This window comes from Coregonus clupeaformis, chromosome 23, assembly GCF_020615455.1.
Source record: "Coregonus clupeaformis isolate EN_2021a chromosome 23, ASM2061545v1, whole genome shotgun sequence".
Taxonomy (NCBI): domain Eukaryota; kingdom Metazoa; phylum Chordata; class Actinopteri; order Salmoniformes; family Salmonidae; genus Coregonus; species Coregonus clupeaformis.
The window spans coordinates 479,699-551,787 of record NC_059214.1 but is presented as its reverse complement, the minus strand read 5'-3'; the positions used below and the strand labels follow the sequence as shown (position 1 = coordinate 551,787).

The 72,089-nt window shown below is 43.2% G+C and overlaps 2 protein-coding genes and 1 pseudogene across 2 annotated transcripts in view; 2 read left to right on the top strand and 1 right to left on the bottom strand.

Moving 5' to 3' along the window:
• The window catches only part of LOC121536420 (interferon alpha/beta receptor 1a), a 17,714-nt gene extending 5,956 nt beyond the window's left edge, over positions 1-11,758 (bottom strand). Inside the window, exons 1-3 of the mRNA XM_041843676.1 lie at positions 11,578-11,758; positions 2,399-2,525; positions 1,891-2,075 (exon numbers count right to left, since the gene is read on the bottom strand). Coding sequence (XP_041699610.1) covers positions 1,891-2,075; positions 2,399-2,525; positions 11,578-11,629 — 364 coding nt within the window. The 5' untranslated portion in view covers positions 11,630-11,758. The remainder of the gene's footprint in view (positions 1-1,890; positions 2,076-2,398; positions 2,526-11,577) is intronic.
• Positions 11,759-33,894: 22,136 nt separating this feature from the next.
• Positions 33,895-45,028, top strand: LOC121536176 (annotated as a pseudogene).
• A 19,891-nt stretch (positions 45,029-64,919) lies between these two features.
• LOC121536175 lies at positions 64,920-71,363 on the top strand. Its single transcript, XM_041843452.2, has 7 exons — positions 64,920-65,088; positions 65,403-65,517; positions 67,099-67,250; positions 67,434-67,576; positions 67,836-67,977; positions 69,069-69,226; positions 70,598-71,363. The coding sequence occupies exons 1-7, from the start codon at positions 65,031-65,033 to the stop codon at positions 70,796-70,798; spliced, it is 969 nt and encodes a 322-aa protein (XP_041699386.2). The 5' UTR covers positions 64,920-65,030; the 3' UTR covers positions 70,799-71,363.
• The last annotated feature ends 726 nt before the right edge of the window (positions 71,364-72,089 follow it).

Here is a 72,089-nt window from a genome sequence, read left to right as displayed (position 1 = left end):
CAGATACATTTGAAGATTAGAAACAACTGCAGCTGTCACAAACAGTGTCGTCGCTCAGCGTCTTAAATACAGGCAAGGACACTAACTTTAATATCTTTTGAAGCATATTCCAGGATGAAGGGGCATTATGGGAAAGATATTGCTTCCCCATCTGTTCTAGCCTTAGGAACAGACAAGGACAGCAGCGACTGTGAACAAAGACTGTATTGAGTGACTGATCTGGTCAGTAAGGAACCGAGATACAAAAGGAAGTCTATCAATGCTTTGTACACAAAAGTGTCCCAGTGCTTTAGCCTCCTGGTCCATTGCACCATAGCAAGTGATGTAGCATTTGTAATAAACCTTAAAGCCCCATGATACACCGTGTCCAGAGTTAAGGTACTTGCTGAGGCCTGCATATAGACAATATAACCATAACCCAGCACCAATACCAAAGTGCTTTGAACAAGATCCTTTGACTGACATTGAAAAGCAAGATTTGTTCCTAAAATATAAACCACATTTCAACTTCAGTTTCTTGTTCAGGTTTTCAATGTGCTGTTTAAATCTTTTCATCTAACCAAATCCCAAGGAGGTGAGCCTGACCCTGTCGATTTGCTGGTCTTTTATAGTTCAAATCTGCAAATCTTACTTTCAGAGAAGAGAAAACCATACATTGTTTTCCTTGCATTAAGCACAAGTTTCAATTTGAAAAGCTGCCTCTGAATAACATCAAAAGCAAACTATAAGTCCTGAAAAGCCTTCTCAATATTAGATGCACTAGAATAAATAATTGTGTCATCAGCATACAGATGGAGATTTGCAGAGTCAACCGTCTTCCCTATATCATTTATATACAGTGTAAAAAGGATCAGACCTAAAATTGAGCCCTGGGGAACTCCTTTTGTAAGACTTCGACCTCAGATTTCATACCCTCCTGTGCTACACACTGTTCTGTCAGAACAGTAGTTTTGGAACCAATCCAATGCATCAACACTTAAACCAAAGTGTTTTAGACTATACAACAGCAGGGCATGGTCAACAGTGTCAAAGGCAATAGAAAGTGAAACAGTGATCTGTCTTGTCCTGAGCATCTAGAATATCACCTACAACCTTACTGCAGTAATTGTACTATGATTGGCTCTAAAACCTGACTGGAATTGAGATACAACTGAGTTATTATAAAGTCTTTCAACTGTGAGTTTACCAGGTTTTCCAAAACTTTTGCCAGTGCAGACAGTTTAGATATGGACGATAGTTATCCAACCGGGACGGATCTCCACTCTTATGTAAAGGCGTGACGTATGCTGCTTTCCAGACTTTTGGAATGGTATTACTCACCAATTAAAGATTTAATATATGAGTGAGAGGGGCAGCAATGATCTCTGCACCAATTTTTAGAAAATAAGGGTTCAATTCATCCGGGCCAGACGCTTTCTTAATTTCAATAGATTTGAGTGCCTTCACAACTTCTGAAAGCTCAATCAACACACGTGTGTGTGTGTGGGTTGGTGTCTGGCTGTGTGTGGGTTGGTGTCTGGCTGTGTGTGGGTTGGTGTCTGGCTGTGTGTGGGTTGGTGTCTGGCTGTGTGTGGGTTGGTGTCTGGCTGTGTGTGGGTTGGTGTCTGGCTGTGTGTGGGTTGGTGTCTGGCTGTGTGTGGGTTGGTGTCTGGCTGGGGGTGGGTTGGTGTCTGGCTGGGGGTGGGTTGGTGTCTGGCTGGGGGTGGGTTGGTGTCTGGCTGTGTGTGGGTTGGTGTCTGGCTGTGTGTGGGTTGGTGTCTGGCTGTGTGTGGGTTGGTGTCTAAATATGTGACTGTTTGAAACTGTGTCTATTTTCCTGATATCTTCTCTCATTTAGTTTATTTTTCATCTGTGCCCAAGTCTGTCTGCCTTCTCCCATTCCTCTCTCACCGTCTATATCAGGGCAGAAGTCTTTGTAGACCCAGTGTGAGTGGAGACCGCCTGCGCTGGCTCGGACTCTGAGCATGTACATGCCCAGGTAGTGCAGATCAGAACCTGTGAGGTCACAGCGGGTGTGTGTGGTCCCTTCACACACACGGCTCCAGTTCTTCTTCTTCTTCTTCATCTTGTACTTTCTGTTGGGGACAGAGCGAGAGGGTCAGTGATGAGAGGCAGTCTTGGCCTAATACCAGATTATGACTCTCAGAGTGGTAAAATAAACAGACAAGTCACTGTTTGGGTGTAGGATGTGAAATACGGTATAGTATGTGACATGTAGGAGGGGTGGGGGGGGGGGTGAAATACGGTATAGTATGTGACATGTAGGAGGGGTGGGGGGGGTGAAATCCGGTATAGTATGTGACATGTAGGAGGGGTGGAGGGTGGGGGTGAAATACGGTATAGTATGTGACATGTAGGAGAGGTGGAGGGGGTTTTGTGAGTGCATCTGGTGACTTACGCTATGTACTCTGCAGTGAAGGTAACAGCGTTGCCTGTGGTCGTCTGGTCCCAGTCCCATGTCAGTATGTACTGTGTGTTCAGGGTGAGCAGAGTCAGGTTCTGAGGTAGAGACAGCTCTGCAACCACTGAAACACAGCGAGTAAGACAGGCAGACAGGGTCATTAAAGAGTTATTCACTGTTTGGTGGCGTATTGATTACACGTTATATGATGGGAGTTGGATATAAATCAACTGATTCGGCAGCAACTTTGAAGTTAAAACAGCCTAACCATTTGCATACTTTAGGCCAGCGGTTCTCAACTGGTGGGTCGAGGTTTTCAATGTGTCTGAGTAAAAATAATAGTGAATAAATACTCCAGTCTGAACATAAACGACTTAAACCTGGTAGAACGTGTGTAGAAATGATAATGAATTTACATTTGGAAATCATTTAATCTCTGAAGAATTTATTTCAATATAGCACTATTAGCAGCACTATTTGGGTTGATTTGTTTGGTCTCAAACTAGTGAGTTTATTAACATTCTTCATCAAGAATAAGGGTAAAAGTGTATTATTGACAATGAAAGAGGTGGGAATGTTGTTCCCTTGTCATATAAATTGCTACATTTACTATCAACGTAGCATTAAAAATAGTTTCCCAGATTTTTTTTATTTTGCCGATTATTTTTCGCGATGCGAATATTGGGTCGCGGCAGAGACAACCTGGTTCAATTTGGGTCACGAAGCAAAACCAGTTGAGAACCACTGCTTTAGGCTATGCATTTCATCACTACCTCACAGCCAACCACCAATTCACATGTCCTGTGGACAATATGAAATATTCAAAAGAAAGAGGAATCAATCCCGATATTTAGATCTCTGAAGAACAAAAGAAGCTAAACACACCCCTGTGGTGAGAAAAACCATAGGCTAGCAACAATGACATTGACCTCACTAGCTAGCCAGCGCTTCTATTGGGAGATTCCACGCCAGCAAGAAATGCTTTTTTGGTACCTCAGAATGTTCTTGCAATTCTCACATAGGAACTTCATTGGGAGGAAGGATGTTTAACAGGCTTTTTACGTTTGTATCAAACCATTATTTTGAAAATCATGATGAAAGTGGCCATTTTAGACCTCTTGTAAGACCCTAATGATCTGTAAACCGTACATGATAACAGACATATTGGTGTCATTCTAACGCCAGTGTTCTCTCAAATATGGAGTATGTCTAGACTCTGAAATACACATTTTCAATGCGTACTTCACCCATGCTCTACCAAGGTTTTCCAGCACACAGCTGTGACCTACTACAGTAGCTATGTTGGTCTATTGTACTTCCAACAATGTGTAGGCAGGTTGCTTAGGATTCAAACCTTCTCAAAACAGCCTAATTCACACTCTTAGAAGAGGTGATCCCACAATGTGATTTGTACCGCATACAAGGTAATGTATTGCATTTGTCCCACTCCAAGACATTACCCCATTCCACTACCTTTTCAAGCTTTTTTTATTTTATGAAAGCAAGCTTTGCTTTTATAGTTACAAACACCCTCAGGCTTGATTTAGTGGGGCCGTTTTGTCTTGTAGTAATGTGGTGCCTGCCTGCATTTCTTTAAACTTTTATTTTAACAATACATGAATTGAAAAATAAATAGATTTCATAACATCTTCTTTGGTCAGTAGGTACCCAACATAACAACATGGGGTGGTATGTTCAACACAGTCACTCATATTGATATAGAGGTCTATAGAGCCGGTCTGTACTCCTGGTTTCTGTAACCGTGAGCTTACCTGTGCAATATTGACATAAGCTCAGAACCACTCGTTTCCAAACATGGTCCTGTTTTATCAATTACTGTGCTGAACAATGGATAGTTCGTTACCTCTGTCAAATGACTATGTAGCTTAAAAGTTGTGTGTCTCCTGACAAATGAGAACACACGAAAGGGAACGGTCTAAATATCCCCGCCGGTCGGCGAACCCAACACCTTCATATCCCAGGGCGGTGACACTAACCGTTACGCTATAAACCCTGTTGCAGATGCATAAACTTTGCCCATTTTTAAAATAGTGTCGTCTGGTGATGACAGCACGCTTTCGTTCCAAAAAGCTGGTTGTTCATTCACTCAGTACTGATTGAACGTTTAGTCATCTTGCCTGGTACTTTTTTTGGTCTTAAAAAAAAAAACTGTTGATGGGTTCAAAACACTTTCATTTTATCACATAGCTAAGTAAGTTAGCAAGCATGGAGTTTTGACTGTGCACATGTCGCGCAAGCAAAGAATGATCATTATGTTATTGTTTGACCTGGATGCTTCGTGTGCAACCCGCACCCCTGCTATTTATTTTTTCTCCACTTGTGGATGGCGACTTCAGGTTTTCGGAAACACATTGAAAAGTAACTTGACGCGGTGTTGATCAGTCAGCGCACATTTGGATTATAAATGACAAGAACAAAATGTCATTGACAGAGGAGGGAGCAGACTGAATTAATACATAAAGGTAAGGGCTAGACTTCGCTCTGGATCCTCTAACAGTGATGCATCTGTCTGGTGTGTGCACGTATTATAAATGACCAGCGTGGCAGTTTTCCCAAAGTTCGGTGTATCTAACTGGCTATAATAGCAGCAGATGACGTTCGATAGCTTATTAGTTTGTTCTCTGATTACACGCAAGTGTCCAGGATAGCAGTTTACACAGATGACCATCTTCAGAAACTTGAAAAACCTTCTATAGCAATATATACAGTGCAGTCGGAAAGTATTCAGAACCCTTGACTTTTTCCACGTTATTTAGTTATAGCCTTATTCTAAAACATAAGTATTCAGACCCTAAGCTATGAGACTCGAAATTGAGCTCAGGTGCATCCTGTTTCTATTGATCATCCTTGAGATGTTTCTACAACTTGATTGGAGTCCACCTGTGGTAAATTCAATTGATTGGACATGATTTTGAAAGGCACACACCTGTCTAGATATGGTGCCACAGTTGACAGTGCATGTCAGAGCAACAACCAAGCCATGAGGTCGAAGGAATTGTCCGTAGAGCTCCGAGACAGGATTATGTCGAGGCAAAGATCTGGGGAAGGGTACCAAAAAAATTCTGCAGCATTGAAGGTCCCCAAGAACACAGTGGCCTCCATCATTCTTAAATGGAAAAAGTTTGGAACCACCCGGCCAAACTGAGCAATCAGGTTAGAAGGGCCTTGGTCAGGGAGGTGACCAAGAACCCCATGGTCACTGACAGAGCTCTAGAGTTCCTCTGTGGAGATGGGAGAACCTTCCAGAAGGACAACCATCTCTGCAGCACTCCACTAAAATCAGGCCTTTACGGTAGACTTGCCAGTCAGAAGCCACTCAGTAAAAAAGGCACAGCCCGCTTGGAGTTTGCCAAAAGGCACCTAAAGGACTCTCAGATCATAAGAAACAAGATTCTCTGGACTGATGAAACCAAGATTGAAGTCCTTGGCCTGAATGCCAAGCGTCACGTCTGGAAGAAACCTGGCACCATCCCGATGGTTAGGCATGGTGGTGGCAGCATCATGCTGTGGGGATATTTTTCAGCAGCAGTGAATGGGAGACTAGTCAGGATCGAGGGAAAGATGAACGGAGCAAAGTACAGAGAGATCCTTGATGAAAACCTGCTCCAGAGCACTCAGGACCTCAGACTGGGGCGAAGCGTCACCTTCCAACAGGACAACGACCCTAAGCACACAGCAAAGACAACGCAGAAGTGGCTTCGGGACAGGTCTCTGAATGTCCTTGAGTGTCCCAGCCAGAGCCTGGACTTGAACCCGATCAAACATCTCTGGAGAAACCTGAAAATAGCTGTGCAGCGACGATCCCCATCCAACCTGACAGAGCTTGAGAGGATCTGCAGAGAAGAATGGGATAAACTCCCCAAATACAGGTGTGCCAAGCTTGTAGCATCATACCCAAGACGACTCAAGGCTGTAGTCACTGCCAAAGGTGCTTCAACAAAGCACTGAGTAACGGATCTGAATACTTATGTAAATTTAATATTTCCTGGGTTTTTGTTATAAATTTGCAAAAATTTCTAAAAACCAGTTTTAGCTTTGTCATTATGGGGTAATGTGTGTAGATTGATAAGTGAAAAAAACTATTTAATAAATTTTAGAATAAGGCTGTAACAAAATGTCAAAAAGGGCAAGGGGTCTGAATACTTTCTGAATGAAGTGTACCTAGCTAGCCATCTTCCTTTGCTTCTCATCCAACTGGTGTTAGCTAGATAGATACAGCTGCAAGCCTTCTATTAGCTAGCTGCTACTGAGATAGGGCTGAATATATGTTAGCATTGTTAGTAATGCTACAAAAAAGGTAGCACATCTTTAGTTTAATGGGCAGACATGTGAGAGTGATAAATTGTGAATAAAAAAATAAAAAAACGGTGGCACCTACAAACTTGTTCAGTCCAAATGGATCGAAGTCTAAAACAAAATGTCTGAGGACCCTAACGCTAACGACCCTGTCAAAAATCCGGTATAGTGGTTCTCGGTAACAGCCAGACGGATCATGACGAGTGTGTTGTGTACCGCAGTCAAGTTGAATTTTAAAATGTTCATCGACATTGGTGTCATATTGGCTTAGATATGATGGTAGGGGGATTTGTATTTAACAATTGAACTTCAAACAATGCCTACTATAGTTGCGCCAACCGGCGCGACTATAATATTGTTCCAAAAAATATATCTTAAAATTAACAAAATCAAAAAAAAAGGGTAGCTTCTATTAATATTTTTAATGTTAGCAAAGATTTTTACTTCAGAATCATGACAGGCGACTCCATATTTTAGAGAACACGATGGTGTATAATGTCACCAAGATGTGTATCATGTACGGTTCACAGATCATAGGGTCTTACCGGATGCATGTGTAGGTCTAAATAGGGCCTATCATTGCCACATTCATCATCATTTTCTAGGCAATTGCGTGTAATACAAATTTTAATTTCAAACATTATTTCTCCCAATGTAATTTCTATGTGAAGATGTCCCGAACAATAGGATACCAAAAATATTTTCCGCTCCCGCTGTTGTGGAAAGACCCTGTAGAGCTTGCTTGACTGAGACCCAATGCCACAACAGGATGTTGCATCAGATGGTGGGAAAAAATAGTAAATTTAGAACAGTTCCCCTAACAGCTCTGTGTGTGTGTGTGTGTGTGTGTGTGTGTGTGTGTGTGTGTGCGCGCGCACCTGCTAAGCTTCAGTGCACCCATGGGGCTGGATTACAGTTACACGATATTTCCCTCCGACCCAAACTATTAGTCTCTATTTTGGGGGGGCACCCCCACCTTGCGGGGCTGCCTGCTACACCAATTATAACTATAAGAAATCTAAGATGTGTCAAATAATTATATCCAGCTCAGGGCTCCAGCTATGCATTTGGTTTGCTAACTTGCTAGCTAAGTGGCTAGGCGTCAAGATCTAGCTTATTGGTTACAGTAGAGACATTCAATCCCCTCCTGGATCAAGATTCCTGTTGCCTAAATTGTTCTGTGCATGACTATGACTGGTTATGACCGATTTATGACGTTTCCTCTAACTTGGCCTTTGCACTCCGAAACAGATTCCACAGTGTTGGAGTTGAGGGTGTGACAGAAAGCTAACCATGGTATCTGAATCGTCACAGGTTATAAATAGCCTGGCTACAACGAAACCAGCCCAACTGCTGTTTACGATGTAAATGATAGTAGATTGAATATGAAGTATGACACATCAAGATCCAGCAAGTGACTCAACCATAAGGAATTTTACAGTGTGGAGAACAGCATAACTTTCACTGAAGCACTGAAACTGCTTTGGAACCATGGATTCAGGGGCCTCAGGCTAGGCTGGGGTCTGCTTACTTCATTTCCTCTTCCCTGGACAAACCTCTTCCAAGTCTGTTAAATGTTACTAGAAGGCATTAGGCTACAGTGCAATTGCACGGTGACGGCATTGCGCTGAGACTCACTTAAAAATGTTTTATGACAAACAAAAACCATTGACTTAAGTTTAACAAGCCATACAACTCTACGCACAAGGCCTACTTTTAACAATGTACACTGAAAATGTTATAAAAACACATTTACTGGAAGAACTGTGCAGATGCAAAGTTTGGTAACAGAATTTCAGTCAAATCTCCCTTAGTTTTTAATGGTCTCCAAGTTTTCCAAAAAGTATGAAATATCTGCTCCGAATTCAAATTCAACGATGTCTGCAGAAAGAATAGTGGATTTACACCCGGTAACGGAACTGCGGTAACAGAATTTAAAATCATGGGTCCCTGATCTGTACTACACAGAAATGCATAACTATGGCTATGAATGTCATTGTCGTCATGGTGATCCATCCTATGCTGGGCTCTACCTTGCGACCATTTTACTTGCATATGCGACTAAATATTTTTTTTATTAGGAGCACAATGAAGTATTATGTTTTGTTTGGGCGGCAGGTAGCTTAGTGGTTAAGAGCATTGTGCCAGTAACCGAAAGGTCGCTGGTTCTAATCCCTGAGTCGACTAGGTGAAAAAATCTGTTGATGTGCCCTTGAGCAAGGCACTTAACCCTAATTGCTCCTGTAGGTCGCTCTGGATAAGAGCGTCTGCTAAATGACTAATTATTATAAGTATTCTAGAATTATTAGCACAAATATTTTTGCATTGTGCTCCTAATTTTGTTTGTGTGCTCCTAGTTTTATTTTATTTTTTACTTCGGCACAAATGTGCTCCTTATCAAAAAAGGTCAGCGCATTCGTAGAGCCCAGTAAGTACACAAAATATATAAATATGCAATATCCTCCTTTGCATATTTGGGTATTATTCTACACACTGGCTATTATTTTAATGCATCCAAACGAGACCAATCATAGACATCTATGTTTCACAAGTTTGGCCATCAAAGTACAGCATAGTATACTCAACTTGTGTGAACTACTGTATACTGTACAGTAATGTACCGAATTACACTTTTCTTTAATGTACACTGTGCTGTACTCTACTTTTCTTTACTCTACTGTCTAAACTTGTGTACCGAACTATGGTTTGTGACTACTATAATTTCCTGTTGTAGCCAATTCAATTGCAGAAATTCCGTTAACGATTTTTTCAGAAATTCCCTTAACAATTTTAAATCACTTAATAATTCATAAACAAAATTGATATCAGTAAAAACACTAACATTCATTGATAGGTCTAACTTCACTTGTTACATCTGTGAACTTTCAATATCCTCCCTCATGAAAGAGAACAATTAGAAGATACACTACATGCTCGTCGAACATCTCATTCCAAAATCATGGGCATTAATATGGCGTTGGTCCCCTCTTTGCTGCTATAACAGCCTCCACTCTTCTGGGAAGGCTTTCCACTAGATGTTGGAACATTGCTGCAGGAACTTGCTTCCATTCAGCCAGAAGAGCATTAGGGAGGTCGGGCACTGATGTTGGGTGATTAGGCCTGGCTCGCAGTCGGCATTCCAATTCATCCCAAAGGTGTTAGATGGGGTTGAGGTCAGGGCTCTGTGCAGGCCAGTCAAGTTCTTCCACACCGACCTCGACAAACCATTTATTTATGGAACTCTATTTGTGCACGGGGGCATTATCATACTGAAACAGGAATGGGCCTTCCCCAAACTGTTGCCACAAAGTTGGACACACAGAATCATCTAGAATGTCATTGTTTGTTGTATCAATAACATTTCCCTTCACTGGAACTAAGGGGCCAAGCCCAAACCATGAAAAACAACCCCAGCTCATTATTCCTCCTCCACCAAACTTTACAGTTGGCACTATGCATTCGGGCAGGGAGCGTTCTCCTGGCATCTGCCAAACCCAGTTTGCAAATACATGCTAGAACGTGCCAATAGGATCTAACTCGCGTGTGCTTGGCTCTGCCAACTCAGACTAATTTACTCCCATTGGAAACGACAGGCTGTGGTCCATCTTGGGTTAGTTAAACAAATATTTGGTTACTCCTTAGTCCAAGGACCTTACATGTTTTGTTTAAAGCGCAAATTTGCTCGAAAACAAAACAGCCAAATACTCCATCTAAACGTGAATCGATTGAAAATTGCGCTACGGTTCTAGAAACAATTCCCTTTACTTTCATATCAAAATCATTTCACAAACGCAAAATATACACTTACTGTACACTGTTTAAGGTACACATTTGCGACGTGTCTGTTTCCTCACAGGTGTTCCGAGACGCAGACAGCTAACTAATTAGCACAGGTAGCGCTGTAACGTGGAAATATAGCCGTGTGGGAACTTTAACCATATAAAGGAGAGTATCAATTTAACATTTAGTTTGGTTTTAGTTATTTCTACCCGATATGAAATATAAGGTCCTTATGCCTGCAAAACCGTACCCCACGCGATGCGTGTATATATAACGTTCAGACCGAGCGTCGCGGTTAACAAAATGTTCCCCTACAGAAGACTACCTCGTCCAATGACTTGTGTGTAATGTAACGGAAAGGAGAGTCAACAGCTACCTATCTGTGTGTAAGTAAATTCACTCTGGCTGTCTATTCCAATTTCAGAGCGCTCTCGTCTGAGTGTGCCTGAGTTCACATTAACTGATGAATTTACCAACGCTGAATATGACCGGTGTCCGTAAACGTCTGCAAAAAAACGTTATTAAATTGTTGCCAGCAGCACAGTCACCAACGCTCTAGATAACATGAAACGAGCCAACCAGCTCTGCCAGGGCGAGAAATTGTCAGAGGGAGGTGTTCTCTTACTTATGTCTGGAAGTAGCTAGCAAGCTAGCTAACTTTAGCCAGTTAGCTTGGGTGCTCTCCTGCCGTTGTAAGGTCAGAATACTCGGATCAACCCTACTCCTAGGCCAGAGCGTCCGAGCAGAACGGTCTGAATTTATGAACAGACAATCTGACAATGTTCTGCAATTTACGAACACACCCAGTGGATGTGAAGACGTAACAATTGTATCCACATTATCAGCGGGGTCAACATCTATATTCATGTAGCTAACACGCGGGGTTCAACCACTGACGTACCCACCATTACAATCGAATATTTAAATAGCTCTCAGATCTTACAAATCAAGACGATATAGCCTAGCTCACGTTAGCTTAGTAACAAAGCTAGCTAAACCCAACTCCGTCCTAAGGTAACGTTAGCTATCCATTACAGGGATCTAACTCTACAGCTAAGCTAGCTAGTTACTGTACTTACCATTGGTTATTGAGAGAGACCAGAGGAGAACGAGTGCAAAGCCCACGTTCATGATGAATAATGATTATTTTACAAGGAATCCAACGGTACGTTTTCCCAAGATGCCTTCACATATCGTTCACCTTCCCACTCCCAGCTTCTTCAGTTGCTATGGCCAGTTGACGTGATAACATACAGGGGACATCACGGGATTGACAATCCAATATGGTTGCCAACGCAACGCCATATTTGGACACGTATGTATGACGTCAGAACTCAGTAGCTTTACTCTCATTGGTCTTAACGATTTGTTTACGTTTTTGTGCAAATCTGAATGCGAGGTCTATTCACAAAACGATCAGCTGGAAATTGTTTAGCTATCGCTAGCTATTTATAGCTAGCTTGTTAGATGGGTGATGCATATTTAGGGTGTTAACTGGGCAAAGAGTGTTAGAAGTGGTTGTCCTTTAATCCCACTTGGCCTATCAGAGGTCAACATGGAGCTACCAGCATATTGTGTCCACCTTTCCAATACTTCCAGATCTACACAACAGGTTTCTAAGGGCTACAGGTTTATTTGGGTTTCAGGGATTAGTGCCAATGGCTCTGAGTCCAGGCCTAGATCAACACTGCATTTATATGGTCTAATGGCCAACACCATAATAACTGGAGACTATCCCCAAGCCATAAAACTGCTGAACAATTAATCCAGGAAAATCTGGAATGTGTTGGAGGAAAGTGTGGAGTTGGTGAGAGGTGGTCTTATTTAGATTTGTTGTGTGCGGAGCAGAAGAACCGTGTTTTAAGACTCAAAAAGATATCAGAGTGGAATGTTTCCTGCATGGATTTTTGTAGTAGGGCGGCTATCAAGGGTGGCGCAAGAAATAAAGGCAGAGGATATAACTGAAGACATTGATGGAGTGGTTGGTGCACGTCGACTGACCTGTATGGTGGACGGAGAAAATAAATTCACTTCATCCATGCTACTGTTCTTTGATGAAGAGTCTCTCCCTTCTCATATAAAGTTAGGATTCATGAGATACCCTGTAAGAGCTTTTGTGCACAAGCCCCTTCAGTGTCATAAATGTAAAAGAGTTGGTCACGTGTGTGCAGAAGGGAAGAATACCGTATGCCAGATGAAGGGAAATGTTGCAACTGTGGAGGTGAACATGCGCCTGAATTCTTGGAGTGCCCTGTTAGGGTGAAGGAGAATGAGGTGGCAAGGGTAAGGAGTGTCCAGCGTGTCTACTATCTGGAGGCGGTGAGAAGATTGGAAGGAATGAGTGGCGGGGAAGAAGCAATGGTAGTAGAGCCACCACGACCACTGGAGGTTTCTCATCAACCCAGGGATAGTGAAATGCTACATGTTAAAAATGTGGACTTTGTATTATTTATTGCAATGGTCATAAACTGTACAGCACAAGCGGAGAAGAATTCTACGAAAATTGGAATCATTGTGAAAGCCGCTGAACGTTTTTTGGTTCTTCGTGATTTCACAGCCGAGGCAGTGCAAGAAATCTTGTCGGTGAATGTACCCCCATCACAGGCCCCTGAGCCTGTGTAGGGATGTATTTTGGAGTGGACTGTGATTGAAGAAGTGTGATGGGTTTTCTTAGTTTACGTGTTTTATTTTGTATGATGTCGTTGTGATGTAATTGTAATTGTACTTTTTAGGATGATATTAACATTCTGAATTCAACATGTTTACTAGCTAGCTAAGGTACTGTATGTGTGAACGATGGCTAGCTCCGCCACTGAGCCCAGTTCAATTCAACATGTGGTTACTAGCTAGCTAAGGTACTGTATGTGTGAACGATGGCTAGCTCCTCCACTGAGCCCAGTTCAATTCAACATGTGGTTACTAGCTAGCTAAGGTACTGTATGTGCGAACGATGGAAAGCTCCTCGACTGATCCCAGTCCTTTGTATTGTGCGTCTATGTTGTAGAAAGAGGCGACAATTGGCACAACATATTTGTGATCTACAAATTGTTAGAAATTGCGTAATTCAAATCTGGTATTGGAATAAGAATCAAGAGATCTTCAATCCAAGCTAAATTTATTATATGCAAAATGTATGTATGATAAGTATGAAGGTTCGTATATACGGGTCCACTGAAATACCACGCAGGGCACTCAGAAAACGAATCCATTGTTACAGGTTCTTCTTCAAATACTCTGACAGAGATATTTCCCACTCCCTGCTGGCCAATCAGAGTAGAGACTGAGCATGGTTTAGACTTACTCAGCCAATCCGTTGGCGCACCGGCTGGTCCCAGCCTCTTGGCGCTCCACCTGTTGCACACTGTTGCCAGGCATACGTTTTTATCATAACAACCTGTGGAGTTAGCACCCAAAAGACACCATTCCACTGTACTGTGAGTACCTAGTTCAAGGACGGTTCACAGACAACAAAGAGGCAGTGTTCGTATCTGTTAGAAATACAAGTCTTATCTGTCCTACACCCTAACGTTCCTCACATGAATCACAGCCTGTTATGTGAAACAATTTATATCAGTATAGTACAAACCTATGCTTATCATTAATGCATTCCTTCTAAGCTATTCATCACATACAGATCCAATTATGAGAAAATAGAACCCCACAATCCCCCTTTTCACACCCACTGGGTGTGAACCCAAAATATTTTAAAGGGAAAATGTAGGATTCCCTCTTGACACCATTTATGGTGTCACTCCAAATAACATAGTTGAACAACACATAAGTAAGCATGAAAGTAAGCATGAGGATAACAGCATAACAAAAATTGATTCACACTAACATTTTATTATAAAAGAAAATAAATGTTAAAAACCTTCCATCCTCCCCTACACCTAACATGTACTGAGTTGGCTACCAGCCACCCAGGAATCCTTTACCTTCACATCAGGAGGAATAAACAATCACAATGGTTAACTTGATTAATAAAGCATAAAACACAGGATTAATAGAACACAAAACACAAGATTATTAAAACATAAAACACAAACAGGGAAGTAAATTTTGGCCCCCTTTAGACACCTTCTAGGGTGTCACTCCACCAAGCCTGGTAGGTCATATCCTTCATTCCTTAGGTCGGAGTCCGGGATTGGGCCGTATCTCACCATCTGTTGGGAAACCACCTTTTCCATCTCCTTTCTCACCAAACCTCAGACACAGGAAATAAGACAACATCCACAAAGAACAAGTATACCCATAGAAGCTATAACTTCACACAGAATAGTTACAACAATAGTTTTCCATTTACCAAATATGTTATCAAACCAACCGTTTAGGGAACTATCAATACCAGAGTTCTCAGCCAGTTCGTTCGCCAGCGTGGTCACTCCCTGAAGCGCTTTGGTCACGGACCCGTCCGGTGCTGTGTTGTTGGAGATGAAAGTACAGCACATAGATCCAAACAGAACACAAACCCCGTCCCGCTCAGCCAAAAGCATATCTAAAGCTATTCTATTCTGCCATATCATTAAGCTAGTTGCCGCTGTCTGCTCAGCTAATCCCTTTATTGCATCACGAGTGTGGTTTATAAATCTTTGCTGGTTATAGTAAATATAATTTATCCAATCTACGTTTTTATTAATTGTTGACCACCAGAAAATACTTGATTCAAACCCAGCTGCGATCTGATTCCTAGCTTTGAATTCTTCTGGAACCCCTCGAGGTACTCCTATCCCATCAATATATATCCTTTCATCAAAGGATCCCGGGAGGAGGTCCCACTTTCTACATGACAACTCACCAGTCTCTGACACGTTTGATTGTTTGCGAATGTAGGTGAGTTCACAATCTGTTATCACCACACAACCATCATATGTCAGCACGGGCCTGGTTTTGGGTCCTAAAATCCTCTGGCTGCAACAAAGAGGAGAGATTAGTCATTGTCTCTTTAGTTGTGACATTCTCTGTGTGGGAGCAGGAGCTAAGATGTCCTACCCTGTATCCTATCTTACTAGTCCTAGAAAAACAATAAGAATCCCGTGTGACTTCAAACGGAGGCAACCTAGGTCGGGGTGACTTTGTTATCAGGGGATACAGATAGTGCAAGTTACTACAAGACTCTTTCACCACATTCCTAGGTGGCTTGCATGGAGGATAAACCTGACAGAGAGTCAAAGCCTGTTAAGGGGAACGGAGTAGTTGTTAACCTTGGTTTGGCTGTCCCACAGGCATAACAGTCCTCTTTAGACATAGTTCTTGCCGTATACTGAATCCATTCCAACCACAGGTCAAGATTTCTACACCCTGTCTCCACCTGTACTACTTCCTTCAGGTCTATAGTTTGCACTATCTTCACCACAGCCCCGGTCTCACTACCTTCCTCAAAGAGGTTTACTCTATAGGGTGCCCCAGTTAAAGAGGATATCTCACTTGTTCAGGTCTGTAAACTGTTTTAGCGTAATTCAGACTTTCAGACCGTACCTACCCTTATATGGGTCGCACTGCCATTTTCTGGTAATTCCCTACTTTCACAATACTACACCTGTCCCTAAACTGTGTATGGAGATTGACATATCCCCCCCCCCGCTCAGTATGAGCAACTACATAGTCCCAGGATGCACATGGTGACATACATATGGTGATGTCCTTCCCTAAAGTCCCTAGTACTTCCCCTTTCCCTACGTCTAGCTGTCTCCTATGCCTTCGTAGACTGTGCTCAGGTATTATTTTATCAACTTGTGTTAGGTTAACTACTACTTCTGGCTGATCAGGAGGGTTTGAGTGTGCTAGGAATATGGCCCCCACAATCAGACAGCTACCTACCGTCGGGAGACCTGTGAATCCCCACCCTCGCCCTGAGAACATGTCAGACGCCAGAGGCCAACCCATTGCTTTACCTTCTATCGAACTCACACAGGGATGATCAGACAGGGTAAGGGAATCTTCGTTAAGGAGCCAACCCAGAGCCCTAGTGGTGATCGGTTCTTTCTCCTAACTCTGTGTTTGTTCGTCAGGTGTAACTGGGTTTACCTTTTTGCCGTGTGTGACATGCACCCAGGTGGATCTAATAGGACTTGGTAGGGCCCTTCCCAACAGGCCTGCTTCCAGTTTTTCTTCTTTTAGGGACTGGATCCACACCCAGTCTCCTGGTTAGATAGAGTGGGTCACCTTCTCCTTTAGTTCACCTGTGGGGCACAAAACCTCTGACATACGGGTGTGGTTAATAAACTATCTTCACACATACATGTTCAGCTCTCAATTTCTGTTCTTGTTGTTTTTTTGTTTTTTTTAAAGTATTTTGTCCTCTCCTTCGTATATATTTATTATTTAATCCTACCACTCCCCTTTTGACACATGATTTGCCCATGTGTCAATATTACCACCTACCTAAACAATCACTTAGGTAATATTGGTAATTCATTATCCAATTGCCATCCCTCCAGTCTCTCTTCTGTTATTTAGTGGTTCAAATCATATATATTATTACCAAATTATAATCTTCTTCACACTTTTTCATAAATGTTAGTTATCCCAAGTGTTCATTAAGTCCTCATGACATTCATTGTCATAAGAAATCATATATATACCCCAAACTCAGCCAAAACCTAAAAAACTCCATAAAATTCACTGTGTGCTCCTCTAAGACCTATCACCCTTGACCTGCTGAAAACCCAATTTGAAAAACAACAACCACAAATAGCCAGGCCTCACTTAATTTGGTAGCTCACTTTTATGACCTAAATACTGCCTAACTTCACTACTGCTAGCCCTGGGCAACATTCCAATGAGATGAGCTAATCTATTTCTCCTGGTTATAATCTAAAGATGGTAGTACACACAAAACATGATACAGATATCCCCAGTCTTAACCCATCAATAATTGTTTGTATCAATCTAAATCACCCCCCTTTCCTCTCCTGACTCTTCAAAAGCCACAGTCTCGCTGTCTCCAGCCCCTCCCCTTGCAACTCTCTCTTCCTCTCCTCTGGGAGTAGGCTCTTTTGAGGAGCTGTGTTTCGTGTTAGTGTTTCCAATATTCTGCCGTTATTTAAGGTACTTTAGTCTATTTATTTAAATCAAATCATTCCCACCTAAATAGTTAAAGTTGGTGCATATTTATATTTCAACGATAAACCGAATTATTTCAGTCTAATTGTTTAACCAGTATTTTGCAGGGTCAAACATCAAACGTTACATCAAATAATCAACCAAAAAGCCTCAACCCAAGCACCTTAAACCAGTATTATACTATGTCAAACATCAAACGCCACAGTTCAATCATATCAGCTCAAACGTTTCAGTTCAGTCACACAATTCATTACTTTAGCTTTATGTTCCCAATTGTTATTAACGGGTTATGTGGTTTAAGCAACCACAAACCCAACAGTTATTCCCAAATTATACAGTTTGGACAGCCACAGACGTTTTTTAATTCCCAATTCGTTTTCTATCAAGGTTATACAGGTTTATCATTCACACTCTCATGCATACGACAACACTCGCACTGTCTAACTATTTATAGTACCAACAATAGGTACGTTGCCACGCCCTTACCCCTTTCACTAAGTCTACCCTGTTCTCTTATGTTCCTATTTGCACCCTATTGGTGCAAAGACAATACATTTATCCTCTCTACTCGTTTGCAGTATCTACCCATGTTCCCAGTTGTCCCGGCCAATACCTAAGTACAACGACAAATGGCGATTTATACTGTCTTCTAAGTTTTTAGAAGTGTCGTCCTATGATCCCAGCTATATTCAAACTATGTTCCCAATTATAACCAGTCCAAACTGATACAATGACAATAGATGTAATCTATGTTCCCAATTATAACCAGTCCAAACTGATACGATGACAATAGATGTAATCTATGTTCCCAATTATAACCAGTCCAAACTGATACAATGACAATAGATTGTTATGAAATATAGCGACAAATAGCGTACACACTTTTATCCAATAATTCCCCATATCCCTAGCCCACCTCCAGTGGTACATAGTCTAGGGATTTCAGTATTTTCCCCGAACCTCTCTTCAGTGGAACAATACTCAATATGCCATGGCGTTTAACCTTCACATTTATCAAACATTTTGCATTGTCATTGAGACATGTAAACTAGAATTTTATCAATATGATTTCATAATAGAGTTCACTTACATCAAACAGGTGTTTCACAAAAATAATTTGGATATAGCCAATATGCAGAACTTTAGTTGTATAACAATAGGTGTCTGCTTACCTTTTTTTAGAAGACCGGTCACTTTGTGAAACACACCGTCCAACGACAGCGATGTCCAATAGGCTGGGTGAATTCCAGCGAAGTTCCGCTACCAGATCACAGTCGGAGGTCACCAATTGTTAGAAATTGCGTAATTCAAATCTGGTATTGGAATAAGAATCAAGAGATCTTCAATCCAAGCTAAATTTATTATGTGCAAAATGTATGTATGATAAGTATGAAGGTTCGTATATACGGGTCCACTGAAATACCACGCAGGGCACTCAGAGAACTAATCCATTGTTACAGGTTCTTCTTCAAATACTCTGACAGAGATATTTCCCACTCCCTGCTAGAGACTGAGCGTGGTTTAGACTTACTCAGCCAATCCGTTGGCGCACCGGCTGGTCCCAGCCTCTTGGCGCTCCACCTGTTGCACACTGTTGCCAGGCATACGTTTTTATCATAACAACCTGTGGCGTTAGCACCCAAAAGACACCATTCCACTGTACTGTGAGTACCTAGTTCAAGGACGGTTCACAGACAACAAAGAGGCAGTGTTCGTATCTGTTAGAAATACAAGTCTTATCTGTCCTACACCCTAACGTTCCTCACATGAATCACAGCCTGTTATGTGAAACAATTTATATCAGTATAGTACAAACCTATGCTTATCATTAATGCATTCCTTCTAAGCTATTCATCACATACAGATCCAATTATGAGAAAATAGAACCCCACAATCCCCCTTTTCACACCCACTGGGTGTGAACCCAAAATATTTTAAAGGGGAAATTTTGGATTCCCTCTTGACACCATTTATGGTGTCAATCCAAATAACATAGTTGAACAACACATAAGTAAGCATGAAAGTAAGCATGAGGATAACAGCATAACAAAAATTGATTCACACTAACATTTTATTATAAAAGAAAATAAATGTTAAAAACCTTCCATCCTCCAAAAGACACCATTCCACTGTACTGTGAGTACCTAGTGTAATATTCATATGTGTCAGCATACTGAATTGTAATTGGATGCATTATACTGTCATATCATACTGTGCTATGATTGGTTAAGACCACCCAGGTGGTGAGGTCATTCTAAAGATGATCATGGCCAGAGACACATGGACATGCCAGTTATAGCTAGTTAATAAAGAGCTACGTTTATAAATATCCTGTCGTCCTGCATTTTATTATTTTGTACAAAGCATACAAAACAAGACATGGTGTCAGAGTAAAAGGACTAAAAGATGGATTTTGCTGGAGTTCCTTCACCTCGAATGGATTGGGGGTCTACAAATCTACCCGATGCATGGCGTAAGTTCAAACAGCATGTGGAGCTGATGTTCACGGGTCCTCTGAAGGAAAGAGGAGAAGAGGAAAAGTGCAGCTACCTGCTCCTCTGGATCGGTGAAAAAGGGAGAGACATTTACAACACATGGACACTTACCAAGGCTGAATCAAAGGTACTGAAAACAGACTACGATCGTTTTGAAGCATATGTTGTGCCAAAGACCAATACAATTTTCGCTAGGTACAAATTTCATGAGAAAGTACAAGGCGCTAGCGAATCGTTTGAACAGTTTGTCACTGAGCTGCGTCTGCTTGTGAAAGACTGTGATTATGCAAACAAGGATGAGATGGTCAGGGACCGTATTGTATTTGGAATACACTCACCGCGAGTGAGAGAGAAACTTTTGAATGTTGGATCAGAGTTAACGCTGGACAAAGCTATCGACATAGCCAGATCTCACGAGCTAGCACAGGTTCAGATGAAAACCATTTCAGGCGGCAGCACGAGCGCATCACGTGAACAAGCAGTGCACGCAGTCAGGCAGACATCAAAGCACACCTCCAGTGCCCAGAGAGCATGTTTCAGAACGGAGACGGACAGAACCAAAACAGAGCGACACAGACTCCAAACACCACAAAACATGTGGATATTGTGGATACAAAGTGCATGGCGAACAGGGGAATTGCCCAGCTAAAGGCAAACAGTGTACTAAATGTGGAAAATGGAATCACTTTGCAAAAGTGTGCAGAGTTTACCGTGGAAAAACAGTACATACAGTGAGTGAAGATGAAATGTCAATCAAAGAGTCAAATGCTGATGAACTGTTTATTGATTCAGTGACACAGAAAAGTCAGATATCAGAGACAGAGCAAGCCTTTGCTGACATTGAGATAGGAAGACAAGGCACAGAGCTAAAATTCAAACTAGACACTGGTGCACAAGTAAACATTATTCCTCTGAGTAAGTACAGAAGCTTGACATCTGAGTGTGAGCTACAGCCCACCACGCTCAGACTGACTGGTTATGGTGGTGAACAGCTCCCAGTAAAAGGCACATGCACTCTCAAATGCAAATACAAGGAAAGGGACATGATGTTGGACTTTTACGTTGTTGACACTCGAGCACCTGCAGTGCTAGGTCTTAAAGCATGTTTAGACATGGACCTTATCAAGCTAGTTTTATCAGTGACAGCACCAGTAGAGATAGAGAATGTCATGGAGGAGTTTGCTGATGTTTTTACAGGAATAGGACTATTCCCAGGAGAATGTACCATTCACCTTGACCCAGACGCAACCCCTGTGGTCTACCCACCGAGAAAGATTCCACTTGCTCTCCGCGCCCGTCTGAAGAAAGAGTTGGAGAGCATGGAGCAATCTGACATCGTCACCAAGGTTACAGAACCGATGGATTGGGTCAACGCGTTAGTGGTGGTGGAGAAACCACGCACAGGCAAGCTCAGAGTATGTCTCGACCCAAGAGACTTGAACAAGGCTATCAAACGCCCCCATTACCCCTTACCGACGCTAGATTGCATCACACACAAGCTAGCGGGCGCACGCTACTTCAGTGTCATGGACGCCAGATCAGGCTACTGGGCTATCAAGCTCACAGAAGAGTCATCTAAGCTCACAACGTTCAACACACCGTTTGGACGATACAGGTTCCGTCGCCTGCCTTTTGGGATTATCTCAGCCCAAGACGAGTTTCAGCGAAAGATCGACGAGGTGTACGAAGGCCTCGACGGAGTCGTGGCAATTATGGACGACATCCTTGTCTATGGTCGAACCAAAGAGGAACACGACAGAAACCTCAACGCGATGCTGCAAAGGTCCCGCGAGAGAGGAGTCCGGCTCAACCCCGAGAAGAGCACAGTCGGTGCTACAGAGGTCAGCTACTTCGGACATCTTCTCACAGCGAATGGAATCAAGCCAGATCCGCAGAAGATCTCAGCCATAAAGGAAATGGAGCCACCAAAGAACCGCGCAGAGCTGGAAACAGTGCTTGGCATGGTCAACTACTTAGCCAAGTTCGCACCCAGCCTCTCCAATGCTAATGCACCCCTGCGTCAGCTGCTAAAGCAATCCAGTGAGTTCCTCTGGGACAACCAACATGACATCGCTTTCCAGAAAGTGAAAGACTTGATCACGAGAGAACCAGGACCAATCCTTGCCTACTATGACCCCAACAAAGAGCTCAGACTCCAGGTGGACGCATCAAAGTATGGACTAGGGGCTGTGCTACTGCAAGAAGGAAAACCCATCGGCTACGCTTCCAAATCTCTCACAGACTGTGAAATCAACTACACTCAAATCGAAAAGGAGCTGTACGCCATTCTGTTCGGATGTAAGCGTTTCCATCAGTATGTCTATGGACAACAAGTCATTGTGGAATCAGACCACAAGCCCCTCGAGTCAATCATGAGGAAACCGTTAGCCGCAGCCCCGCCAAGGCTACAGAGAATGATCCTTCAACTACAAAAATACGACTTCACAATCACTCACCGTCCAGGCAAAGACATCCCTGTCGCAGACACACTCTCCAGGAAGTTTCTTACCTACAAGGACAGCAGCCTCAGTGAAGGCATGGACATGCAGGTGCACACTGTGTACAGCAACTTACCAGTTAGTGACACAAAACTGAAGGAGATCCGAGCAGAAACAGAAAAAGACACACAACTCACACAGCTGAGGAAAGTCATACAGTCAGGATGGCCTGAGGAGAGGAGAAAATGCCCTCAGAGCGTCTCAGAGTTCTGGAACCATCGTGACGAACTATCACAGATCAACGGAATAATTTTCAAAGGAGAGAAAATCATCATTCCTACCAGTCTCAGAGAAGAGATTTTGACAAAGATCCATGCTGGACACATGGGCATGGAAAAGTGCAAACAGAGAGCACGGGACATTTTGTTTTGGCCCGAATGTGCAAACAAATAGAGGACATGGTTGGTAAATGCCCCACCTGTCTTGAACGACGCCCCTCAAACACCAAAGAGACAATGTTACCTCACCGTATCCCAGACCGACCCTGGCAGGTCGTGGCAACCGATCTGTTCACGTGGAACAACGAGGACTACATTATAACAGTGGACTACTACAGCAGATACTTCGAACTCGACAAGCTTCACAGCACCACATCTGCAGCTGTGATACACAAGCTGAAAGCAGCCTTTGCCAGGCATGGCATTGTAGAGACTTTAATATCTGACAATGGGCCCTGTTACAAATCAAATGAGTTTGAATCCTTCACAAAAGCATGGGAGTTCACACACGTCACCACAAGCCCACATTACCCTCAAAGTAATGGCCTTGCTGAAAAATCTGTGCAGATCGCTAAATCACTCATGGACAAAGCAAAAGCAGACAAGAGAGACCCCTACCTCAGTCTCCTTGAATACCGCAACACTCCAGTTGACAACTTCAAATCACCAGCCCAGCTGTTGATGAGCCGCAGACTTCGCTCAATCCTTCCCAGCACCAACCAGCAGCTGCAACCTGAGGTCGTCAGCTACAAGGAAGTGCATGCAAAACGTGCACAGAGACAACAACAGCAAAAGCGATACTACGACAGGTCAGCCAGACCACTGCCACCACTGAACGACGGAGAGTCAGTTAGAATCCAGGAGCATGGCTACTGGAAGCCAGCAGTCGTCATCCAACCAGCTGACACTGAACGTTCATATCTCGTTCGCACCGCAGAAGGAGCGGTGTACCGCCGCAATCGTCGTCACCTACTGAACACAAAAGAACAACACACTGACGAGATGAACTGTTACCCTGAAAGAGAACGGGGTGGACTAAACACAGACACAACACAACATACACCATACTTACCTGCAACACCACAATAACTGTTGACTGACACAGAAGCATGCTCAGCTTCATATCACACAAGGTCAGGAAGAGAGGTCAAGCCTAGAGCTGTCCTAGACCTGTGAAATGTCAAAGGGTGTAGGCGGATCGCTGCCCTAAAAGAGTTCCAGACTGTAAACTTGTTATTGAAAGTTAACTTGAAATGCTTTGGTATTGTATTTGTTTGATATGTTGAGATGTCATTGCTACAGTGAAAAGCTGAGTTGCTGAGAAATATTTGTTCTAAAAGTAACAATATGCTGAATCATTGTTTGTCTGTTATGTTGATGCAGTTGGTGCAGTTTAAATGGTTACTTACCTCGAGTTCAAACTACAGAGCATATAGTCAAAAGAAACGCTTTATTGTGCTACATATTTTTTCTTTTTTTAAAAGAAGGGGGATGTAATATTCATATGTGTCAGCATACTGAATTGTAATTGGATGCATTATACTGTCATATCATACTGTGCTATGATTGGTTAAGACCACCCAGGTGGTGAGGTCATTCTAAAGATGATCATGGCCAGAGACACATGGACATGCCAGTTATAGCTAGTTAATAAAGAGCTACGTTTATAAAGATCCTGTCGTCCTGCATTTTATTATTTTGTACAAAGCATACAAAACAAGACACCTAGTTCAAGGACGGTTCACAGACAACGGTTCACAGACAACAAAGAGGCAGTGTTCGTATCTGTAAGAAACACAAGTCTTATCTGTCCTTCCCCCTAACGTTCCTCACATGAATCACAGCCTGTTACGTGAAACAATTTATATCAGTATAGTACAAACCTATGCTTATCATTCATGCATTCCTTCTAAGCTATTCATCACATACAGATCCAATTATGAGAAAATAGTTCCCCACAAAATGTTTTGTCTTTTCTTTTGGATTCAGAGAGAGAATTCTGATTCATTAAAACAACCTGATCTCCGAAGTCCACGTCTATAGTCTCAATCAATCACACACGACGCAGAGATACAGCGTTGCAGTGCACCACCGGTTACACCGGTGCCTCCTAGACCCGGATTCATCGTTGATCGACGTCAGCTCAATCACAGCGGCGCTGCTGCTCTAGAGACTGTTTACATCATTGAGGTACTCCTGTTGCCTTGTGGCAAAATGCGGAACTGCAGTCTATTTTCTTTCCTGTCAATGTGTTTCTTCTGGAAACGATGTATTGAGAGTGCTGTTTATGGTTAGCTAACATAGAAGTGTGTTCACAAACATACATTTTTGCATAACATTAGTGGTTTAGTGACATGGCATCTTATAATGGTGATGATGAACCCAAATGCACTGCTGGGAGGGGGAGGTTTTTCTCATATCATGATCAAACCCCTATATAGCGAGTAGGTGCAGTAGGTTCCCCCATGTTTTGCTCCACTAAAAATACTGATGAAAGCCCTTCATCTAGTGTTAATCAAAATGCCCCTGTAGATGGTTTAGCTGAGCTGGTCACTCAGCTAGCCTGGGAAGTAGGGAGCTCCATTAGGGAGGAAATGCAGAGTGGCAGGTCCAGCACTCATTGAGCCACCAGTAAGTACAGAGACGATAAGTGATCATCACTCCGAGTCAGCAGGATATGTAGACCTCAGTAAAATGAAGTTCATCATGCAATCAGACGTGAAGGAAACCTCCTACATATAGAGGAGATGGTACAGACAAATGCTCCATTCATGAATGGGAGGGGTTGATGAGAATATACTTGAGGAGGAAGGGATGTCCTGTTGGGGAACAATCAGATGTGATGATTAGTCGATTATCTGGCAAAGCAAGAGACATGGTAAAGATACATTTTTGCAATGAGACAACTGTTGATCCTAAAGAGAAGCCAAAGATCGTATTTGACATTCTGAAACAGAATTTCAGCGAATTGGCCTACTCATGCATGCCTTTAGCAGATTTTTACAATACTAAACCTGTACCCGGAGAGGCTGTTACAGAGTATTGGGTTCGATTGAACAAGGCCGTAGATGTCACTGACAAGGTCCTTAAGAGACAAGGTAAGAAGATTGACAGCTCCAACTCAGATGTCGTCATGATGTTTGTAACACACTGCCCTGACCCCAAACTGGCAGCAGTATTCCAATACAAGTCTGCTGAGAAATGGACTGCGAGTGAAGCACAGGAGAGAATCTAAGAACATGAACTCTGCAGAAAGGCCACCATGTGTCAATCTACCACTGTGTCCTCAAAGCAAGTAACAGTACATCCCCAGACAACTCAGTTTGATGGCGGGGCCAATGCGGGTGCGTGCAGTGACACTTCTCTCACATCAAGCACCAAACAAGATGGGCAGAGTGCAAGTATCGAGAGGCTCATTCACCTGCTTGAACGTACCTTAGAGAAGAGCACACCACCTGTTATGGTTTCACAGATACAGGCCAAAGCGCCATCTTTCCACGCCCAGCCCTTCAAGCGTAGGGAATGCAGGGTTTGTGGCTCAACAGATCACTCCACTGTGATGCACTGTAGACATGAGAACCTATGCCTCTGGTGCTTTTCCCCAGATCATTGGAAGTCAAATTGTCCAAGAAAGAATCTGACGATCTCGAGAAAACATGAGATTTTGTGCTCTGATGCGAAAGCAGGAGAGAAAATTGTTATGTTAGGTTCACAAGAGGTTGAGGCTTTTTCAGATTTGTTTTACACCTCTGTGTCTGTACATGGGGAAAGTGCAGCGTTATGGCATGCTTGACACTGGGTCTATGGCCTATACATTGAGAGAACATGCGTAGCAGAGACTTTTGGAAGCAGGTGCCCTTCCTCAGCATTATCAGCCTCCTAAAGAGTAAGTGGGTTGTGGGGGGAAGAAGGCCTCACCAAAGTGTTTCTATGACCTCGGAGATGCACATCTATGGGATTGATGTTAAAGTGCCAACCCTAGTTGTTCCTGGACAGCGTGATGATCTTATCCTGGGATCGAAGGTCATTAAGCATCTATTGCATGAGATGAAGGGCACTGACGAAATACTGGAAGCTAGTCAACAACATGGATGGCCAGACTCACTCACCAGAGGGTGAGCAGTTTCTACAGATGATGACAAGTGTCACAAGATGGAAGGGACAGGAAGTTGATGGCAAGATTGGGACCGTGAAGCTCACTCAAGCTGTGACTCTTTTTTCCCAAGACTGAACACTTCGTTTGGGGTAAACTTCCTAAAAATGTGGCATTGTCTCCAGGCAGCACTGTAATAGTCAAGCCTACCAGGTCAAAGGTCATGCCCAGAAACATACTTGTGGGTAGCGTTATTACGCCCATGTGGGGAGATGGCTGGGTCTCTTTTTAAAGGTAGTAAACTATTCAGATAAACATTTCACTCTAAGAGGTAACAGGAAGCTGGCCGATGCTTGGCTGTTGAGGATGCAACAATCTTTCAGGGCCTTCATGAGGTGGGGAAATCCCCAATGGAACAGAAGCAGGATGACAATGGCTGCCACAACCTGAAACAAAGACTGTCTGATCTAGGATTAGGTGACATCGACATTGATGGATGCCAAGTGACTGACCAGTGGAAGGAGAAGCTTGTGAATGCCATCACAAAATATGAAGACATCTTCTCAAGACATAATCTGGACTGCGGAGAAGCCAGGGGTTATGTTCACCGTATCCACCTGGTTGATGACAGACCCTTCCGCCTACCATACAGAAGGGTTCCACCTGCTCATTACCTGAAGCTGAGGAAGGTGTTAACAGATATGGAGGAAGTAGGCCTTATACGCAAGTCGGTTAGTGAGTATACCTCCCCTTTAGTCATGGTATGGAAGAAAGACGGGAGTCTGAGGTTATGCACTGACTTTAGGTGGATGAATGTACGAACGGTGAAGGATGCTCATCCCCTTCCTCGTCAAGCAGATTGCCTCGCAGCCCTTGGTGGCAGTGCATTTTTCAGCACCATGGACTTGACCTCAGGATTTTATAACATCCCAGTTCATGAAGAGGACAAGAAGTACACAGCCTTTACCACACCGATAGGACTTTATGAGTACAATCACGTGCCACAGGGTCTGTGTAACAGCCCGGCCCCTTTCATGAGAATGATGTTAAGGATATTTGGGGACCTACATTTCTCAAATCTCCTTTATTACCTGGATGACTTGTTGTCTTTGCACCCACCGAGGAACTGGCTCTGCAGTGACTTGAAGTTGTGTTTAGCCATCTAAGTGCCAACAACCTTAAACTAGCACCCAAGAAATGCCACTTCCTACGAAGAACAGTGAAATTCCTCGGGACATATCATTAAAGAGGACAGTGGACGCTGAGAAGGTGGAGGCCAATTGTCAAGATGAGCCAAGCTCAGCTGATTGAGGCATATGGATGCACTCCCTCTGCTCAGAGGCTGAAATCCTTCTTGGGTATGGTATTATATTACCAGCACTTCATTCCTGACTGTTCCGCCATAGCCTTGATTTTGAGAGGCCGTTCATTTATCTTCACTGACGCTTCTTTGGATGGTCTCGGGGCTGTGCTTTGTCAAGTGCCTGAAGGTGAAGATAAGGCAAGGCCCACAGCATTTGCGAGCAAGACTGTGAGTAAGTCGCAGAGAAGGTATCCGGTACACAGACTTGAATTTGTAGCGCTGAAATGGAGCGTGTGTAAGAAATTCAGTCACTGGCTTAAGGGGTACGAGTTCACTGTCTGCACAGATGGTAACCCGTTAACGTACATCATGACAAAACCCAAGCTGGACGCTTGCGAGCAAAGATGGGTTGCCAAGCTGGCACCGTACAACTTCGATTTGAAGCGTAACCCAGGCAGCAAGAATACAGTAGCAAATGCACTGAGACGCGACCCCTTCGCAGTGACTGTCGCACAGAGACTGATGGAGTCCTACCAAGCACTTCTGTCTGAGGTTGTTGGGACACTGAATGATGATGTCCAAGATGCCTTCTGGTGGGCTTCTTAACCTCCTTGACCACTGATGAAGTGAAATCCATATGTCAGCTCCATATCTACTGGGAATGTTCAACCTAGATGCAAACAATCCAGCTTGGTTCCAACATCCAACAGCTGCTTTCTCCTGGGATTGGCACTTTACCTGAACACTCTCGAGGAACTTTGAGATCTCCAGCAGCAAGACTCTGTGATTTCCAAGGTCAACCCTTTCATCTTCAATAAGAAACGGCCCACCATACGAGACCAACGTGCTGTTTCTTATAAAGTGTTGTTTCCGATGAAGCAGTGGGACCGCTTGATCCTAAGAGAGGGAGTTCTGTATCGTGTCATTAAGGAGAGTCACACAAACTGGAGAAAGTTCAAGTACGTCTTACCAGAGTTGTTGAGACTCAAAGCAATGACTGGCGTTCACGACCTCTCAGGACATCAAGGCCAAGCTACAACTCTAGCCCTGGCTAGACAGGGGGGTTTTTCTGGCCTACAATGTAGAGAGACATCAAGTAGTATGAACGCTGCTAGGGGGCCAGGAGACTGTCTGTCTCTAGGGGCCAGGAGACTGTCTGTCTCTAGGGGCCAGAAGACTGTCTGTCTCTAGGGGCCAGGAGACTGTCTGTCTCTAGGGGCCAGGAGACTGTCTGTCTCTAGGGGCCAGGAGACTGTCTGTCTCTAGGGGCCAGGAGACTGTCTGTCTCTAGGGGCCAGGAGACTGTCCGTCTCTAGGGGCCAGGAGACTGCTGTGGAGTATAGAGTCGGGGGTACTACACCTTTTATATCTCTCTCTCCTCTTTCTCTCGCTCTCTCTCGCTCTCTTTCTCTCTCTTCTCTCTCTCGCTCTCTCGCTCTCTTTCTCTCTCTCTCTATTTTAATTTAATTCAATTTGCTTTATTGGCATGACTTAACAATTTATATATTGCCAAAGCTTACTTTGGAGATTAACAATATTAACATAATTAAAACAATAATAATCAATATTGTAAATATCTTTCTTTCCCTCTCTCTATCGCTAGGGGAGATCAGCTTGGCAAATGGCTGATAACAACCAGACCACATCTCAACCACAGAAGAGGGGTGGGGGTGCTGACATCGATGTTTGCTCATTAATATTAGCCAGCAGTTCTATTGCTGTCTGTGAACATCGATAATATATAACCCCAAAGTACTTGTAAACCTAATGTAACTTTTGATAATGGCTCTCACATTCAAGTTAGCAACTTAGCACAACCTCTTGAGAACTAGTTAGAGGTAATATCTACTTTAACAATTTCATGATGTAAAAAACATAATTATATTTGTCTGAATACTTTATGTAATCATTTAGTATAGTCGTAATCAGTACTATTGGTTGCCTGACGACTGAAACTGAATTATTTCGCTGTTCTATCGTTCGCTACATACTTCAGTCTGAGACTGAATTCATTTGTGGTGACATCAAAATGAGGGGTGTTGTACAAAACAAAGTCATCAGCGATTGCATCATCTCTAATCAATCAGAGTATCAAAGCCAATTAACATTTTTCTAAACGCCGCTTTACCCACGTGTGTTCTGACTCTGGCCCAACCCATCGGTTTCTGGAATTTCAAGTGGAGATCTAATCGCATAGTGTGAGAAGCTGCCACCATTTCAGATTGGTGAAATTGTAGTTAAAGTAAAAATCCACCCAAAACCACTCTTTTCTATAATTTACAGTGTTAAATAACACTTTATTTTTGTGAACAAATGTTTCATTCTGGCATTATAATAAGGTTGGTACTATAGCAACGTGAAAATCGTTGTGGAAATCCGTTGAAGCTCAGGTCGACTACAAAATCCACAATGCAATGCTCTCTCTATGGGCTGGTTAGCTAGCTAGGTAGCTAGCAAAAGTAGCTACACACAATAATACCAAAGACTAATATCATTATGTGAAGTAGATAGTTAGATGTAAAATCGCCTAAACAAACTGCACTATCAATTTAGGAGTCTACAATCTCACCATGTTCAACCTGCAAATATTATTAGATACATCCGGAATTGATCAGATACATCATGCAACATATTTACAAATAAACATTTCAGGTTTTAATACAGTTACTAATGCTAACACACGCTGAGGAATCAGTCTTCACTCACGATGACATTGCAAGTGCAGATATTAAAGCCAAGGTAACTTCTGACCTGCCCTGCGGGTACTAAGTGGTCATCCTCTAACCCTGCCTATCCGGTGATGTCTCAGGAGTAGCAGTAAATGTAAAAGTTGTCCAACTGAAGGGGAAGATTCCCGGTGTTTGTGATGCTCGTCGTTTGGTGCAACGCAGACAGGGGGGGCGTGAGTGGTGAAACAGAAGAGACATTGTCTGTTCTTTTGAGTTTTGATGTTGAGTCTTTGCCCGACAAAGTGATGTTAGGATATATAAGTTATCCGGTACGAGCTTTTATGCCGAATACATTACGTTGCTACAGGTGTCAAGCTTATGGGCATGTGGCCGCAGTGTGTAGGAGGGAGGTTCCTAGGTGTGAGAAGTGTGCAGAAGGGCATGAGACAAAGGAATGTGTAGCATTGGGGAAAGTAGTGGTATGTGTTAATTGTAGGGGTGACCATGGGGGCTGGGGATCAGAAATGTCCCGTGCAAGAGAGGCAGGTTGAGGTTTCCAGGGTTAGAGTAGTGCAGAAGTTGGCATATGCTGAGGCAGTGAAGAAAGTAGAGGAAGATGGATCAAGGGGGAGGGATCCTGAGAGGAGTGGTGTGAGTAGTAGATATGTACCAGTACAGAGGGATAAACCAACAAGTGATATACAGTACTGTATGTTTCAGTAAGATTGGATTTTTAGCATTTATAGCAATGGTTATCAACTGTACTGCAGGTCAGAGAAAATAGAGGTTGTGGTTTCAGCTGCAGAGAGGTATTTGGGTGTGCGAGACTTGACATCAGAAGAGTTACAGGGTGTGTTAAGTGGTGGTGTCCCATCCATTCAGGCTGTTGGCATGAAGTAGGAATAAATAGATTTAAATAGTGGAGTAGGGTGGGGTTATTATTATTATTAGTATAGTTTTTGTGAGTGTAGTGTTAGATGGTGGGTTATTTGTTTATTTATTTTTTCAAGCAAAGTATAAGGGAGTATTCCAGTCTAGGAGGAGGTGGGGTCGTTATTTACAGGTTATGGGTCCTTATGGAAGAGGGGAAGAAATGTGCCATACATAGTCAGGAAGGTACAGGAAGCAATTGATGAGGTAGAGCGGTGGGCATTAATGTGGGGATTCAGGTTCTCTGTAGAGAGAACTCAAACAGTGTTCTTTACCAGTAGGAAGGTGGGAGATGAGGTATGTTTGAGGTTACATGGGAGAAACTTAGAGAGGGTGGGGGCCTTCAGGTTCCTTGGGGTATACTTTGATACTAGACTGACCTGGGCAGAACACGTTGAGAGAGTGGTGGGAAAGTGTAAGAAGGTGCTAAATGTGATGCGCCGTCTGACGGGGAAGGAGTGGGGGGGCTGGGCATTCCTCATTGAAGACCATGTATGTTGCATTGATCCGATCTGTAATAGACTATGGAAGTATAGCATATGGTTCGGCAGCCCGGACCTCACTGGAAAGGCTAGATGTCATACAGGGGCAAGGACTCAGAATATGTAGTGGGGTGTTTCGGACGTCCCCAGTGGCTGCATTACAGGTGGAGATGGGGGATATGTAGTCAGTTGGTAGAGCATGGCGCTTGCAACGCCAGGGTTGTGGGTTCGTTTCCCACGGGGGTCCAGTATTAAAATGAAAATGTATGCACTCACTAACTGTAAGTCGCTCTGGATAAGAGCGTCTGCTAAATGACTAAAATGTAAATGTAAATATGCCGTTGCAGATTAGGAGACATCAGCTGGCAATGAATTACTGGGTCAACCTACAAGGACATGGGGTGTCTCATCCTGCGAAAGGGATTTTACAGGCATGCTGGGAACATGAGCGAAGACCGAACATGAGCTTTGGGTGGGTGGGTAATACCCAGGCGAAGGAGAAGGGACTGTATGGAAGGGAGTTTAGTCCAACGGTAGCTATTCCTGTAAATCCACCATGGCTACTCCCGCCTCCAGTAGTTGATCTAGAAGTGTTGGAGGGACTAAAGAAAGATAGGGAGAGTGTTGATCCATCTAATTTCTTTAAGAGACGTCTGGAAACTGTGTATCAGGATTTTGTGGCTATTTACACAGATGGTTCAAAAGATCCAAGGACAGGACGTACTGGGTCAGCATTTGTAGTGCAGGAATGTGGGGTGGAAGTCAGGAAACGTATTACAGATCATCTGGCTGTATATACGGCGGAGCTAATGGCCATACTGTTGGCCTTGCAGTGGGTGGAGGAAGTCAAGGCAGACAGAGTAGTTATTTGCTCTGATTCATGTACAGTGTTAATGAGTGTCCAGTCCTTTAGCTCACGTAGCAGACAAGACCTGCTTTATGAGGTACTACAAACCCATGGCAGGGTTAGACAGATAGGTATTCAGATAAGATTTACTTGGGTCCCAGCCCATGTGGGGGTGGAGGGGAACGAGGCAGTAGATGAACAGGCTAAACAAGCACTTAGTAGTGGGGATGTTGATGTTGTAGTTTCAATGAGCAAGGCAGAGGCAAAAAGACTGATATATACAGTGATGGTGCAGAGATGGCAGGAGCAGTGGAATAGAGATAATAAGGGAAGGCATTTATTTCAAGTACAGAGGAATGTCGGGGAGGGGAGGACGGCAGGAAGGGACAGAAGAGAGGAGGCTATTTTTACAAGATGAAGGGTGGGACACGGCCAGTTAAAGAAGACATTAAACGTGACAGGAAAGCATCCATCAGGAAAGTGTGATTATTGCCAGGAAATAGAGACTGTGGAACATGTATTGCTACAGTGTGGGCAGTATCAGAGGGAAAGAGAGAGGATGAGATGTAGTATGAGGGAGAAGGGGATACAGGAAATTAGTTTAAAGAGTATATTGAGTAGAGCGTCATTAGATATAATCTCAAATATTTAGTTATCTTTTTTAAGAGAAACGGGGTTGGCAGGTGGGATTTAGTTTCTCCCTGTCTCCAGTACGGTAGGTGGCGGTAATGCACCACAATGTTGGATGCCAACCGCCGATAAACCCCACTGAAGAAGAAGAAAAAGAATAATGAAAAGGAGGAGGAGGAGGTGGCGGGAATGCAACGTTAATTGGATGTCAACCGCCGTTAAATCTCATCGAAGAAGAAGAAAAAGAAGAAGATAAAAAGGCGATGTCCGTGGAACCTGGACCACAGCAACTAAAGTTGGGAGTGGGAAGGTGAAAACGTACCGTTGGATTCCTTGTAAAATAATCATTATTCATCATGAACTTTGCACTCGTTCTCCTCTGGTCTCTCTCAATAACCAATGGTAAGTACAGTAACTAGCTAGCTTAGCTGTAGTTAGATCCCTGTAAGGGATGGCTACCTTAGGACGGAGTTGGGATGATATAAGGATACAATTGTTACGTCTTTGCATCCTCTGGGTGTGTTCGTAAATTCACTCTGGAGTGCTGGCAGAGCTGGTTAGGCTGTTTTCATGTTATCTAGGGCGTTTGGTGACTGTGCTGCTGGCAACAATTTAATAACGTTTTTTTGCAGACGTTTACGGACACCGGTCATATTCAGCGTTGGTAAATTCATCAGTTAATGTGAACTCAGGCACACTCAGACGAGAGCGCTCTGAAATTGGAATAGACAGCCAGAGTGAATTTACTTACACACAGATAGGTAGCTGTTGACTCTCCTTTCCGTTACATTACACACAAGTCATTGGACGAGGTAGTCTTCTGTAGGGGAACATTTTGTTAACCGCGACGCTCGGTCTGAACGTTATATATACACGCATCGTGTGCGGTACGGTTTTGCAGGCATAAGGACCTTATATTTAATATCGGCTAGAAAGAACTAAAACCAAACTAAATGTTAAATTGATACTCTCCTTTATATGGTTAAAGTTCCCACACGGCTATATTTCCACGTTACAGCGCTACCTGTGCTAATTAGTTAGCTGTCTGCGTCTCGGAACACCTGTGAGGAAACAGACACGTTGCAAATGTGTACCTTAAACAGTGTATATTTTGCGTTTGTGAAATTAATTTGATGTGATATGAAAGTAAAGGGAATTGTTTCTAGAACCGTACTGCAATTGTGAATCGATTCACGTTTAGATGGAGTATTTGGCTGTTTTGTTTTCGAGCAAATTTGCGCTTTAAACAAAACATGTAAGGTCCTTGGGCTAAGGAGTAACCAAATATTTGTTTAACTAACCCAAGATGGACCACAGCCTGTCGTTTCCAATGGGAGTAAATTAGTCTGAGTTGGCAGAGCCAAGCACACGCGAGTTAGATCCTATTGGCACGTTCTAGCATGTATTTGCAAACTGGGTTTGGCAGATGCCAGGAGAACGCTCCCTGCCCGAATGCATAGTGCCAACTGTAAAGTTTGGTGGAGGAGGAATAATGAGCTGGGGCTGTTTTTCATGGTTTGGGCTTGGCCCCTTAGTTCCAGTGAAGGGAAATGTTAATGATACAACAAACAATGATATTCTAGATGATTCTGTGTGTCCAACTTTGTGGCAACAGTTTGGGGAAGGCCCATTCCTGTTTCAGTATGATAATGCCCCCGTGCACAAATCGAGTTCCATAAAGAAATGGTTTGTCGAGGTCGGTGTGGAAGAACTTGACTGGCCTGCACAGAGCCCTGACCTCAACCCCATCTAACACCTTTGGGATGAATTGGAACGCCGACTGTGAGCCAGGCCTAATCACCCAACATCAGTGCCCAACCTCCCTAATGCTCTTCTGGCTGAATGGAAGCAAGTCCCTGCAGCAATGTTCCAACATCTAGTGGAAAGCCTTCCCAGAAGAGTGGAGGCTGTTATAGCAGCAAAGAGGGGACCAACGCCATATTAATGCCCATGATTTTGGAATGAGATGTTCGACGAGCATGTAGTGTATTTTCTAATTGTTCTCTTTCATGAGGGAGGGTAATGAAAGTTCACAGAAGTAACAAGTGTTTTTACTGATAACAATTTCGTTTATGAATTATTAAGTGATTTAAAACTCATAATTCCATTACCAAATTGTTAATGGAATTTCTGAAAAAATTGGTAAGGGAATTTCTGATATTGAATTGGCTACAATGGGAAATCATAGTTGGGTTCACAAGTTTGGACAACGCAGTAAAGTGGAGTACAGCACAAGAAAGAGAAAAGTAGAGTATAGTTCAGTACTTTGATGACCCAAATTGAACCAGGTTGTCTCTGCCGCGACCCAATATTCGCATCGCGAAAAATAATCGGCAAAATAAAATCTGGGAAACTATTTTTAATGCTATATTGATAGTAAATGTAGCAATTTATATGACAAGGGAACAACATTCCCATCTCTTTCATTGTCAATAATACACTTTTACCCTTATTCTTGATGATGAATGTTAATAAACTCACTGATAATAGTGCCGCTAATAGCTCTATATTGAAAAAAACATGATTGAAGAAAAATTCTTCAGAGATTAAATGATTTCCAAATGTAAATTCATTATCATTTCTACACACGTTCTACCAGGTTTAAGTCGTTTATGTTCAGACTGGAGTATTTATTCACTATTATTTTTACTCAGACACATTGAAAACCTCGACCCACCAGTTGAGAACCGCTGGCCTAAAGTATGCAAATGGTTAGGCTGTTTTAACTTCAAAGTTGCTGCCGAATCAGTTGATTATATCCAACTCCCATCATATAACGTGTAATCAATACGCCACCAAACAGTGAATAACTCTTTAATGACCCTGTCTGCCTGTCTTACTCGCTGTGTTTCAGTGGTTGCAGAGCTGTCTCTACCTCAGAACCTGACTCTGCTCACCCTGAACACACAGTACATACTGACATGGGACTGGGACCAGACGACCACAGGCAACGCTGTTACCTTCACTGCAGAGTACATAGCGTAAGTCACCAGATGCACTCACAAACCCCTCCACCTCTCCTACATGTCACATACTATACCGTATTTCACCCCCCCACCCCCTACATGTCACATACTATACCGTATTTCACCCCCCCACCCCTCCTACATGTCACATACTATACCGTATTTCACCCCCACCTCTCCTACATGTCACATACTATACCGGATTTCACCCCCACCCCTCCTACATGTCACATACTATACCGTATTTCACCCCCCCACCTCTCCTACATGTCACATACTATACCGGATTTCACCCCCCCCACCCCTCCTACATGTCACATACTATACCGTATTTCACCCCCCACCCCCCTACATGTCACATACTATACCGGATTTCACCCCCCCACCCTCCTACATGTCACATACTATACCGTATTTCACCCCCCCACCTCTCCTACATGTCACATACTATACCGGATTTCACCCCCCCACCCCCCTACATGTCACATACTATACCGTATTTCACCCCCCCACCCCCTCCTACATGTCACATACTATACCGTATTTCACCCCCCCCACCCCTCCTACATGTCACATACTATACCGTATTTCACCCCCCCCACCCCCTCCTACATGTCACATACTATACCGTATTTCACCCCCCCCACCCTCCTACATGTCACATACTATACCGTATTTCACCCCCCCACCTCTCCTACATGTCACATACTATACCGTATTTCACCCCCCCACCTCTCCTACATGTCACATACTATACCGGATTTCACCCCCCCCCCCCCCCTACATGTCACATACTATACCGTATTTCACCCCCCCCACCCCTCCTACATGTCACATACTATACCGTATTTCACCCCCCCACCCCTCCTACATGTCACATACTATACCGTATTTCACCCCCCCCACCCCTCCTACATGTCACATACTATACCGTATTTCACCCCCCCCACCCCTCCTACATGTCACATACTATACCGTATTTCACCCCCCCCACCCCTCCTACATGTCACATACTATCACCGTATTTCACCCCCCCCACCTCTCCTACATGTCACATACTATACCGTATTTCACCCCCCCCACCCCTCCTACATGTCACATACTATACCGTATTTCACCCCCCCCACCCCTCCTACATGTCACATACTATACCGTATTTCACCCCCCCACCCCCCACCCTCCTACATGTCACATACTATACCGTATTTCACCCCCCCCCACCCTCCTACATGTCACATACTATACCGTATTTCACCCCCCCCACCCCTCCTACATGTCACATACTATACCGTATTTCACCCCCCCCACCCCTCCTACATGTCACATACTATACCGTATTTCACCCCCCCCCCACCTCTCCTACATGTCACATACTATACCGTATTTCACCCCCCCCCCACCTCTCCTACATGTCACATACTATACCGTATTTCACCCCCCCCACCCCCTCCTACATGTCACATACTATACCGTATTTCACCCCCCCACCCTCCTACATGTCACATACTATACCGTATTTCACCCCCCCACCTCTCCTACATGTCACATACTATACCGGATTTCACCCCCCCACCCCTCCTACATGTCACATACTATACCGTATTTCACCCCCCCCACCCCCTCCTACATGTCACATACTATACCGTATTTCACCCCCCCCCCCCCCCTACATGTCACATACTATACCGGATTTCACCCCCCCACCCCTCCTACATGTCACATACTATACCGTATTTCACCCCCCCACCTCTCCTACATGTCACATACTATACCGGATTTCACCCCCCACCCCCTACATGTCACATACTATACCGTATTTCACCCCCCCACCCCTCCTACATGTCACATACTATACCGTATTTCACCCCCCCCACCCCTCCTACATGTCACATACTATACCGTATTTCACCCCCCCCACCCCTCCTACATGTCACATACTATACCGTATTTCACCCCCCCACCCCTCCTACATGTCACATACTATACCGTATTTCACCCCCCACCTCTCCTACATGTCACATACTATACCGTATTTCACCCCCCCACCTCTCCTACATGTCACATACTATACCGGATTTCACCCCCCCCACCCCCTACATGTCACATACTATACCGTATTTCACCCCCCCCACCCCTCCTACATGTCACATACTATACCGTATTTCACCCCCCCCCCACCCCTCCTACATGTCACATACTATACCGTATTTCACCCCCCCCACCCCTCCTACATGTCACATACTATACCGTATTTCACCCCCCCCACCCTCCTACATGTCACATACTATACCGTATTTCACCCCCCCACCCCTCCTACATGTCACATACTATACCGTATTTCACCCCCCCCACCCCTCCTACATGTCACATACTATACCGTATTTCACCCCCCTCCACCCCCTCCTACATGTCACATACTATACCGTATTTCACCCCCCCACCTCTCCTACATGTCACATACTATACCGTATTTCACCCCCACCCTCCACCCCTCCTACATGTCACATACTATACCGTATTTCACCCCCCACCCCTCCTACATGTCACATACTATACCGTATTTCACCCCCCTCCACCCCTCCTACATGTCACATACTATACCGTATTTCACCCCCCCCCCCCCCTCCTACATGTCACATACTATACCGTATTTCACCCCCCTCCACCCCTCCTACATGTCACATACTATACCGTATTTCACCCCCACCCTCCACCTCTCCTACATGTCACATACTATACCGTATTTCACCCCCCCACCCCTCCTACATGTCACATACTATACCGTATTTCACCCCCCCCACCCCTCCTACATGTCACATACTATACCGTATTTCACCCCCCCCACCCCCCCTACATGTCACATACTATACCGTATTTCACCCCCCCCCCACCCCTCCTACATGTCACATACTATACCGTATTTCACCCCCCCACCCCCCTACATGTCACATACTATACCGTATTTCACCCCCCCCACCCCCCTACATGTCACATACTATACCGTATTTCACCCCCCCCCCACCCCTCCTACATGTCACATACTATACCGTATTTCAAGACTGCCTCATCACTGACCCGCTCACTCTCTCCCCAACAGGGTTTTCGAGATGAAGATGAAGAAGGACTGGAGCCGTGTGTGTGAAGGGACCACACACACCCGCTGTGACCTCACAGGTTCTGATCTGCTTTATCTGGGCAGGTACATGCTCAGAGTCCGAGCCAGCGCAGGCGGTCTCCACTCACACTGGGTCTACAAAGACTTCTGCCCTCATATAGACGGTGAGAGAGGAATGGGAGAAGGCAGACAGACTTGGGCACAGATGAAAAATAAACTAAATGAGAGAAGATATCAGGAAAATAGACACAGTTTCAAACAGTCACATATTTAGACACCAACCCACCCCCAGCCAGACACCAACCCACCCCCAGCCAGACACCAACCAACCCACACACACACAGCCAGACACCAACCCACACACAGCCAGACACCAACCCACACACAGCCAGACACCAACCCACACACAGCCAGACACCAACCCACACCCAGCCACACACCAACCCACACCAATCAACACACACACACACACACACGTGTGTTGATTGAGCTTTCAGAAGTTGTGAAGGCACTAAAATCTATTGAAATGAAGAAAGCGTCTGGCCCGGATGAATTGAACCCTTATTTTCTAAAAATTGGTGCAGAGTTTATTGCTGCCCCCCACTCATATATTAAATCTTTAATTGGTGATTAATACCATCCCAAAAGTCTGGAAAGCAGCCTACGTCACGCCTTTACATAAGAGTGGAGATCCGTCCCAGTTGGATAACTATCGACCATATCTAAACTGTCTGCACTGGCAAAAGTTTTGGAAAACCTGGTAAACTCACAGTTGAAAGACTTTATAATAACTCCGTTTTATCTCAATTCCAGTCAGGTTTTAGAGCCAATCATAGTACAATTACTGCAGTAAGGTTGTAGGTGATATTCTAGATGCTCAGGACAAGACAAATCACTGTTTCACTTTCTATTGCCTTTGACACTGTTGACCATGCCCTGCTGTTGTATAGTCTAAAACACTTTGGTTTAAGTGTTGATGCATTGGATTGGTTCCAAAACTACTGTTCTGACAGAACAGTGTGTAGCACAGGAGGGTATGACATCTGAGTTTCGAAGTCTTACAAAAGGAGTTCCCCAGGGCTCAATTTTAGGTCTGATCCTTTTTACACTGTATATAAATGATATAGGGAAGACGGTTGACTCTGCAAATCTCCATCTGTATTCGGATGACACAATTATTCAGAGGCAGCTTTTTCGAATTGAAACTTGTGCTTAATGCAAGGAAAACATGGAAATGTATGGTTTTCTCTTCTCTGAAAGTAACCAGATGGAGTCACTTGCAGATTTGAACTATAAAAGGCCAGCAAATTGATAGGGTCAGGCTCACCTCCTATAAGGATCTTGGGATTTGGTTAGATTTAAAGATTTAAACAGCACATTGAAAACCTGACCAAGAAACTGAAGTTGAAATGTGGTTTATATTTTAGGAACAAATCTTGCTTTTCAATGTCAGTCAGAAAGGATCTTGTTCAAAGCCCTTTGGTATCGGTGCTGGGTTATGGTTATATTGTCTATATGCAGGCCTCAGCAAGTACCTTATCTCTGGACACGGTGCATCATGGGGCTTTAAGGTTTATTACAAATGCTACATCACTTGCTATGGTGCAATGGACCAGGAGGCTAAAGCACTGGGACACTTTTGTGTACAAAGCATTGATATGACAACCAGTGGTGTAAAGTACTTAAGTAAAAATACTTTAAAGTACTACTTAGGTAGTATTTTTTGGTATCTGTACTTTACTATTTATATTTTTGCCTACTTTAACGTCATTCCTAATGAAAATAATGTTATTTTTACTCCAGAAAGTACTTGTTACATTTTGACAGGAAAATGGTCCAATTCACACACTTATCAAGAGAACATGCCTGGTCATCTCTACTGCCTCTGATCTGGTGGACTCACTAAACATAAAGGCTTCGTTTGTAAATAATGCCTGAGTGTTGGAGTGTGCCCCAGGCTATCCGTCAATAAAAATACAATTGTGCCGTCTGGTTTGCTTAATATAAGGAATTTGAAATGGTTTATACTTTTACTTTTGATACTTAAGTACAATTTAGCAATTCCACTTACTTTTGATACTTAAGTATATTTGAAACCAAATACTTTTACACTTTTACTCAAGTAGTATTTTACTGGCTGACTTTTACTTTAGTCATTTTCTATTAAGGTATCTTTACTTTTACTCAAGTATGACAATTGGGTACTTTTTCCACCACTGAGGACAACTCTCTTTGTATCTCTGTTCCTTATTGACCAGATCAGTCACTCAATACAGTCTTTGTTCACAGTCGCTGCTGTCCTTGTCTGTTCCTAAAGCTAGAACAGAGATGGGGAAACAGTATTTTTCCCATAATGCCCCTTCATCCTGGAACATGCTTCAAAAGATATTAAAGTTAGTGTCCTTGCCTGTATTTAAGACGCTGAGCGACGACACTGTTTGGGACAGCTGCAGATGTTTCTAATCTTCAAATATATCTGGAACTTGTGACACTTTGTCTTTTGTGTGTATTTAGTATTTTTCTGTAAAAAAACACCCTGCTATTTCCCTGTTTTGCCTTCTTGCCAGGTCGCCATCGCAAAATAGGTTTTTAACCTCAATGGGTCTTACCTGGTTAAATAAAGGTTAAATAAAATTTTAAAAAAAACACAGCCACACACACAACTAGCACAGATAGACAAACAGTTAATCTGTCCTTCACCAAGAATCATTCCCTACACTCTGGGTTGTCTGAATTGCAACAGACATTGCTCGTCCATATATTTATATATTCTTAATTCTATTCCTTTACTTAGATTTGGGTATATGTTGTGAAATTGTTAGATATTACTGCACTGTCGGAGCTAGAAACACAAGCATTTCGCTACAGCCGCGATAACATCTGCTAAATACGTGTATGTGACCAATAACATTTGATTTGATTTGAACTAGTGATGATTAGTGAGTTTATTTTGGTCTTATCTGTTGTTCCCCGTCTAGCTTCGTTGGGCCCACCATCCAGGGTGGAGCTGGCTCCTGTGGGGAACCAGCTGGAAGTGAACATCTCTGGCCCCCTGACCAGCACCCAGGGCTCCATGAAGGATCATATCCCCTTCCTGTATTACCACATCCTGTACTGGAGCCGCTCTGATGACCCTCAGGTACTGGCTCAGCCTTCTGCCTTTTTCTATGGCCCCTAAAGACACCTGGGCCTCCCCTCAGTAACCCTGTGACTGCTGTAACCTGGGCCTCCCCTCAGTAACCCTGTGACTGCTATAACCTGGGCCTCCCCTCAGTAACCCTGTGACTGCAATAACCTGGGCCTCCCCTCAGTAACCCTGTGACTGCTATAACCTGGGCCTCCCCTCAGTAACCCTGTGACTGCTATAACCTGGGCCTCCCCTCAGTAACCCTGTGACTGCTATAACCTGGGCCTCCCCTCAGTAACCCTGTGACTGCTATAACCTGGGCCTCCCCTCAGTAACCCTGTGACTGCTATAACCTGGGCCTCCCCTCAGTAACCCTGTGACTGCTATAACCTGGGCCTCCCCTCAGTAACCCTGTGACTGCTGTAACTAAAGACACCTGGGCCTCCCCTCAGTAACCCTGTGACTGCTATAACCTGGGCCTCCCCTCAGTAACCCTGTGACTGCTATAACCTGGGCCTCCCCTCAGTAACCCTGTGACTGCTGTAACTAAAGATACCTGGGCCTCCCCTCAGTAACCCTGTGACTGCTATAACCTGGGCCTCCCCTCAGTAACCCTGTGACTGCTATAACCTGGGCCTCCCCTCAGTAACCCTAAGTTACTGTAAGTAGTCCAAGACAGGGCAGTGTATCCCAAACCGGTCTGATTATAACATGTTGTTATTGTATGATCAGGGTCTGAATCCTAAAGTGGTGGACTCTTTACGATTCAGCAACAACCTGGTGACTCTGCCTGAGCTGGAGGCCTGGACGTGGTACTGTGTCATGGTCCAGTCTCGCTATGACTACTACAACAAGACTAGTGGCAACACGGCACCACAGTGCATGCAGACGGAGGGTAGGAATGAACACTTCACACTAAACACTTGGAGATTTGCTTGATGTGTGTGTAACCTACCTGTATCAGTGTGAGTAAGTATAATGTGTGTGTAGAGATGCCAGAGAGAGAGAGTGTGTGTGTTTTACAGGAGTATTTACACAATAAGGACACTGTAAAGTGTGACTGTGTGTCCTCGTCCTCAGGTGACACCCCGTACTGGCAGATCTTCCTGTACTTCCTGGTCTCCATGGTGGTGTGTTTCCTGCTTGTGTTGCTTCCCTCCTACGCTGCCTTCAGGTTCTACAGAGTCCTCAAATACGCCTTCTACCCCTCCATCCAGCTGCCTGCACACATTCAGGAGGTAGGCTTCATAGCCGCTTGCACAACAGTAATATCCGGTGTACCATCCATCCTCTCTGTTGGTGGGTGTGTGTCTAAGGGTGGTTGGGATAAAGCAATAGACAATTAAGTTACCTTCTTTCTCTCTCACCACCTCTCCCCCCCCACCCTCTCTTCCCCTCCCCCAGTACCTCTGTGACTCCTCTCCCGGCTCTGACATGCCCCGCCTCCTCACTGCTAAGGCAGAGCTGTGCTGTGATAAGCTGACCATCTGTCCTGAGGTGGTGCAGCTGTAGATACACGTCCCTCCTCCCCTCACAGCGCCCCCCTCAGAGCTGGAGCAGGACAGAGGCAGGCACAGCAGCCAGGGCAGCGGAGTCGCTGGGATCTACTCCAAAGAGGGAGGCGCCACCCAGCAGGGTCGTAGTGGTGGGGAGCCAATCAGGCGAGACCAGGTAGTGGACTCCTGGCAGACACTGGAGCAGGTCAAGATGGAGGAGATTGGGAGAGAGTCGACTGACGAAAGAGTTCTGGACGAGGGGGTTGTGGATGTGGGCGTCTGAGGAGAAATGGAGAGAGACCAGATCTGGGTGGATAGACTGTCAATGACGGTTGGAGATTTGTAACGGGGAAAGGAAAAGGGTCTCACAGAATGTTCTCTCAAGTCTCCCAGTCTTGCTGCCTCTCCTCAAAGAACACTGTGAAGATGATGAAGTCTCTCAGAGCCAAAGACACATCGTCACCTCTCCAACCTACCTTAAAGGAAAAATCCACTAAAGTCCCAACATGTTTTCCATGTCAACAGTCAAGTTTTCAAGATATTGGACTTTCAAGAAGCAAAGTGTAACTTATCATATGATGCAAAACGCATCATCATCATCATCAGCCTTGTAGTTGCCGTTCCAAGCGGTGATGCAGCCAGTCAAGAGACTCTCAATGGTGCAGCTGTAGAACAGCCTCCTGAGGGGTCGAGGCGCTGTCATGCCCTCTGTCTCCTAGAGATGAATGTACTTTGGTGTGAAAAGTGCAAATCAATCCCAGAACAACAGCAAAGGACCTTGTGAAGATGCTGGAGGAAACAGGTACAAAGGTATCTATATCCACAGTAAAACGAGTCCTATATCGATATAACCTGAAAGGCCGCTCAGCAAGGAAGAAGCAACTGCTCCAAAACCGCCATAAAAAAGCCAGACTACGGTTTGCAACTGCACATGTGGACAAAGATCATACTTTTTGGAGAAATGTCCCCTGGTCTGATGAAACAAAAATAGAACTGTTTGGCCATAATGACCATCGTTATGTTTGGAGGAAAAAGGGGGTAGCTTGCAAGCCGAAGAACACCATCCCAACCGTGAAGCAAGGGGGTGGCAGCATCATGCTGTGGGGGTGCTTTGCTGCAGGAGGGACTGGTGCACTTCACAAAATAGATGGCATCATGAGGAAGGAAAATTATGTGGATATATTGAAGCAACATCTCTAGACATCGGTCAGGAAGTTAAAGCTTGGGTCTTCCAAATGGACAATGACCCCAAGCATACTTCCAAAGTTGTGGCAAAATGGCTTAAGGACAACAAACTCAAGGTATTGGAGTGGCCATCACAAATTCCTGACCTCAATCCTATAGAAAATGTGTGGGCAGAACTGAAAAAGCATGTGCGAGCAAGGAGGCCTACAAACCTGACTCAGTTACACCAGCTCTGTCAGGAGGAATGGGCCAAAATTCACCCAACTTATTGTGGGAAGCTTGTGGAAGGCTACCCGAAACGTTTGACCCAAGTTAAACAATTTAAAGGCAATGCTACCAAATACTAATTGAGTGTATGTAAACTTCTGACCCACTGGGAATGTGATTGGAAGAAATAAAAGCTGAAATAAATAATTCTCTCTACAATTATTCTGACATTTCACATTCTTAAAATAAAGTGGTGATCCTAACTGACCTAAGACAGGGAATTTTTACTAGGTTTAAATGTCAGGAATTGTGGAAAACTGAGTTTAAATGTATTTGGCTAAGGTGTATATAAACTTCCGACTTCAACTGTAGGTATTCCTTTTGTCCAGGTGGGTGAGGGCAGTATGGAGTGCAAAAGAGATTGCATCATCTGTGGAGCTGTTGGGGCGGTATGCGAATTGTAGTGGGTCCAGGGTATCTGGGATGATGGTGTTGATGTGAGCCATGACCAGCCTTTCAAAGCATTTCATGGCGATTTGCCTGCTGGTCAGCGCATACTCCGAGTACGCGGCCTGGTATTCCATCTGGCCCACCGGCCTTGCGAATGTTAACCTGTTTGAAGGTCTTACTCACATCAGCTACGGAGAGCGAGATCGTACAGTCATCCGGAACAGCTGGGGCTCTCATGCATGGTTCAATGTTGCTTTCCTCAAAGTGAGCATAAAGGGCATTTAGCTTATTTAGTAGGCTCACGTCGCTGGGCAGGTCGCGGCTGGATTTCCCTTTGTAATCCGTGGTGGTTTGCGAAACCTACCACATCTAACGAGTGTGCCTGTTGTTTTTTTATGTTACTTTTAAAAACATTAATTCGTTTGTCCTCTTATGATTCTTATAGAATCTGAAATCAAGAATTTGACCTCATCTTTGTTTTGACCTCAAGGTGCTTTGCTCCAACTGTTACTGGTTGGACCCCTGAGTCTTAAACAAGAACTGAATCCCTGAAGGTTTACGTTTATTGATGTCACTCTTCCTCTTTCTGATGGTTTGTTCTGAGGTGAAACTCCCCTGCGGAACAATTTCCTCCTAGAGGTTTTTCACTATAAATACAACATCATTTTGTCCAAGTTAAACAAGAGGAAATGATCAGCATCATTTGGATAAAAGTTACATAAAATGCATCCAACAAAACCATACCTTGGTATCTGTCAACGCCTCATAACCACAGCCAATGCAAATGTTTATTGCCTATGCTTTATCATACCTAGCTGAAATCTGACGCAGCATTATAGTTACCTACTGTAAGTTAAAGTTGTCCTGGTGAATAGTGTGAAGAGAAAAAAAAGTGTCTCATATCGTTGGGCATGCTGTACAATACAGAAAATGCTGTAAACTATTGCTTCCAAATGGAGTTGTATTCATATTAAAGAAATTATATCTCATCTCATACCCCTTGCCTAGGTGTTTTATTGCATACTGATACTTCTATTTCACGGATCCATGCTGTGAGCTTGATCTCTGTTACATTTGTGAAGGAAACGTATTATTTATCAGTGAGTAACAACCACATGTGGCTGTGCGTATGTGCTGCCAGATGCACACAGTCACCAACTTTTGGCACTGTACTGATTTCCTGTGTAGTCTGTTTTCTTTATTAATCACACTGGTGCGGGAAGATTCGATCGTGAACACGCTGCTGCACGTAAGGTATGATGAGAATTAGAAAACAACACAACGCCGCAGATTCTTGAGCGCTTCTTGTCAACGTGACAGAAAGACTCAAAGACTAGACATAACAGAGTAAGCTTGAATCTGTGACACTCAAATGAGTATGATATGTTACGTTTGGTATGGTTACTTAAGCCAAAAACTAAAGGAGAGTGGTTGGTTGGGCGTATAATGCGATCCAAAGGTTGCATGTTTTATTTTTTTGTGGGGGGTAGATCAGCTTAATATTGCAGATAGATTGTAACTTCCATCAATGTAATTGTCTGCATCACTTCCAATCCCCCATGTTTTATATATATATATATATATATATATATACATATCCTCAATATATATATATATATATTCCCCTTTTACTTTCCAACCCCGCCACCCCTTCCCTACTTGGAGTAAACTAGTGAACAACAATGCTTAGGCCTCTACTTCCAGCTTATACTTACTATCTACATTTTATGGACACAGTCAATTTTACAATAATTACATTTTGTTTGTTCTTTCTCCTGAACTTCTTCTACTCTCAACCTCTCCGATCATTTTCATGATGTCCATCCGGTTTGCTTCTATATGCCGTATCTTTCTAACTGTGCTCCTTCACAAAAGCTCCCAACCTACAACCTATACACTTATTATGGACACAGCGTGCCTAAATTATTAGTTATCTTGTTATTATTTGTTATTAGTCCCATCCTTCAATTCCATTCAACACCTCCCATCTATCTTTTAACACCATCCATATAGGATTTCTATTTGCCATATATATTTCAACTGTACTGTGATGTCTTACAAAAGTTCTGAACCTTTCTATTCTCATTGTTTCTACAGATTGTAAATTGAAAATAAACATTTTTGCTAATAGTATTATGTTATTGATCGATTGACTATGACTTTTCAGATTACCCAGTAGTGCTATCTGCAGGGTTAGCTCCAGGTAAATATTGCAATCCTTTAGCCATTCCTGGACCTGTGTCCAAAAACAAGCTACAAATGGACAGAACCAAAACAAATGATCTAATGATTCTGTCTCTTCGCAGCAAAATCTGCAGAGCTGGGAAGATTGTATCCCCCATATAAATAACATTCTATTGGTAGCAAGAATTTTATATAATAATTTAAATTGAAAGATTCTAAGTTTTGAATCCGGTGTCGTTTTGCATATCAGTTCATAAACACTATGCCATGGGATCGGTACGTCAAAAATCTCTTCCCAACTATTTTGCAATCTATATGGGACGGCTGTCAATCCTTTGGTCCTTAAATGAAACGGATATATTTTTTTATTTATCACAGTTTTCCTTAACCAATTATGTTCTTTAATGCAAGGCCGACAGACAAGTTCCTTACTTTCTCCCCCTTCCACTTTCCTCTTCCATTTTTGTGGTAAGGCTGCAATTATTTGGTTGTAATTTTGGGTAGAGCAGACATTTCCATATGTTTTTGTTAGCTGCAAAGGTTGCATTATTGAATCACATCATGGATAACTTTAACATTTTAGCTAATGAGCAACTTTGCAACTACTTAGCATCAGTGGCGGCTGGCCGATAGAGGGCGCTAGGGCGCCGCCCCCTTAAATAAAATTATTTAAAAAAATAAAATAAAAAATAAATAAAAATAATAATAATAATAATAAAAACATCAGTATGTCAATATTTGTGTGTTTGAAATATGGAATGCACACAGTAATATGTGTAAGATATGATAGAAAATCATATTCGCAACCTTTCCTCTGCCTGTCAAACGCCTCGTCAGCTCTGGGCGATACAGAAAGTGCCCCGAGGAGGCGGGTCTACGTAGCAGTTAAGCCAATTGCTAATTTAAGATATGAATGTATGACATAAAATGTAGCTAATCAGCGATTTTAATTCGAATCCAAGGAGGGCGATTATTTTATCGCCCCAAGCTCGCCCCTGATAAAATAAGGACCGGGCTCCAGTGGCGCCATTTTTACTAGACGACAATGGCGAGCGCAAACGTTACTCCTCCAAGACCCAACCCTAACTCGGTGAAATCTCTCCTCCAAGATCCGTTTGAGAGGAGAACTTTGTCAGAGAAAGTTCGGGTGAAAGAGCTGGGCCCAGATCAACCTGACCTCTCAATCAGACAGCAGGCTAGCGAGAAAGGGAAGCAGTATATGCGCGGCTTCTCCCGTAGCTGGTACACCAGGAAGGCTTGGCTAGCTGGGTGCACTGATGCTAATGCTTTATTTTGCTTTCCGTGCTTGCTTTTTAAAAACGACGGGGTCAGATTCAGCATGGACAGGTACCGGAGTGAGGGATATGAAGCACCTGTCAGAGAAGGTAAAGAAACATGAGAACACCAGGGCACACATGGACAACTCTGTAAAGCTAGCTGTATTAGGAAGGGTGAACATTGCTACGCAGCTGGATGACGGCCACAGGATTGCGGTGAGGAAACACAATGAGGAGGTGGATAAAAACAGGCACATTCTATCCAAAATTATCGATTGTGTGAAGTTCTGTGGGGCTTTTGAGTTGGCCTTGCGTGGGCACGAGGAGACTGACTCTCGGACAACCCCGGCATTTTCCGGGGCTTAGTGGATTTTGTTGCCTCCTCGACAGTGTGCTGGAGGAGCACCTGAAGACAGCTACCGTTTTTAAGGGCACGTCAAAGACGATACAGAACGAGCTGTTGGACTGTATGCTGTCAGTGCTTAAGGATTACATCCTGGAGGAAGTAAAGAGTGCTGATTTTATCGCCATTCAAGCTGACGAGACGACTGACGTTTCCACCCACTGCCAGTTGGTGCTTGTGATACGCTACATCGATGCTAAAAGTAACGTCCAAGAGCGTTTTTCGAGTTCATTTTGATCGAGAACGCAACCGCCGACACCATCGCTACAGCGCTGCTGGAGAGGCTCAGCACCATACTCTCACATGGACAAAAGGCCAAACTTATTGCCCAGGCTTACGACGGAGCAAGTGTGATGAGGGGAGCCACCGGCGGAGTGCAGCGTAAAATAGTGGATGTGTACGAAAATGCGCACTACGTCCACTGCTATGCACATCAGCTGAACCTCATCATGCAGCAGGCTACTTCACGCATCCCCAGGATCGGCACTTTCTTTTCCGACCTTGCAGGATTTTCTGCTTTCTTCTCCAGGTCTCCCAAGCGAACCACCGTGCTTGACGAAGTGGTTGCGCATAGACTCCCAGAGCCTCTACAACACGGTGGAACTTCCACAGTCGCGCTGTAAACACTGTGTACGAGTACAGGGATGACCTCCTAACGTGTTTCCAGACCATCAGAGACTCTGGGAACTTTGATGCCCCGACTGTCAGAGAGGCGGGGGCTTTGTGAGGATGCTCGAAGACGAGGCTTTCTGTTTTTTTCTGGCACTGTTCCACAAGATCATGCCAAATGTGGACATGCTTTTCAGCCAGCTGCAGAAGAGGAACATCGACCCTGTCTTCATTAAAGCACTTGTCCAGAGGTTCACAGACAGCATGCTAACAATCAGGTAAATAACTATATTTACTATTGGCTGATAAAGATGTTGTTAGAAAGATGAATAGTTCACTTACAACAGTTTAAAAGCCTAAATGTGTCTGGTCATCAAAGTGAGTGATTATCATAGAGCCGTCACAATTATATTTGTTTTAGTATTTTAAAAGGAAAGAGAAGACACAATCAGACGTTGATAATAATGCAGGAAAGTACTACACAGTTTGTAATAATTATTCAGGTGTCCACCAGGTCAATTTCTAGAAGAGGCCTAGTTGTTATTGAACATTAACTTTATTGCTAAGTGCACAGCAGAACAAAATGATGTTGCATCCCTCTCACAAATGTAATAGAAAAAGGCTTTAAAACGTAATAACATCAGTTAATTATGTACATCACAGGTTAAAAGCAGTTACTAGACATAGTTTGTGTGTATATACACACTATCTGTCTGTCTGTCTCTCTGTCATATATATATATATATATATATATATATATATATATATATATATATATATAAAGTCACTGGTTGTGTGTTGAGGGGGAATTACAGTGAGTTAAGAAGTCTGATTGCAAGTTATCAAATTAAACTTTATTTTTGGACCCAGGGCCTCAATTCCCTCTTTGTGTGGGGACAGCGCATCTGACGAGCAGCAACAGCCCATCAAGCGACGGAGGATGCTGGGACCAGGAGAACAACAGAGGTTGGCTATAGAGGTAAGTTGTGATGTAATTGTCAGTGTTTCCCCCTAGAACTTTTTTCAGGCCTGGTAGTATGTAGCCAAAACCCTGAACAATCAGCACCTTGGTAATCATATACTTGAGTTGGACATAGGCATGTGTCAGTCAGGATCACTTGCATCAAAATAGCTTAATTGCAAATTAAAGCTGATGATGTATCTTTTACAGGTATGTGATACCATCCTGAGTCATGCCAAAGAGAGGTTCTCCTTCACCCAGCACCTCATCAGCGCAACACTATTGCACGGAGAGTTGTTCCCACAACACAGTGTGAAGTTCCCCGATACAGCGCTTGAAACAACCGTGGAGGCGTACCCCATGTTGAACAAGGCCAAGCTCAAAACCGAACTGTCCCTCATCTATGAGAACAGTGAGTTCAAGGCTTGTAGTGGTGCAGTGCCCCTGTACCAGTTCTTCATGGAGAACAACCTTCAGAGCACTTTCACAGAGACTGCCAGCCTCCTCAAGATCCTCATCACCACACCCATGACAACTGCTGAGTCAGAAAGGTGCTTCTCTACACTGAAAAGGATCAAGACCTTCCTGAGAAACAGCATGACACAGGATCGCCTGAACGCTCTGGCCATGCTCTCCATGGAGAAGAAACTTGTCAGGGACATTCCTGACTTTAATCAAAGGGTCATTGAGAGGTTTGCCACTCAGAAGGACAGACGGGCAAAATTCCTGTACAAATAAGATGACAGACACACACACACAGAGCAGCTCTGGCCGCATGTTTCTTTGTATATAGTTGACCTTAGCATAAAAAATCCAGTTATATATGGTACTCTAGAAAGTCTTAATAGTGTCTTTGCTAATATTACTGTATATATGTTGTTTTGTATCAATTAATTGTTGCAGTTCTGGAGCACATTAACAATTAGTCACATTTAGTATGATCATAAAATACTGTATGCTATTCTTCCAGTCAAAGGTTTGAGTTCATCCACTTGATATCCATTTCTATATTATACATCCTTTTATACAGTGTAAGATTTCCTATAAACTTTATAATAATTTCATGTTATTGTCCACTTTCCACTCTGTTCTGACAGCATGCCTGTTGCGTTGCCTGTTTACTACCAATGGTGAAAAGTTCACTTTAAATGCAAATGAAAGGCTTGGGTTTGTGTAATATGTTTTTGTGTAAGAATGCCTCAACTTTTTAATATTGGCATTAAATAATTACTGAATGTTTCACTGAGCACTGCTGTCCTGCAGTTTGTGTTAAAATATATCGCGATGGTTACAGGAAAAAAAAAGTATGGCACAGCCCCACCGAGAATATTTTTCACCAGCCGCCACTGCTTAGCATGTTAGCTAACCTTAACCATAACCTTATCCCCTAACCCCTAGCCTTGCTAACGTTAGCCAAATAAATTGCAATTCGTATCATATGAAATGGACATCCACAAATTATTACATACCATACGAAATGTAACATATCATACTCATTTGATTGTTACAGATTTACGTTTACCAGGTTGGAAATGGAGGGGAGAGGCGCTGTCAAGATATGCTATTACACGTATTTGCAAGGCCAGGTAAGTTTTCTAACTCAAAATGAAAGTGAAATTATAGATTGCGCCACTTGTACTTAAGCAATACTTGAGCAGTGACTAGACATTTGTTTAAAATAAATCCCAACTAAACAAGCGTTACAGGTTAAACTAAAAGCATGCTATATTGATTGTGTATACAGTGCATTCGGGAAGTATTCCGACCCCTTGACTTTTTCCTCATTTAGTTACGTTACAGCCTTATTCTAAAATTGATTAAATTGTTTTTTCCCCTCATCAATCTACACAATACCCCATAATGACAAAGCAAAAACAGGTTTGCATAATTATTTACAAATGTATTTATTTTAAAAACAGCCTTGAGTCTTTTTGCGTATGACGCTACAAGCTTGGCACATCTGTATTTGGAGAGTTTCTCCCATTCTTCACTCCAGATCCTCTCAAACTCTGTCAGGTTGGATGGAGAGCATCGCTGCCCAGCTATTTTCAAGTCTCCAGAGATGTTCGATCGGGTTCAAGTCTGCGGTCTGGCTGGACCACTCAAGGACATGGAGACTTGTCCCGGAACCACTCCTGCTTTGTCTTGGCTGTGTGCTTAGGGTTGTTGTCCTGTTGGAAGGTGAACCTTCGCCCCATTCTGAGGTACTGAGCACTCTGGAGCAGGTTTTCATCAAGGATCACTCTGTACTTTGCTCCGTTCATCTTTCCCTCGATCCTGACTAGTCTCCCAGTCCCTGCCGCTGAAAAACATCCCCACAGCATGATGCTGCCACCACCATTCTTCACCGTAGAGATGGTGCCAGGTTTCCTCCAGACGTGACTTTTGGCATTCAGGCAAAGAGTTCAATCTTGGTTTCATCAGACCAGAGAATCTTGTTTCTCATGGTCTGAGTCCTTTAGGTGCCTTTTGGCAAACTCCAAGAGGGCTGTCATGTGCCTTTTACTGAGGAGTAGCTTCCGTCTGGCCACCCTACCATAAAGGCCTGATTGGTGGAGTGCTGCAGAGATGGTTGTCCTTGTGGAAGGTTCTCCCATCTCCACAGAGGAACTCTGGAGCTCTGTCAGAGTGACGGTCGGGTTCTTGGTCACCTCCCTGACCAAGGCCCTTCTCCCCCGATTGCTCAGTTTGGCCGGGCGGCCAGCTCTAGGAAGAGTCTTGGTGGTTCAAAACGTATTCCATTTAAGAATGATGGAGGCCACTGTGTTCTTGGGGACCTTCAATGCTGCATATATATTTTGGTACCCTTCCCCAGATCTGTGCCTCGACACAATCCTGTCTCTGAGCTCTACGGACAATTCCTTCGACCTCATGGCTTGGTTTTTGCTCTGACATGCAATGGGACCTTAACATAGACAGGTGTGTGCCTTTCCAAATCATGTCCGATCAATAGAATTTACCACAGGTGGAATCCAATCAAGTTGTAGAAACATCTCAAGGATGATCAATGGAAACAGGATGCACCTGAGCTCAATTTCGAGTCTCATAGCGAAGGGTCTGAATACTTACGTAAATAAGGTATTTCTGTTTTAGTTTTTTTATACATTTGCAACATTTTCTAAAAACCATTTTTTTGCTTTGTCATTATGGGGTATTGTGTGTGTGTGTGTGTATTGAAGAGGGGGGAAAAAAACAATTTAATCAATTTTAGAATAAGGCTGTAACGTAACAAAATGTGGAAAAAGTCAAGGGGTCTGAGTACTTTCCGAATGTACTATATTTATTGTGTACTGTGCTGATGTCTTTAGATTTAGGAGGAGTAGATGCATTGCCTTTTTTCATTGAATAAACTATTGTTTGCAGTTCATTGAAAGTCTGCTTTCTACGTAGAAAGCTAACAGCCACAACGTGTTAAAACAATGATGTCTTGTTTCTCTCATATCCTGCTCTACACGTCGGTACCTGTCTGGTTTCGGCAAGAGCGCTGAAAGTGATTTAATATGTCCTGTTTTGAGTATAAATCAACCACAGGAATTTTTATGCTATTCATTTCACACACCTTCCACAACAGCTTTCTCGTGTTTTTGACTACAGCTCCGGCAGACTAAAAAGTCTCCGTTCTGATGTTGTGGTCCTCTGTAGCTCAGCTGGTAGAGCACGGCGCTTGTAACGCCAAGGTAGTGGGTTCGATCCCCGGGACCACCCATACACAAAAAAAATGTATGCACGCATGACTGTAAGTCGCTTTGGATAAAAGCGTCTGCTAAATGGCATATTATTATATTATTATGTTGCTGTAACGTGTTAGTTGTCCTCCACCGCTGCTGTAACTACACTATAGCGTCCAACATTGCTGTGATACTAAAAGTACAACGTGAATTGTGACATGATTTCTGGTCTGGTGTTTCTCCAGTGTCTGCTTTGCTGCCCAGAACTCACAATGTGACCATGCAGAGTCACTCACCACCTTCCGGAGACATTTGAAACCCCACCTCTTTAAGGAATACCTGGGATAGGATAAAGTAATCCTTCTACCCCCCCCCAAAAAAATTAAATAAAATAAAAAACTTTGTAAAGTAGTTATCCCACTGGCTATAAGGTGAATGCACCTATTTGTAAGTCGCTCTGGATAAGAGCGTCTGCTAAATGACGTAAATGTAAATGTAAAATGCAGTGAACACTCCATACATCCTGAGATTGGACCGCACGCTCCCTGTCATCCAGGACCTCTATACCAGGCGGTGTCAGAGGAAGGCCTTAAACAAGCGTTACCGGAGCGCCAAGTCTGGGACCAAAAGGCTCCTGAAAAGCTTTTACCCCAACGTCATAAGACTGCTGAACAGTTGGTCAGGTGTCTACCCGGACTATTTACATTGACCCTCTTTTATTATATTTCTTTGTACTGGCTCTATTCACACTCCCTGGACTTCACCCACACACTCACACATACTACACTGATACAGAAAACACGCACACACATGCATATTGACGCCACACACTCACACACACTTTCACACTCTTCACATACGCTGCTGCTATTCTCTTTGTTATCTATCCTGACTGCCTAGTCACTTTTAGCCCTGCCTACATGTACATATTACCTTAACTACCTGGTACCCCTGCACATTGACTCGGTGCTGGTACTCCTTGTATATAGCCTCGTTATTTTATTGTGTTACTATTTCCTTATTTATTTTTTCTTACTTTTTAACTCTATTGGGAAAGGGCTCGTAAGTAAGCATTCCACTCTTCTGGGAAGGCTTTCCACTAGATGTTGGAACATTGCTGCGGGGACTTGCTTCCATTCAGCCACAAAATCATTAGTGAGGTCAGGCACTAATGTTGGGAGATTAGGCCTGGCTCGCAGTCGGCGTTCCAATTCATCCCAAAGTTGTTCGATGGGGTTGAGATCAGGGCTCTGTGCAGGCTGTTCTGTATGGACCTCGCTTGGTGCTCGGGAGCATTGTCATGTTGATACAGGAAAGGGCCTTCCCCAAAGTTGGAAGCACAGAATTGTCTAGAATGTCATTGTATGCTTTAGTGTTAAGATTTCCCTTCACTGGAACTAAGGGGTCTAGCCCGATCCATGATAAAAACATCCCCAGACCATTATTCCTTCTCCACCAAACTTTACAGTTTGCACTATGCATTGGGGCAGGTAGCGTTCTCCTGGCATCCACCAAACCCAGATTAGTCCGTCGGACTGCCAGATGCTGAAGCGTGATTCATCACTCCCAGAGAATGTGTTTCTTCTGCTCCAGAGTCCAATGGCGGCGAGCTTTACACCACTCCAGCCGACGCTTGGCATTACACATGGTGATCTTAGGTTTGTGTGTGGCTGCTCGGCCATGGAAACTCCCGACGAACAGTTCTATTGCTGACGTTGCTTCCAGAGGCAGTTTGGAACTCGGTAGTGAGTGTTGCAACCGAGGACAGATGATTTTTACAAGCTACGTGCTTCAGCACTCGGTGGTCCTGTTCTGTGAGCTTCTGTGGCCTACCATTTCGCGGCTGAGCCGTTATTGCTCCTAGATGTTTAGTTTCCACTTCAATAATAACAGCACTTACAGTTGACCGGGGCAGCTCTAGCAGGGCAAAATAATTTCACAAACTGACTTGTTGGAAAGGTGGCATCCTATGACGGTGCCACGTTGAAAGTCACTGAGCTCTTCAGTTAGGCCATTCTACTGCCAATGTTTGTCTAAGGAGATTGCATGGCTGTGTGCTCGATTTTATACACCTGTCAGCAACGGGTGTGGCTGAAATAGCCAAATCCACTAACTTGAAGGGGTGTCCACATACTTTTGTATATATAGATACATTCTATTATAGTTGTCATGGTAGCCTATTGGTTTTCATTACTGTAAATGGAACTGTACGCATTGGAAACGTGTTTATGGTAGGCTGGCATTGCTTAATTGATTACGTGGGTCGAATTTGATCCACGGAAGTGTATTGTGCCATATCACAACGTGTTGCTGTACTCATGAGCGGCCTGATTTTCTATGTTTGCAGCAGGCCAATAGGCCTATTTGACAGCTGTGCATGGCTGCATCTCGCTGTAGTAGTCTGCAGGCTGTTGTGGTTATCTGGATCTCCATTCACCTTTTGTTTACTGCGTTTGTTTACTGCTAATGTAACCAGCCTAAATATAGATTGTCATGGCCTTTATCCATCTGATATTTAGTTTACTAGGCCTACTTGATACCAATGTTTTATTCTGTTCACATTCATTAGTTCGCATTCACAGTTGCGTCGGTATTCTAAGCCAAACTGCTGTTCAGTATTTTTGTTTGCATGCATGAATAACTAGGCTACTACTTTCAGTGTTTTAGTATGCATTATTTTGGTATGTACGGCTGCATTCACAAACTTTGTGCCAACCTGTCACCTCAAAAGCACTCTTGGAGTCTTGGCATTTGAACTGCAGGGTTTATTGTGGTATAGCGTGATATAAGCAGAATTCAATATAATTCCGATGCAAGAATTTCAACTGCCATCTTAGTCACTTTATCCTGCCGCCAGGCCTGGCTTCAATGTTAATAACAAGGGCCAATAGGTTTTCCTGTCCATGTCACGTGACCAGGACAAGCTAGGTTGAGAGTCAGGTCACCTGACCAGGACAAGCTAGGTTGAGAGTCAGGTCACCTGAACAGGACAAGCTAGGTAGATCAGGAAAAACTCCTAGTCCTTACTGTCATAGTCTGCGTTTACACAGGCAGCCCAATTCTGATCTGGGGCTGCCTGTGTAAACGCAGCCATAGATGTTAGAATGAATGAGCAGATCCCCAGTAGAAGGAGACAGGCTCAGGTCCACTATCCCCATACCACTGGTGCACCACTGGAACAATTGTACTTTTCACTGTCAAGTGTCCTTGGGTATTCATTACCATGTGTACTGCTGTCCACCTTTATTTCATAGTTTGCAAGCAAAGGCAATTAACATTGAAACACGTGTGGGCATATCTTGTCAAGTTACAATTATCAAATGTATTATAATTTATGTAATGAAAGTGATATGCTAATGTCGCTTAGGCTCCTTTTTTGTATGCAGGTTGGGATATTATTAAAGATGGAATATGCATTAGGGCAAACTGCGCCACTGTCAGCCACAGCATCTTTGTTAATGTTTTGTGGATGAAACAGAGGTGAGTTACGTTGAGCAGTGTTGTAAAAAAAAATTGCAGTACATATTCTGCTGTTCTATAGCACGTGCAATGACATCTGCGGGACAAAAAAAGTTTGTTTCACCATTAAGGATTTCAGCTTTAAAGCACTCAAATTAACTATTGATTAAAGAGATTTTAAAGGCTGTGTTTACACAGGCCGCCCAATTCTGATATTTTTTCCACTAATTGGTCTTTTGAGCAATCACAGATCTTTTCACATCAGTTCTTTTTCAGCACTGATCTGATTGGTCAAAATACCAATTAGTTTAAAATAAGATCAGAATTGGGCTGCCTGTCAACTCAGCCATCTTTACCCATGCTGTTACATGATACTTGAAATTACTTTTTTTCATGTCATCATTCTGTTAATAAAAGTGACATTTTCTCCCGTGTTGCAATGATTTGATTTTATTTTATCATTACACAAGGCAATTGTCTATGTTAATTTCCATAACAGATTGATAATTAAGTGGCTGGTTTGTGTGTCATAGCCCTGTTTATCCCAGGTTTTTTTCCCTCATGCGTCCTGTGTCCTGATTGTGTCCACATTTTCAGACTGGAGTAGACAATTAAAACACGCATTGGGAACTTATTGTGAACAGATCTTCTTGACCACCTCCGGAGGTAATCGGGGATGTATCATGCATTGTATCTAGATATCTAACCTCATCCCCAGGCTACATTGCTACTGAGAGAGGGCGGCCTGGTGGACGAGATTACTTCAATTGTATAATGAAAACCACATGTTAATGCAAGGTGTAACCAGAGCTTATATAACTGTGGTTTGCCACACATCTATGTTCCATTAGCTAAGACACATTAGTTATCTGGCCAACTAACAGCCTGATTGCCTGCTGTCCCTTAGAATATTGTCCCTGAATAGTGGGGAAAAAGCTGCTTTAAGCATCAGTTGTCAGAGCACCTTACCGATCACTGCACCTGTACACAGCCCATCTGAAATTAGCCTACCCAACTACCTCATCCCTATATTGTTATTTATTTTGCTCATTTGCACCCCAGTATCTCTATTTGCACACAATCTCTTGCACATCTATCATTCCAGTGTTAATACTAATTGTAATTATTTTGCACTATAGCCTATTTATTGCCTTACCTCCATAACTTGCTACATTTGCACACACTGTATATATCTTTTCTGTTGTATTTTTGACTTTATGTTTTGTTTTACCCCATATGTAACTCTGTGTTGTTGTTTTTATCGCACTGCTTTGCTTTATCTGTGCCAGGTCGCAGTTGTAAATGAGAACTTGTTCTCAATTGGCTTACCTGGTTAAATAAAGGTGAAAAAAATAAAATAAAAATTTACCTACCACACACACACACAAAGCCTAATTTGGCTTCCTCAGGGTTATGTGCTGTTGTCTTTAGAAATGATCTTTTTAGATCAGAATTGGCATTGCATTTCTGTTAACAGGTGGCAGAATTTCAGCGTCAGTATATCATGGATGCTCTGTAGAATAAGCCACATCGCAGACACCTGCCTTCCTACTAAGAGCAGAAAACCCCTGTCCACTGCTTGGGACAACCGAGGACTGGTAGACTGGTAGACAACCGAGGACTGGTAGACTCCGAACTCACATTCAGTGCCTCTATAGTTTGCCCCCGGTAATGCGTCTGCCGAACGCGTTAACGGGGGAAAACTACCCGCCCTCCAAGACACCTACAGCACCCGATGTCACAGGAAGGCCAAAAAGATCATCAAGGACATCAACCACCCGAGCCACTGCCTGTTCACCCCGCTATCATCCAGAAGGCGAGGTCAGTACAGGTGCATCAAAGCTGGGACAGAGAGAATGAAAAACAGCTTCTATCTCAAGGCCATCAGACTGTTAAATAGCCATCAGTAGCACATTAGAGCCTGCTGCTGCCTATTGAAATCACTCGCCACTTTAAGAAATGGAACACTAGTCACTTTAATAATGTTTACATATCTTGCACAACTCATCTTAGCAGACGCTTTTATCCAAAGCGACTTACAGTCATGCGTGCATACATTTTTGTGTATGGGTGGTCCGGGGGATCGAATCCACTACCCTGGGGTTACAAGCGTGGTGCTCTACAGATGACTATTTACATTTTAGTCATTTAGCAGACGCTCTTATCCAGAGCGACTTGCAGTTAGTGAGTGCCTACATTATTTTTTTTATTTTTCATACTGGCCCCCCGTGGGAATCGAACCCACAACCCTGACGTTGCAAACGCCATGCTCTACCAACTGAGCTACATCCCTGCCGGCCATTCCTTCCACTACCCTGGACGACGCCGGGCCAATTGTGCGCCGCCCCATGGGTCTCCCGGTCACGGCCGGCTACGACAGAGCCTGGATCTCATATATATATGTATATACTGCATTCTATTCTATAATATTCTACTGTATCTTAGTCCATGCCGCTCTGTCATTGCTTGTCCATATATGTATATACTCTTAAATTCCATTCCTTACTAGATTTGTGTGTATTGGGTATATGTTGTGAAATTGTTAGATATTACTGCACTGTCGGAGCTAGAAGCACAAGCATTTCGCTACACCCGCTATAACATCTGCTAAACACGTGTATGTGACAAATAAAATGTGATTTGATTAGATTTATAGCACATGGGGATGTGTGAAACTCAATCATCAGCCTGAAGTGTCCCGACTTGCGCTGCTGAATAGCCCGCTTTTCGGTGGCACAGCTGGGTAAAATGCTTCAGTGTGTTTGCGAGGCAGAGCTCCTGGGTTTGAGCCACGGTATGAGCCATCAGGTGGAAGCGGTGCGCCGACTCGCTAAGCAAGCAGCGTGATGTCCTTTCCCACTGGGCAAAAACTGCTTTCTGCGTCATTTCAACCAAAAAATGTACCGTGATGATGTTCAAACAACGACAAAAACGTTTTGGATTTGCAAACAACGACAAAAACGTTTTGGATTTGCAAAAAAGTCATAAACGTTCAGTTCGTCTTTTTTCACCCAATTTGTAACCTAAATCCGATTTTTTGGGGGGTCAATTCACGTTTACATTTTAGTAATTTAGCAGACGCTCTTATCCAGAGCGACTTATGTCGTAGTAAATATTAAAATGTTATAGCTTGGTCTGACTAAAATCTTGTGCATGACCCATTTTAATGTTAGGAGCTTGTTTTCAATCAATGCTGTTCCTATGCAAGAACAATGGACAGAGCCAATATCTTCTCAAGGACAAACACCCACGCCACAGGCCACAATCTGGTTGCTCCCCACGAGTCTTTCCTTTGAGAACATACACACATTCACACACACATCTCCAGGCATACGCACACTCATCCTCATGCCTCACGAGTTACGCACACACACAAACTGCACCTCTTTCTACTGGTTGGGTGCCTAGGGCAGAGGACTCTGCCGTGAACAAAATGGGGCTTCTACTCTGGACAGAGCAGACCCGCCTCCTACGCCTCGGGAACCAATCAAGGGACTAGAAGAAGGACCCCTTCCTTTGTGTTGCATTGTATAAAGTAATGCTGAAAACTCTGTTTTTGATCCCTTTTCAACTGTCTCGATAAGAGGCAACTGAATGGGTCCATGCATGTTGCTTGAGCAGTACCAGCTATCTCTGTTGTTTAATAAACTGCCTTTTGCTTAAACATATTCCTCTCCGTCTAGCGTCGTTGGTTCTGTACTTCCTCTCCTGTATGGTTTCACCAACACTTACAGTTAGTGAATACATATATATTTTTTTTATACTGGCCCCCTGTGGGAATCGAACCCACAACCCTGGCGTTGCAAACGCCATGCTCTATCAACTGAGCTACATCCTTGCCGGCCATTCCCTCCCCTACCCTGGACGACGCTGGGCCAATTGTGCGCTGCCCATGAGTCTCCCGGTCGCGGCCGGCTGAGACAGAGCCTGGATTTGAACCAGGATCTCTAGTGGCACAGTTAGCACTGCGATGCAGAGCCTTAGACCACTGCGCCACTCAGGCGTTAGCTGATAACTTAACCAAATGTAAATCAAAACTAGACATTAACCAAATGTAAATCAAAAAAATTTAAATCAAAAATGTAATCAAAACTAGACATTGAACTTCCTTATGTGCCCAGTGGGTTACACCTTTACTGTTTAGCAAAATGATCCTATAGTCCAGTTAGTGAACATTTCTAATACAACAACATTATAGTGACGTGTTCTTCATACTGTATGTGTCTAATCTTATTGAGCTGTTTATTCAGAAGCTGGAGGTGTTACTCGTGTGGTTTGGTTTGACTATACCCCAGCCCTCACACGTTCCCCACTGAAACCACACTGATGCCGCAGACTCCTCTCGCTTGCAATAAGCATGAGGTGCATAGGTCTACACTCTTAGAAAAAAGGCTTCCAAAAGGATTCTTTGCGTGGGAAACGGGTTTTTACAAAAAAAAAAGGTTTTCATCTGAAGAACCGTGCCCTTTTTTTTTTGTTGGGAAAAGTAGATTTATCGCCACAGATGGTTTATTTACGTTTCTACTGTTGTGGTTTAGTGGAGTAGGCCTACAGCGCCATCTAGTGGTCTCATCGGGGACAACAGATGTTGACAACTGGCGTTGAAGCTAAACCTAACCCTTTGCCTAGCCTTAACCTCATCCCCCTGACATGCTACCTTCATTTACCTAAACTGCTGCGTTAGTTATCCTAACCTGACACGTTAATTATCCTAACCTGCTATGTAAACAAACCATCTCTGCCTACAAATAATCACTATCACCACACCTGTTAACACTTGATCTGATTTAATCTAGAGGTATTATTCAATCTATATCACGGAAATTCAGGGTTACAGCGTGAGTGAAATGTAAAGGCAATGTTCTGCGTTCACGGTAAAACCTGCATATGTCGGCTCAATCGGAAATTACCTTTACATTTCTAGCGCACAATCTCGCTTCTGTGATACAGACTGAATAGAGCCCTGTTGATTTTTCAGTGTAAAATGTATAGTGTTGATTCAGGAGTTAAATGAACACTCAGTGGATTAAAATAACCCAAGTGTTGGTTTTAAAAACCAGAGTTAAGTGTGATTGTCATTTTTACTCTGTGTAGAGTAAAACACTCCAAACCATGCCTATCATTATCATATTTCCCAGCATGCTTTATTGCAGGTTGATTTTCGGAAATGTTTGTTTCAATATCTGGGTTTTTTCATGTACATTGATTGGTTGATTAATCTTAAGGTAAATAAAGATAACAGTTTTCTAAACTAAACCAATCTGTTAGTAGTTGGACATATTGCACCCTGTTACTGAGATGTAAAAGTTCAAATTGTTGGCTATCCTCACTCTGGCTGGATTCCAATAGGATTTAGACATCACTTTGCAGGCCAGCATAATGTGACTTGCAGGCATGTTGTGGCCTGTAAACCAGGAATTTCCTAACACCACTGTGTTAGGGTAGAAATAGGCCCTCTTAGAAAGGCCTTAGTTGTGATATATGTAATATATTGTCAAAGAGTTTAATTTTAAAAGCTAATAAGGCTGGTGGAACCGTTCATAGAAGGTTCTAGGAAGAACCTTTCAAATGTAAAAGGGTTATCGGCAGAACCCTTCATAGAGGGTTCTAGGTAGAACCATTTACAGGGGGTTCTATGAAGAACCCTATATAGGGGTTCTATGTAGAACCCTTTGCAAAAACGGTTCCCCTATGGGGACAAACCAAAAATCCTATATGGTTATACTTACTAAGAGTGTACAAACTGTAAGTAGTCATTGTGAAAGTCATGCTGGAGACATGCCACTGTGTGTGTCACTCTAATGACAGTACATGATAATATTGGTACAATCACATCTCTACATCAAGAGTGATCTTGCAATAGTTCAATACTGAGAACACCATATGGGAATAATTGTTCAATTTATATTGATTTTAAAGATGAGCCTACTCTCATTGATAATACAATTATGAATATCTGTTATGTAATGATTCCTACACAGGGGCCTCTGATATTACATAATAAATGTTAGATATTGAGTTGAGTTGTTCCTTTAAAGGGGCGTTTCTACTTTGCCTAGGACTAAGCGATTGGATAGGAGAAAGGAAGTAGAGTCACACAGATTCTGGGAATTGTATTTAGGTCTCGCTGAAGGTAGTTACGATGTAGTGATCGATAATATTATGTTGTCTTCGCACAAATTAGCCTGATCGACTGAAATGTTCTGTCTGAAAGGTGTTTTGTCGTTTTGGACTTTCTGTCAAGTCCTCAGACAAGGTAAACTCTCCCCCCCCCTTGGCTATTATTCCTAATTTTTCGGTTTCGATTTAAAGGCTACACTTTTTAATGTTTGTGAGTAGCTATCTGGTTAGCAGTCTAGGACTTCCTTCCTTCCGTATCTAGCTAGCATAAAATCATGAGCATTTTGAACTAACTATAAATGTCTAGAGTCATTCCCGAATGTATTAGGCTATAGTACAGTTTTTTGGGAGGTGGGGTTGGAGTCATTTTTCCTGTAAGTCTGAGACAGTGAGCAATGTGTTTCTGTACGTTAACTGTGTGAATAAAAGTGATGAATCTTTTGTCTGTAGCATGGTCTGAGGATGAGCTCTCACCTCCACGGGACGTGCGTGTCGACTCTGCTGCTGTGCGTTGGAGCCCTGCCACAGACAGCCCAGGGATCAAGTACACGGTTCAGTCCCGGATGTGAGTGTAGTACATGAGTAACAGTTATAAATAATAGGTCATTTAGCAGACGCTCTAATCCAGAGCGATTTACAGGAGCAATTAGGGTTAAGTGCCTTGCTCTACAGATTTTTCACCTAGTCGGCTCGGGGATTAGAACCAGCGACCTTTCGGTTACTGGCACAACGCTCTTAACCACTAAGCTACCTGCCGCCCAGTTCCTCATTGTTGTTTGATAAACACACAGGCCTTCAGAAAGTATTCACACCCTTTGAATTTTTCCACATTTTGATTGTGTTACAAAGTGGGATTAAAATGGATTGTCATTTTTGGTCAACGATCAACACAAAATACTCTGTCAAAGTGGAACAATAAAAAAAAAAATAATATGAATGGAAAATAAAACATTTTGATTAGATAAGTATTCAACTGCCTGAGTCAATACGTGTTAGAATCACCTTTGGCAGCGATTACAGCTGTGATTCTTTCTGGGTAAATCTGGATAAGAGCTTTGCAAACCTGGATTGTACAATACTTGCCCATTATTCTTTGTAAAATTCTTCAAGCTCTGTCAAATTGGTTGTTGATCATTACTAGACAGACATTTTCAAGTCTTGCCATAGATTTTCAAGTCGATTTAAGTCAAAATTGTAACTACACCACTCAGGAACATTCAATGTCGTCTTGGTAAGCAACTCCAGTGTATATTTGTCCATGTGGTTTAAGTTATTGTCCTGCTGAAAGGTGGATGTCTCTCCCAGTGTCTGTTGGAAAGCAGACTGAACCAGGTTTTCCTCTAGGACTTTGCCTGTGCCTAGCTCTATTCCTTTTCTTTTTATTAAAAAAAACTTCCTAGTTCTGGTCGATGACAAGCTTACCCATGCTTGAAAATGTGAAGATTGGTACTCAGTAATGTCTTGTTGGATTTGCTCCACACTAAATTATTTGTATTTAGGACAAAAAGTTAATTTCTTTCCTACATTTTTTCCAGTATTACTTTAGTACCTTATTGCAAACAGGATGCATGTTTTGGAATATTTTGTATTCTGTACAGACTTCCTCATTTTCACTCTGTCATTTAGGTTAGTATTGTGGAGTAACTACAATGTTGTTGATCCATCCTCAGTTTTCTCCTATCACAGCCATTTAACTGGTTTAAAATCACCATTGGCCTCATGGTGAAATCCCTGAGCGGTTTCCTTCCGCTCCGGCAACTGAGTTAGGAAGGACGCCTGTATCTTTGCAGTGACTGGGTGTATAGATACACCATCCAAAGTGTAATTAATAATTTCACCATGCTCAAAGGGATATTCAATATCTGCTTTTTCACTCCTGAAGTTATTTAGGCTTGCCATAAAAGGTTGAATACTTATTGACTCAAGACATTGGAGCTTTTTATTTTGTTATTAATTTGTAAAAAAAAAAGCATAATAATAAACATACCATAATTCCTCAATTTGATCCATTTTAAATTCAGGCTGTAACACAACAGAATGTGGAAAAAAAATCAAGGGGTGTGAAGGCACTACTGGCCCTGTAAGGATGTTTTGCTCAGTTATGACACAATTATCTTCTCATCTTAGCCTTCTTTTGAATTCACAGCAGTGACGGGGACAAGTGGCACAACGTTTTGGGCTGTGTTCAGACAGAGCTCACCACCTGTAATGAAGTGTCCGGGCAGGGATGTGTGATGGTGCGTGTCTGGGCTCAGGAAGGGAACCGCACATCCAGAGCCGTTCAAGCCTGTAGCCACGGTAACGGATCATTCCCACTTCACTCCTGATAAACTGTATACAATTTGGATCTGGCCTGTTTCATGTCATGTCCAAGGTCTACACTCTGCTACATCAGTAGGCCAGCACACTGGTAGCATTGTGGTTTGGTTCGAAAGCTTGAGCAACTGTATTTTAAAATCAAGTTTTTACCCCCCCACCCAGCTGATTCTTGCAGCCCTGTAGTTCAGTTGACCCCCGGGGCAGGACTTCTGATGGTCCACATGGAGAAGAACAGACTATTGGAGAATTATGGGGACCATTTTCAATACAAGGCCAACTACGGCAGAGCGGGGGAGAAGCTCATCGTGAGTAGCATGTGGAAGCAAGACAGGTTTTTTTTTTTTAATGCAGGCTTTTTATCCAGCCCAGCATTGAAACACCTTATTCATCCAAAGTTTTGGGCAATTACTTGGGAAGTTATCAGGGTGTTTTGGTGCTGGAACTAAAAAAAGTCTGCACAGCCTCTAGCTGTCTAGGACTACGGTTGGTGATCACAGCTGTAGGATGTCAGTGTGATCAAAGATGAGTTGATGTGCCTCTCTCTCTCTACCCTTGTTTTACCAGAATCGTAGCTACTTCAGCTCCTCTAAGACCATCAAAGGTCTGGATGTGGGCCTGAGGTACTGTGTACAGGTCCAGTATGAATGTTACAACAAAGCCTTTGGAACTCCCAGCACTCAACATTGTGTGTCCATCCCAGAGTCAGGTGAGGCTCAACCAGGCTTTCGCTCTATTAGTTGACTTGCTGTTACCATTGTCCTATCCTCTATTGATAACACTTCACCTAGTAACTCCTCATTCTCTCTCTATACATTCAAAGGCCAGTTTATTAAGTACACCACCTTGTTCACGAAAATGGTTCGCTCCTACAGACAGTGAGTCACGTGGCCGTGGCTTGCGATATACAGTGCATTCGGAAATTATTCAGACCCCTTGACTTTTTCCACATTTTGTTACGTTACAGCCTTATTCTAAAATGGATTAAATGAATAAAAATCCTCAAATCTACACACAATACCCCATAATGACAAAGCCAAAAATGATTTTTTTTTAAAATATTCATTTTAGCAAATGTATTTAAAAATAAAAAACAGAAATACCTTATTTACATAAGTATTCAGATCCTTTGCAATGAGACTCGAAATTGAGCTCAGGTGCATCCTGTTTCCATTGATCATCCTTGAGATGTTTCTACAACTTCATTGGAGTCCACCTGTGGTAAATTCAATTGATTGGACATGATTTGGAAAGGCACACACCTGTCTATATAAGGTCCCACAGTTGACATTGCATGTCAGAGCAAAAACCAAGCCATGAGGTCGAAGGAATTGTCCGTAGAGCTCCGAGACAGGATTGTGTCGACACAGATCTGGGGAAGGGTACCAAAACATTTCTGCAGCATTGAAGATCCAAGAACACAGTGGCCTCCATCATTCTTAAATGGAAGAAGTTTTGAACCACCAACACTCTTCCTAGAGCTGGCTGCCCGGCCAAACTGAGCAATCGAGGGAGAAGGGCCTTGGTCAGGGAGGTGACCAAGAACCCCACATTTCTTATTTATTTATTTTTATCAATTAGCAAAAATTTCAAAAATCCTGTTTTTGCTTTGTCATTATGGGGGGTATTGTGTGTAGATTGATGAGGATAAAAAAATAAATTTAGTGTAAGGCTGTAACCTACCAAAATGTGGAAAAAGTAATGGGGTCTGAATACTTTCCGAAGGCACTGCATCTATATTGATAGATCTATATCACTCCCTCTTTCTCTGTTTGTGATGTGTGTTATCTTCCTGTACAGAAAGGACATGGCAAACCAGGACTGTGGCGATCGGTGTGACCTTGACCATCCTGTTGGGTGTCTTGGTAGGGGGCCTTGCGTTCTTCATCTACAGGCACCATAATAAAATCAAACAGTTCCTTCAGCCCCCACTGCGTCTACCAGATCACTATTTTGAGGTACGTCTTTCCACGGAAACAGTAATCATAGATGTGTTGTTTCATGTGATAACAGCATCTGGTCATCAGGGTGCCTGTCAACTAAATGCCCGTTCATTTTAGTCTCATCATTAACCTATAGTGCCTTCAGAAAGTATTCGTACCCCTTGACGTTTTCCACGTTTTGTTGTGTTACCGCCTAAATTCAAAATGGATTGAATTTTCACCAATCTACACACAATACCCCATAATGACAAAGTGAAAACATGTTTGTAGAAATGTTAGCACATTTATTTTAAATGACAGAAATGTCATTTGCTTAAGTATTCACACCCCTTTGCCTATGACACTCCAAATTGAGTTCAGGTGCATCCAATTTCCTTTTATCATCCTTGAGATGCAAGGAAGAATGGGAGAAAATCCCCAAATCCAGATGTGCAAAGCTGATACAGACATACCCAAGACGATTTAAAGCTGTCATCGCCACCAACGGTGCTTCTACAAAGTACTGACTCAGGGGTGTGAATACTTATGTAAATTATATATTTCTGTATTTTATTTTCAATACATTTCTAAAAACATGTTTTTACTATGGGGTATTGTGTGTGTGTGTGTGTGTGTGTGTGTGTGTGTGTATATGGGTGAAAAATCAATTCAATCCATTTTGAATTCAGACTAACACATCAAAAAGTCAAGGGGTGTGAATACTTTCTGAAGGCACTGTATGTTTACTATAGGTTAATGAGGCAATACAAATGTTATGACTGTTTGTCATTTTGAAAATAACTAGACTAAATCATTGTTCAAATGACTTAATGCTATTTTAGTCTAAATGAATCAGATTAGACTAAATCTAAAAAGGAGTGCCAAAAGTAACACTGAGTGTGAGGCACCTATTAATGGGACTCCCCTGCTTAAATAAAATGCATGAGTTGCCTTCTGCAAGCCAGAACGGCCCATAGGGCAGGAGCCTCTCTCCTGTTTCTGTAGAGTACACCAGAACGGCCCATAGGGCAGGAGCCTCTCTCCTGTTTCTGTAGAGTGAACCAGAACGGCCCATAGGGCAGGAGCCTCTCTCCTGTTTCTGTAGAGTGAACCAGAACGGCCCATAGGGCAGGAGCCTCTCTCCTGTTTCTGTAGAGTGAACCAGAACGGCCCATAGGGCAGGAGCCTCTCTCCTGTTTCTGTAGAGTGAACCAGAACGGCCCATAGGGCAGGAACCTCTCTCCTGTTTCTGTAGAGTACACCAGAACGGCCCATAGGGCAGGAACCTCTCTCCTGTTTCTGTAGAGTACACCAGAACGGCCCATAGGGCAGGAGCCGTGAGGCAGCTTGATGTAGAAGTAGCCTAGACAAAGCGATAACAACTTTCATGATTGGTTCATTTTCCAGTACCTGTCAGGGGTTTTCCCCCAGCAGGCCCTGTCCCTCCAAACCAGTGCCTGTGAAGAACGCCACGATCGCATCTCCATCGTCTGTCCTGAAGAGGATCTGTCGGACTTCTGTCTGGGTCCTGATTCCGACAGAGAACAGGATTATAACTCACCTAATGGACTGGACTCATCCTCTGGCTTATTAGATCATTACAAGTGATCCATCGATCCTGTGACTACAGACAGGATTTGAGATGAACTTGATAGCGTCAGTAGATGAACTATAGTAGATCTGCCTACTGGGTTGTTTCCAACCACGAAGGCCTTGCTTGCATCAGCTACCAACATTATTGTTGATCAAAATAAAACAATAAAGTAGACTTCTGTGGCTGTTTTTTATGTGCTCTGCAGCAGAGGCCAGAGAAATATGCCTGTGTCTTGGTAATTACACAACCCAGTGATGACTGGATATTCATTGGATAATAATGGGTGCAATCAGGTAGTTCAGCTTAAAATAGAACCACTATACATTTCTAATTCATTTTTGAAAAGTGCATTGCCAAGGTTTTGTTTTGTTGTGGAAAATTAAGAAAGTGTCCTTGGGCCAGGACTTAAATATAGTATTTTTGTTTGTAACATTAGTGCTGTGTATTACAAAGCTGTACATATCACACTTTCTTAGTATTAAAAAAAGCGTTAGAAAGTTTAATGGGATACTTTGGGATGTAGGCTATGTCTTAAGTGTAAAAGTTGAAAACAATATAAATAAATTGTCCTCGTACTGATTGAATGTATTTTTATTTATTCTGTCAATTCTTGTGTTACTTTATGCTGTTCATAGGGGGGAGGAGGGGGGCCCTAACTGACATGTGGAATTGTTTTAAGATGGTCGTACTATGGATCATTTTAGTTATTGCATTTACATTTTAGGACCCCTTTTTAGGTATAAAAATTTATAAAATATTTAATTTGGCCTTTACTACTATAACCCATAGAAACGCATTGAACAACAAATTCATAAACTGTAAAGACAGTCAAAAAATAAGGAATAAGGTTTAAGTGTCTGTCCAATATCGAGGAGATTAAGAAAGCTCAGAAAATGTTCGTTTTTACACTTAAGTTTAAAAAAACTTAAGTGTAAAAAAAAAAAGTTTAAATATTTGGGGTAGGCACAGTGCATTCGGAAAGTATTCAGACCCATTGACTTTTTCCACATTTGGGGGGGTCTGAATACTTTCTGAACGCACTGTACTTCTCAAATGTTTTGAACTGGTACCGGTTACCTTCAGACGAGTCCCGTGACACTTGTGGGGGTCGTAGAGCAAAACTCAGACCACCATCGTTCGGATGCTACAGACGTTTTTGTGAGAATACCAATTTTTCGGGATGTCTCATGGTCTGACAAACATCGTTCTAGCTCCGTCACCTTTCACTGCAGATTCGGATTGAGACGCATCCAATGCAAAAAATACAGTTGAAGTCAGAAGTTTACATACACCTTAGCCAAAAAC

Bases quoted from the DNA above. Each gene is read 5' to 3' on its own strand.
- LOC121536175 (XM_041843452.2), top strand. From the start codon at position 65,031: ATGTTCTGTCTGAAAGGTGTTTTGTCGTTTTGGACTTTCTGTCAAGTC. The intron at 65,518-67,098 runs GTGAGTGTAGTA...TTGAATTCACAG, and splicing joins TACACGGTTCAGTCCCGGAT to CAGTGACGGGGACAAGTGGC. The intron at 67,251-67,433 runs GTAACGGATCAT...CCCCCCACCCAG, and splicing joins CGTTCAAGCCTGTAGCCACG to CTGATTCTTGCAGCCCTGTA.